The sequence below is a fragment of the Polypterus senegalus genome, chromosome 2 (assembly GCF_016835505.1).
Source record: "Polypterus senegalus isolate Bchr_013 chromosome 2, ASM1683550v1, whole genome shotgun sequence".
NCBI lineage: Eukaryota > Metazoa > Chordata > Cladistia > Polypteriformes > Polypteridae > Polypterus > Polypterus senegalus.
In genome coordinates this window covers 268,568,777-268,635,717 of record NC_053155.1, presented here as the reverse complement: position 1 = coordinate 268,635,717, position 66,941 = coordinate 268,568,777, and the positions used below count along the sequence as shown (strand labels likewise).

Here is a 66,941-nt window from a genome sequence, read left to right as displayed (position 1 = left end):
CAAATGACTCTCATCAGATGGTACAAACAACAAAGCCCTCTTAAAAACAAGCCAGTATATTTGGGTGGGCTTTCTGGTTTAGCAAGGCATTAGCTCTAGATCAGCATACATGGCTTCTTTAACCAAAGACCTCACTATAAAAATGTTGCTGCATGGGATTGACCTTTGGAAAACCTTCTAGGGTCATTTCCAAAATGAAATACTTCTAATTGGTATTTGAAATACATGTGAGTGTTTTATTTAACACTGAAATGGGATGTCTTTTTGCTTTGACCATGTTGTTTTCTTGCCATATCGTGCTTTGCTATTGAATTCCTGTCTTCAGCATTTGTCAGGTTGAAAAAATCAACTAAAGGAATCAGAAGCCCTCTTACATATTCACCTGTTTATTTGTTTTTATATTTGCACTTCTAGCAGTGATGCTGCTGGGGTAAATTATGAGAAACCAGTAATGGTGCGCTGCACATACACTTGACTTGAGCATTCCTGGTTTTCATACTCTTTCTTTCTCTGTATGTTTATCACTCGTTTGCTCAGAGGTTGATGTGCTTGCTGCTTTGTGAGCAGCTCTTCTTTTCTCCACCCTAGCGGCCCGCTTCTTCTCTTCTTTCGTCTGGATCTCTTCGCGTTAAAACTGATTAAGTCAATGTTTGTATTGCAATTACTTAGTATGCTCTCTTTAATTTTTCACTTAACCCTTCAATCTGGAAGATAATGTGGAAGATGATGCATATAAATAATAGTTACCACATAAAAATTATATATATATATTTATATATATATATATCCATAAATATGGGGTGCCAAACAGGCAAATACATTGATTTTCTGAATATATAAAGTCAGCGTCTGTATATATAAAGTCAAAACTTTTTTCTGAATCTATAAAGTCAAAACTTGAATATATAAAGTCAGCGCTGGAATATATAAAGTCATTCCCGAATATATAAAATCAAAACCTGAGTATATAAAGTCAGCGTCGGAATTCTTTATTATATAAAGTCAACATCGGAGTATATAAACTCATTCCTGAATATATAAAGTCAAAGTCAAAATATATTGATTGAAACAACTCAGGCACATTTTTAGTAAACTAAAAAAACTGAACTAAGTTAACAAAAACGTATTCAGAAAAATAAATTTAAAAAACACGGTTCGGTTAATGTTTTGAAAATGATGCATTTGCCCTGCCCAGGATTGGTTCCTGCCTTGCGCCCAGTGTTGGCTGGGATTGGCTCCAGCAGATCCCCGTGACCCTGTGGTCGGATTCAACGGGTTGGGAAACGGATGGATAGTCCAGCACTGACTTTGCATATTCCGACGCTGACTTTATATATTCAAGTTTTGACTTTATATATTCAGAAACAAGTTTTGACTTTATATATTCCGACGCTGACTTTATATATTCAAGTTTTGACTTTATATATTCGAAATGACTTTATATATTCAAGTTTTGACTTTATATATTCAGAAAATCAATGTATTTACCTGTTTGGCACCCCATATATATATATATATATATATATATATATATATATATATAAATTCAATCAAGCACCATTTAAACCTTATACCAATATTAACAATAATTTTTTTTTTTTAAAAACTCCATTCAGTAAAACAAAAATGCACTGATACACACAGTTAAGATACAAAATAGTAATAAGCATTAAGATGGACACAGATGGGCAAGCAGCTCACTGTCTCTGTTTTGGACGTGTGCTATTTATGAACAAAGGTATCGTCCAAAATACCAAAGTGCTTTAGCCACCGCCGATGACAGCATAGAGTGGATTGGGGCCCCTTGTCTCAGATAAGCAGGCCGGCATTTTTGCAAGGATTAAATACTAATTCTTTGAAATTAAATGCACATGTCCACCCACTTTGGAGACAAGAGAGCTATAAGGAAAGTTTTCAAATATTTGTTTTGCACATGCCAGAGTCTGTTTGAAAGCGTATTATTGTGCAAAGTGCTGAGAAGATCACTTTATTCCAAAAGTTGACCTTACTAATTACAACCTTTTTGTTTTTCATGTGATTGTTACTCAAATCAAATCATCTGTAATTTTGGGTCTGTGTGCATAGCCTGGGAAAGTATTACTCGAGAGAGTCTGCACGCAAGAGAGCATCTCCTCAAATCACTGCACAACACTGCCAGATACCTAGGGCGACAGACAGACAGACACTATATACTAGATAGATAGATAGATAGATAGATAGATAGATAGATAGATAGATAGATAGATAGATAGATAGATAGATACGCACTATATTATATAGTTTCAGGTTTTTACAGAAGCTTAATATGTTCTGCCTCCAAAGAGACAGATTGGTTTTTAGAGATAAGGGATCAAAAGAAGAAAACAATGTCAATGAGAATGCAAAGCCAGAAAGAATGTTCAGTAACCAAACAGAGTTTTGAAAACCAAGAAAATACACTAATGGCATTATTATCCAAAACTCAGATGTCTCATCTTTAAATGGTCACAATGATGATGCCACACATTGGGTGTGTGGGTAATTTGCCACAGTAATTTGGCAAAAGAGTAATGCTAATGAGGAAAATGAAATGGCATCAGTGGAAGATGTTACAAATGTTCAACTTTTTTTTATAAGCATGTTAGAAAGAAACTAATGTCAAAATAAGAATCCTTGGGTAAGAAAACCCCAGAATAGACTTACAGATTACTAAAATCCATTCTGATTTTTTTCTCACAAAAATTGAATGACACAGTCAGAACATACCACAATAAATGTAATAAACAACACAAACAATTTAAAGATACAGATGAACTGCAAAAAAAGAAGAAAACTGAATCGGGCAAATGACAATAGAGTTGTCACTTGATAGATAGATAGATAGATAGATAGATAGATAGATAGATAGATAGATAGATAGATAGATAGATAGATAGATAGATAGATAGATAGATCATTAATCCAAAAGGAAATTGTAGGATTAATTTAATTTTATTTTTAATTTTAATTTAATTTTAATAATCTTAAGTATGCTAACAAGGTACCAATACACATATAATGAATTATCTGCAACCTCTGTTTATCTCTCGTGGAAAGAAAAAAACTGTTTTGTGCAGTCACACACTGAAATTTTACATAAATCATACATTTTCATCTATGATGAAAAAGGTGAAATCAAATAATGTAAGAAACATAAGGAGTAAAGTAGAGAAATATAGGAAAGAATTAAAGCTTGAAAATAACGGCCTTTGAGGAGAGCGGCTGTCACACAAGGCCAGGTACTGCATGATTACTTTACTGACCTGAAACTGATTCTTGTGATGAAGCAATGACTCACAGAATTAGGCGACTTGTTTCTTCTTCCTCTTGTCACTCAACTGTGTCTGGCGTACACATTTGTGGACAACTAATATGATGTTACATGAGCTGTGACCCTTTAACATATTATTCCTTTTAATATTGTCTGAATCCATGTGATGATATCTTTACCCACTTCAGGCATTCTGAACACTGTTTTGCTTTCCTTTGTTACAAGGAGAATTATTTTTGACATTCTAAATGAATTTTATATTTTAAACAAAATTACCTGTGCTACCTGTTTAAAACAGGATGAAATCTAAGCAATCAGTGCAGATCTCAGTTTTAATGTTTACAGTGAACTAATAAAATGTATTTTGTAATGCATTACTATAAATGCTTGTGATGTGCCAACTGTTGGAATGACAAATGCAATGCATATGTCTCTGGTTATATGCCATTTGGTAAGAGACTTGTAAAAACAATGTTAATGTTTGTGATGGACCATCTGTTGGAATAACAGACCTAGCAACTGGACAGACACACAGATACACAGACATAAACTTATCCTTTTATTGAAGTGGGCTAATAAACTGGTGGTAGCAGCATTAGTAATAGCAGCAGCTGCAGACTGTTTGGGTATAAACCTTTAAAAAATGTCCATGCATTTCTGTATTGTTTTCACCTGTTTAAATGTTTCAGAATACGTGGAATTAATTTCTGTAATTGGTTTTGCAATTTGGATTCATTTTCAGACATTAAATATACTGTACCTGAAGTCTTGGTGTGTTGCCATTTTGGGTTGTGTTGTTTCTTTTTTTGTGAACAACTATTTATAGGAGTTGAAATAACAATGCTCAGTAGAAATAATAACACCAACAGGTTTCTCACAAAGTAAACAGTTATAACAGTAAAAACTCTACCCCACCCTTCACCCACCCACACAATCTACCATTGAAAAGGTTAAAAATAAAATGCCCTGAGTAAAACCTAGGAGAGAAAGGCACCTCAAACGTCAAACCTCAGTGAGACAGAATTTGAGAAGCAGGAAGAGGAGAATGACAGCAATCAAGGGTCATCCAGCTTTTCAGAATTACCACCAGAGTCGGCCATTTTGTAATACATTAAGTGGATGACCCATTGATCACCACCACTGAGAGTTCCAGGACAGTAAGACTGAAAAAGAATACAAAGTAATAAGAAACATCAGATTTCCAGTGAGAAGCTAAGGATGAGCCTCAACAAAACAGTTTCTGCTGGGTAGAAGAGAGAGAAAGAGAGATGAGAGGTCCAGTAAGAGAAAACTTTGATGAAAAATATGAAAGTCAGTCAACAGAAATTTCACTATGGTCAACCACAAAGCCAAGAGTAGGAGACACTCTCAAAACATATCCAAAAAACCTTTCCTGGCAATAAGGACAATAGGAATCAGGGACAGGCCGATGGCAAAATGCTTTGAGGAGTAAAGTAAGATCACTGAATAATCCAGAAATAAAAGCTTTTGAAGATTGAAGCTCTTAGATGAAAATAATATACTACTAAAAATAGATTTACACGAAAGTGGAGGTGTTGAGAGAAAGTCCTGGCTCCAAATAGTTAGAATTGGTCAAGGTCAATTTGAGGCCTGTCACAGGCGAACACATAGGTGTCACAGGTCTCAAGGTGGAGGATAGCAAGTTACAGAAATTCAAGTAAGTAAAGGATTTTGACTTGTATTTTTTTGTGGTTGTTATGTCCGTTGCTACAATGTGATAATGCGAGGCCGTGACATGTGCTGTTACTCATGTGACAGTACAAGGCCAGTGTCACACATCTTCCAGTCTCCAAGTTTTTGGATAGCAACAAAATGCTTGCCTGGCGTTTAGTAATGTTTTAGAATCTCTTGTCTTCATTACTTAGCATTTCTTTGGTCAGATTGCATTTTGGGTTTTGTTTAATGAGACTATGGGGCTTTGCCCACTGCTAACTTCGCCGCTCGCATAAGTGGATTTCACTTTCACCAAACAACAAATCTTTTAATTCTCACGGATATGCCTCTTCACTGGGAAGAAACACACTACTTTTCCCTGATGGGAACACGAATTAGACGATCTATAAGTCTCCGACTTAAAGTATAAATCCAAACAATATATTCAAACTCTTTTCGCTGTTCCGTTATTTCACCGAGTAATAATTTCCGTTTGTTTCCGCTAATGCAATCTTTACCATCATTTTTTTTGAGACCTTCAAATTTTAGTACTTTCATTATCTTTAACCGACTCTGCATGTGTACAGTATTGCACCAGCGTTTTTGAATTCTTTACGACGTTCTACTTTGTCATCTATTCTTTGTCTTTTATTTCTGGCCCCGGGTGTGGTTAAATCTCTTGGCACTAAGTCTCGTCTCGTGGGACGTGAAAGTATCTCTCTGAAAAAGTCACGTCTCGTCCCAGGATTTTTTTTATTTCTTCTTTTGGTTTTAAACATTGGCCTGATCATTAACAAACAATTTTAGTTAGCTCATCTCCTGACCCCTTTAACGTTTTTTCTAGTTTGCCTTTTTTAATCCAAGTATTACAATAGACTAGTGGTAGCAGTTACTAGTAATCTTGTCAAGTTTACAGGTTACAATGAAATTGCTATTTGCATGCATTGCCGTCATGCAACATTATTAAACTTCATCTGTACTTGCAAACTTTACATAATTTCAAATGGAATTTATAACAACTATGTCACTAAGCCCACGCTAAAATTATTTAGTTATATTACCGAATAAATAAATGTCTATTCAGGGTCAATAGTTGCATGACAGTCATCCAGTTGGTATCCTAGCACTTGACAGGCATAACAATCAAATATTGGATTTGTAAACTAACTCTGCAATGCATTACACGTTTTTTCTAGTAGTGCAGGAGATCCCTGCACTATCAATGGAGCATCAGACCAGGAACAGCACTACAGGTGATGAGAATCAGTGGTCTGCTGAGAAAAATAAAACTTCTCTTTAACCTTCAACGCATAATTTATTAGCACTGTATATATATAAAGCACAAGTTTTGAAATTTCAAAATCTCCAATTTAAAAGCATTGGTAAATCTGCAAACTTGTCTATCTTAATACAGAGAAACATTCTGTGCAACTGCAACTACGAATTAGTTTGCTGTTTCAATTTTACCTTCATAGCAGTTACACCAAATTGCACATTTTGTACATTTTCCTCTTTTACTCATCTGACAGCCACTCGGATGGCCGATGTAAATGAGTCAGATGCTGGGAAGAGCGCATGCGGGTAAGCAGATCAAACAGGACAGCAACATTCTCCAGCTGCTTTACCTAAGTTAGCTATGAAAGTTCAAAACAAATTAAAAAGTGACTTTTCTTGAAATGAATGGAGAAGGAAAGCAGTTATGTAAGCATATATAAAACTGAATTGACTGAACTATTACTTATGCATTTATCTATTTGTAGTATAGTATAGTATAGTTCTGTACTTGCCTTGCACTTTTCCTGTGTTTACATATGCATATTTTATGCCGCGGTCCTGGGGAGCATTATTTTGTGCAACTGTATACTGCAATGCTATATATTGAAGTTATGACAATGAAGCTGCCTGACTTGACTTGACTTAATGTCATCTGTGCATTATAATTGTAAAGGACTCACTAATTAATTGAATGGTAAAAGAGTAGCTCTTCTATGTAATATAAATATAAGATGGGTTTAAAAAGGGAGCTACAGTTGATCTGCGGACAAAAAATCGGATTCAACAAGGGTTATGGTGTGGTATACGAAGAGGCTAATTGTGCTACAAACAACAATGACAGGGCTTGAATACAATTATGTATGCTGAATGAGTTATTTAGCGGTATAATGTACAACTTACTGAGCTAAACTTATGGTTTATCTGAACCCAAAAAGCTGTATTTGCTTCTGTCTAGAATTCAGATCTTCAAGATAATTGACTGCTGTTAGCTTCATCAGGCTGTGAACTCCAGCATGCATTGGGATGGTTTGCAACTGAGTATGAAGCAGCTGGGATGAAGATCAGCACCTCTATATCTGAGGCCATGGTCCTCAATTGGAAAAAGGAGGACTGTCTTCTTCAAGTGGGACATGAGTTACTGCCTCAAGTGGAGGAGTTTAAGTACCTCTGGGAATTGCATGGTGAGAACGACAAATAGATAGGAGTGGCAAGCACAGTTATGTAGTCTCTATACCAATTTGTAGTGGTAAAGGAGCTGAGTGATAAAGCAATTGTCTAAATAAACTAATCGATCTACAGATAATCCTACGCAATGACCTTTGGTCATTAGCTTTGGGTAAAGACCGAAAGAATGAGATTACAGGTACAAGTGGCCAAAATTAGCTTTCTCCACTGGGTGGCTTGGCTCTCCCTTAGAGATAGGGTAAGAAATGCAGGCATCTGGGAGATGCTAGAGTTGAGAGTTGAGCCACTGATTCTGCAGTTAGAGGAGCCAATTGAAGAAGTATGGGCATCTGATACCGATGCTTCCTGCACGCTTGCCTGTGAAGGTTTTACAGGCTCGACCAGCTAAGAGGAAATACCGTGGAAGACCCAGTGCTCACTGGGAGGGTTATATCTAGCAGATGGCCTTGGGATCCTTGGGACATATGGGTCTCACTGCTAAGACTGTTGCCCCTGCGACCCGGTCTCCGATAAGCAGTGGAAATGAATGAAAGATAATTGACATCTTTGTATTTCCATTGGTTAATCTTCTTTTGCTTAAACTGTAAAGGCTCAGCTCTTTAAATCTTTCCTCATATTTCATCCCCTTCAGCCCTGGAATCAGCCTAGTCGCTCTTCTCTGGACCTTTTCTAGTGCTGCTATGTCCTTTTTGAAGTCTGGAGACCAAAACTGCACATAATACTCTAAATGGGGCCACGCCAGTGTGTTATAAAGCTTGAGCAGGACCTCCTTGGACTTGTACTCCACACATCAAGGCGCTATATAACCTAACATTCTTTTTGCCTTCATAATGGCTTCTAAACACTGTATGGAAGTTGATAGCTTAGGGTCCACTATGACTCCTAAATCCTTCTCATAAGGTGTACTCTCAATTTTCCGACTGCCCATTGTGTATTCAAACCTAATATTTTTACTTCCTATGTGTAATACTTTACATTTACTGACATTACATTTCATTTGCTACAAATCTGCCCAAGCCTGTATGCTATCCAAGTCCTTCTGTAATGATATAACGGATTTCAAATTATCTGGTAATCCACCTATCTTGGTATCATCTGCAAACTTAACAAGCTTGTTACTTATATTTGTATCTACTGTAAATCATTATATATATATATATATATATATATATATATATATATATATATATATATATATATATATATATATATATATATATACGTAAATAATATATATATACGTAAATAATAGCAGCGTCCATAGCACTGACTCCTGTGGAACACCACTCTTAACATCAGCCAGTTCTAATCAGGTTCCTCACACCATCACCCTCTGCTTCCTGTGTCTGAGCCAATTCTGCACCCATCTAAAAACATCACCCTGAACTCCCACTTCTTTTAATTTGATGCCCAACCTCTCATGTGGCACCTTATCAAATGCTTTCTGAAAGTCCAGATAAATAATATCATAAGCTCCACTTTGATCGTATCCTTTTGTTGCCTCCTCATAGAATTCCAACATGTTAGTAAAACACGACCTCCCCCTTCTGAACCCATGCTGACTGTTCAGAATAACTCCTGTCCTTGCTATGTGCTGCTCAATCGTATCCTTAATAACTCCTTCCATTCATTTTCCTGTGATGCATGTTAAGCTTACTGGCCTGTAGTTACTTGGATCTTCCCTGTCACCCTTTTTATATAATGGGATGATATTTGCCATTTTCCAGTAATTCGGAATCTCTCAGTGCAGTGACTTCCTAAAAATATGTGTCAAGGGTTTATATATGTACTCACTAGCCTCCTTAAGAACACGAGGATAAATATTATCTGGGCCTGGTGATTTGTTTGATTTCATCTTATTTAATCTGAGCAGCACTTCTCCCTCTACAATTTCCAAATCCCTCAGTACCTCCTTAGTAGTTGTGTTTACCTCTGGGAGGTTATCCACTTGCTCACTTGTAAACACCTCAGAATAATGTAAGTTTAGGGCATCTGCTATTTCATTGTCTGTATCTTTTAATTCCCCTTTACTATTCCTGATGAACTTGACCTCCTCCTTAACTGTTCTTTTACTACTAAAATACTGAAAGAATCTCTTAGGGTCTTCTTTCGCCTTATCTGCTATATTCCTCTCCAACTGTCTTTTAGCCTCTCTGATATCCTTCTTAATGGTTGCCCTCATATTCTCATACGCACTACGATTCAACTTTGCAGTCATTAGTCTTATATGCCTTATACAGCAGTTTTTTTCCTTTGCAGCTTCTTTTTAAAATTTTTATTAATCTACTTGTGAGTTTTTTTTTTAATATTCCTATTAATTCCAAATGTAGGTATGTATCTGTCCTGCATTACATGTAAAACATTTTTAAACCTTTTCCACTGCTCCTCAACTGTCTCCACACTTAAAAGCTTATCCCAGTCTATCCTACTTAGACTTTGTCACATTTGCTCAAAAGTAGCCCTACCAAAGTTCAACTTAACAATTTTAGTCTTTGCATCTGTACTCTTACAAAATACTGAGAATTGTATTACATTATGGTCACTTGACCCTAGTGGTTCAATCACCTCTACACCCTCAATTCTATCCTGATTATTACAAAATACTAAATCCAGACAGGCTTCACCCCGCATTGTTGCTTTAACATGCTGTGTTATAAAACAGTCACTGATTACTTCTAAAATCTCCTGCTCTTGTGCTCCTCCATCTACAAGGTTATCCCAGTTAATATTTGGATAATTAAAGTCCCCCATGACTATACTATCTCCCTGTAAATTTGTATTTTTGATATTAAGAAAAAGATGTGCATTGAAATTACTGTCTGAATTGGGTGGTCTATAACACACTCCTAAAATAAGACCTCGTTCCCTAATATTTTCCAGGCGAAGCCACATGTCCTCACTAAGATGGGGCTCATCATCCAACTGAAGAGGACTTACATTTAAATCCTGTTTGGCATAAACAGCAACCCCACCTCCCTTTCTGTTCTGTCTATCCTTCCTACAAAATGTGTATCCCTCTATGTTACACTCATCCCCATCTTTGTTATTTAGCCAGGTTTCCATTATTGCTATAATATCATAATTATGCTCTGCTAAATACAGCTCCAACTCATTTTTGCCTGTTGTTTTTTCTTTTCAGTTATGTGTCACACATAAGCATCTGAGGTTTACCTTCCGAAGGTAAGCACTACCACATCGAGACACTAGGGGGCGCTGCCATTGATGGTGTCATCTCTTTTTTTTCTCCCACAGCCCTGAGAAACCGACTACTGAGGGCAACTGACTCCACTCCTGCCAGGGCCTCCTTGACAGTCCCAGCAAAGGTCATCTCATTCTGGAGACAGCAGACCAAAGAATGGAGATCCCACTTGAGAACTGACCGCTCTAGAGAACATCGACTCCTCATTTTTATTTCTGTTTTTGCACTGCTTTACATTTTGGTTTTAATCAATATGCCATCAAGCGCCTCTTCATTTTTTGGACAATTTAAATAGTAAAACCGGCAACCCAGTTGGTGCTTCAACATTTCCTCTGTGACCAGTGTGTTCAATCGGTCGACAACATATGGTTTATTAATTTTATTCTTATGACAGAGACATCACCAGATCATCACTTTGGTGTTTTTATTGTCAGATGTGTCAATTTACATGCAATTTCCCAAATACAGCCATTTTGTGTGTAGCAGCCACATATGTGACTCCCATTGTCATAGATTGTGTTGTCACTAAACAAATCATATTTTTAACAGCAAGACAGCATGGTTAATGTCCAGGTTTATGGATAAAATTCTAACAAAACATTATTTGTAATTTTAATTAAATGACTGCTATTGGTAGCCAGAATTAATTTGCTTTTCTTATTAACTAAGATTATTGACACATACTTTCTGAACTATTGCCAGATTTTTTTTTGCTTCTGGTTTTGACCTTTTCAATGTTTAAGACCATTCATTTCTTTGCCATTTTGTCAGTTTTGTTTCCTGGTCAAGTACCTTTCTCCCTTGGGTTGTGAAGCTCAAAGCAATTAGCGCTGTTACATCCTAAAATAATCAATTTTGCATTGTTATAAATAGTAAACAAGCTACAAACCTGAACCCACCATGGAAATAAAAAATGGACATCTCTAGATAACTGCTAGCAAGTTTAAGATTACCAGCACTAGAGTGAACAGAATCTGAAAAAAATGAAAGGAGGCAGTAAATTAGACAATGCAGTGTCCTCCATTAGGGCTCTTTTAAATGAATTATAATGTAGAAATGGTCTTATTAGTTCACTTTAATAAAAACCAACACAAAAACCATGATTGATACGTCAATTCAAATTACAGGCAGTAACCTGCATATTTCCCATGAGCTGCTTTCATTCTTTGAACTCTCTGACTTGGGGCATGCAGCAAGTCTGAAGCTCATTAGAATGACTTAGTGAGGTATGTGAACAATGGTTTACACAGCGAGACATCGTGAAATGTTAAGTATTCTGGCCATGTAAAATTAGACTGGCAGCCAGAAAGATTCAAGCCACATTAACTGGAGTCTTTATTTATGAGCAGCCAGACAGTGCTAATTCGCTGGCTAATATGGAAGAATCTCATAGAAGTACAGGAAAGAATGCGCAAAGGGGATAGACGGGCATTCTGATTTTGAGACCAGGGCATGGCATGCAACGTAAAAATAAGGGGTGCAAATAAGCTCCACGGATAGTTAAACAAGTCATGAGAGGGACTCAAAATTAGTATCAAAACAGTAATGAAATTAAAGAAAAAGCTGGCTGTCACCTAGATTAGTTTAATTCCAAGGTAGATTCATGGAGGACTCTGCTTATTTGGACATGCAAGAGCTTTTGACGAAGAGATTAAGAGGACACACACAAAACAATAGAGAAATACTTGACCTTACTCTTTAAACAAATATTCACAAACAAAATTTACATTAAATAAGTCTAAAGACACTGCATAATCAACAAACATACAATTGTATAGAATGTGCCATGCATGTGCGTCAGTGGATCATCCACCGGGCAGGGCCGTCTTAACACCATTATAGGCCCATGGGTAAAGTAGTGCTCTGGGGCCCCTACCTACACAACCACTCAGCAAGTTACAACATACATAGATTAGCATGGGGCTCCTATGCTTGTGGGGCCACCGGGCAACTGCCCAGCATGCCCATGCGTTAAGATAGCGCTGGCACCGGGCTCTTCTGAGGTATGCAGTTCCACCCCAGGTTGAGTGATGGCACTGGTGCTAACCTTATCCTCTGTTTTTCTCCACAGAGCCGAGAAGACAGCAAGTGAGTGACACTGAGTCCATCCCTTTCGGTCCCCCGGCTACATATCTTGTGGTTCCGTGAAGGAGGCATCACTTGTTATGAGAATGCACTGCAGGACCGAGCTCATTCCCAACATGACTCTCACAGGCTTTACCAGACAAAAAAAAGGTTTCTCATGTTAGGACTCTGATTATTTGTTTAGCTCCACTGAGAAAACGTTTTGTTTGGATGATTGTTAAAACTGAAGGGGGACAACCGGGTCGATGGTCCAACATTTCAGCATTTGGACCTTCCAACGACCACAGGTGGTACTGTGGCACACTATCGATGCTGATGTCACTTACATAAAATTAGACATCTGTGAACTAAAGACCTGTGTGTATGTTTGTGTGTTGTACAGAGCAGTCTGCTCTGCCCATGCTCAACCATAGCCACTAGATGGCACATTCATGCACTTTTAATGACACAGATAAACAGACATGATGTTGAAATGAAGCAATTGCAGCAGCTCAACCACATGCAAGTGAAATACCTCAGCAATGAGTGGCAAGGCTTGTAGTTTTCACTAAAAACATTGTCTAGCTGGAGGTAGTTTCTTGAAACATGGATTAATATGACTCATATGCCAGTGATACGGCTAAGATATGGTATCGCCAGGGTCTTCTTACGAAAGCCAGTAGGGCAGCAAGCACAGGTGTGTCCCACATCTTCTGCTCTGGGAAATTCTCAATAGTTAGCGGACGTCTCTCCAAGTTCACGAGCAAAGTAAAACTTGTAGCGAGTGGCTGAGGTTACTGCCCAGCCGGGACGCTCAGGAGGACAGGAGGAGGGCTTAAGCCTTCCTCAGACCATGTGGGAGTGACCACCCTGGTACTTTTGGGGGCCACAGGTACAGAGCTTTGAAGCTCAACCCTGTAGGGGCCTGTGGTCACTGCCAGGGGGTGCCCCAATGGCTTGGGAGCCCTGGACTTCAAAACTTCTGCCACACCCGGAAGTGCTGGGGGAAGAAAAATTGGGGACACCTGGAGTGCTTCCAGTTTCACAGCCGGCACTTCCGCCACACTGGGGAGTGCCGGTGGAAGATTGTCAGGAGGCACCTGGAGCACATCCGGGTGACTATAACAGGGGCCGCCTCCCTCCGTTCATTGGCTGGAGTCGGGAGAGGTTAAGGACAGAGCTTGAGAGGAGAGGCAAGGAGGCGGCCTGAACAGAAAGAGGCAGTGTGGTGTTGGCCTGGACTTTAAGGAAAGTTTGGAGTTTGTGGTGCACATTTGTAATTAGTGACTGTAAAAAAAATGTATGGTGGTGCTTAAATGATGTCTGCCATTCTGTGTCCGGAGCTAGTTCCACAAACTGCTAGGGAGTCTATGGGTGTTTTTTTGTCCCAAAGACCACAAGCAGCTGGTTATATGCAGTTAGTAAAAAGGTAAAGTCCTCATATATAGAATAATTTTTAATTCTCTAAAGATGAGTCTGATGATAAAGTCAGATGGCCACAGAGGACAGAAAAAAAAAAAGCTTTAGAAAAGCTGGAGAAAAAAAAAAAAAGACCACCCAGCCCCCTCTGGACATTCTACGTAACATAAACACTCGCCATCGAGCCCTACCTCCAGGCCTGGCTCCAAAGGGGGACCCCGGTGACCCGTGTCCAGGCGAGAGAAAATGCCATCCAAAGTTTGTCTTCGTCATTAAGAGGTTTTTTGAACCGCTTTTTGTCTCGTCCCTCACCTAGGACCAGTTTGTCTTGGGTGGCCCTACCAGGGGCATAAAGCCCCCGACAACAGAGCTCCTAGGATCATTGGGACATGCAAACCCCTCCACCACAATAAGGTGGCAGCTTGAGGAGGAGGTAAAAATCCACTATTTGTGCTTATTCGAATACCGTATTCAGATTCGGCTCCACCCCTACATTACAGGGTAAGGTAAAAATGTTTAATCTGGACCTAAACCAGATCCAGAATGTCACATAAATCTGAACTAGCTCACGTTCAAGTTCTTCACTTGCAAATATGTTATGTTAAGTTCATTGTTCTTAGAAAAATGAGCTTGTTCAATGAACGGGCTCTTTTGAGCTAGTTTATGCACAACACTGGCTGCCTTACCATCTATTTTACGCCATTAGAGTCAAGTCATTAGTTATGGCTTGGAATTAGGGGGAGAGATGGTCCAAAATATAGGAAGGAGCAAGATTATTTAAATGTTTCTATACCATAAGTAGTATTTTTAATTAGTTAATTCTAAAGGACACTGGTAACCAATGTAACGATGCTAAGACTAGTGAGATGTGCTCAGGTATTCTTTTTTGTGGTTAATAATCATGTAACTGCATCTTGAAATAATTGCAAACAATCAGTGTCTTTCTTAGCTTAGTCCAGTGAAGAGTGCAATACAGTAATCTAGCCAATTAAAAGCAAAAGTATGCATTCATTTCTCATCATCTTGCAATGTTATATGACGTCTAACTTTTGCAAGGTTCATTGTCTTCTCCTCCCCCAGGCTGAGTGGAGTTGGTAAAATTTCAGTCTTTTGTGGATTTTCTACCGTTTGGTTTTCTAGTGCACAGCCATAAATATTAGTTTCATTCCATCCAAGATTAAGAGTGGTTAGGTTCAGGGTAAGAAGCAATCCTTGATGGGGAGACATCAGAGAAACACCTGCACCATTTCAATTCACTGGTTAACCAAACATGCATGTCGTGTTTAGTGTAATTTAGACTGAGATTGATCCAACTATTGGTCTGCCTTGTGAAGCAGTGGTGTCCCTTTCAGCATCTACCATTTACCTAACAGCAGATACGGTAAGTGCCTTTCGACTCGGAAAATGACTTAGCGGAAGTTGTGTGGGAAAATATGAACTTAACATTAAAAAGGAAACCCAAAGTGGCCAGCACGCAACTTTCTTCATATTCATGTACAGCATTATTGAATAGCTGCATTGAATATAACAGACAAATGTGTTTGGTTGAATGGCTTGCGCTTGTCACAATTTTTGTAATGTTCCAATGTTCTAGCGTATAATTGCAATTTGTATTACTATATGCACTGTTAATTTTTCACACTTTCATCTGTCTTAAAGGCAGATTTCTAATGCTAATAAATGTAAAAAATATTTTGGCAAATAGAGTTTAGCTGCTGTGACCACTGGGTTTGAATATTTTGAACTTTTTTTTGCTCAAAGATTTTTTTTTTCACAGAAAACAAGAAACTGATATTTTTCACAAAAGCAAAAAAACTTCAAATATATTTTTGCCAAAATTAATTTATCTGTTTTTTTTAGCCTTTTTCCATTTTCCTGAATATATTATGAGCCAGCTAGATAATTGTGAACATTGGAGCTGGTACTTCACAGGTAGTAAGTAGCGTTATGAAGACACGGTTCTGCTTTGACTGAGGCCATAGGTATATAAATTCCCTCCCTGAGAGCACGAATAGGTCGCCTGCTCACATCATATGCCTTTCATCCACAGCTTTGCTTAAGCTACTTGCATCACAGAGGCTGCAGACCCAGGCGCCACGTTAACCATTCCTTCCATCATCAATCCATCTGCCTCCATACTTGCTCTTTGCTGTTTAAAGTCACAGAGGTTTAGAGGCTAACCCCTTTAGAAATGGGCTCAAGGAATAGCAGGCCTAAAGAAGACACTGGGATGTCATCAGGCACACGGAGGCTGAATCACACGGCCTGTTTTGTAACTTTGTTTGGAAACACAGTTCCCATGAGGAAATCCATGTGAATGTGAGGAGTTTATTCAAAGTCCACTCTGAAGGCCGGATTGAAACAGGGGTGTGAGAACTTTAAGGTAGCAGGACTTCCATGCTCAGCTTCGTAGCTGCCAAAGTTCACTGTTGTGTATCTTTTTTTTAGATGATACAAGAACTGTTAGACTATGTTATGATGAACTCCTGTTTGCTTGTTTCACCCTCTTTTTGTTCATAGCTGCATCATGGTTTATACTTAGGTGTTATTATTATTACAAGTGAAACACATAGACCCATGGTCCTAAAATAAAAGGCAAACAAAAACCAAGTTAAAAATAAAGAGCTGTTGATACTTCTCATGTTTGGTAAATAGTTACCACAAGAGGCTAGATCTGACAATCTTCTCACTGTGCGGTTCTGCCTCTGGGACATTCTTGCATTCCACATCCCGGACTTTATCTTGCATGCCTATGAGCCACTGTGCTTGTCGGCTGCTCCGTTATTCTCTATTCAGGATACTTCTTGCTTCTGAGTGTGGTTCAGCGCCTGGTCTTATTCGTTCTCATTCTTTGTCACTTAATTTACTTGTGCTTGACGGTCAGCAGCTGTTGCTACTCTTCTGTTCCCTTCTTATCTTGAAGTTTTCATGATGTAAATGGCTTATGCAATTTACTTGACACTCAGCAGATGTCACTGTTGTTCTCTTCTTTTCCACCATGTCACTTGGTTGAGCTCTAACTTTGCTGTAATAAACACATTGCCATACATCACTTAATAGTGGTTGCTACTACCTAAAATGTTTTGAAGCATATCAGGTCATGAGTGTTCAATCAAGACCGAGATCACAGTTCTAGCTTTAGTACTTTGAGAGTAATCATGTGACAGATGGGCAGAGCTTATTACTTACTTACTAATAAAAATAATTCTGACATTTTTGCCACCATTTTTCTTTTTATGGGTGCTACCATTTTGAGGCGCTGTCGTTAAGATGTGGAGTCAGTTGCTACAGAGTATATCGCCTGAAGGGGCGTAACGAACATCATCAATAAAAGATATAAAAAGAAGTGCATCAGATACACCATTATTTGAGTTTCCAGATCTCTGCTCATGCTTTAGTTGTCCCGGATTCTAACCATTTGCTTTTTTTTTCCACAAAATGATTTTTTGATTAGCATTTTGGTAGTGGTGAATAATAGAACAGATCTCTGGTTTTGACTTTGGCACTTTAATTAACGTTTTCTCTCATCCCCATTTCTCAATTAGCCTTCCCTTGTGCAAGCCACAGTAGCTTACATCATACCATCCGATCTAAACTTCTTATATCCTGGTCTGTTCTCCAAGACATGTTGAATTATTCTTTAAAAGGACATTCCTGGTTCCCATTTCACTTTATTTGTAATGCTTGCACTTCAGTTGTTGTTCAAAAAAATGAAAATTGCGCACATTCAAAAATGATTCATGCCTTTTTCTAATGCTATGCATATTTGTTGACTATGTCGAGCTGACCCAGAAACTAAGGCTCAAAGCCTTTTTTTAAATATACATATATTTTTCTGCATACATTACATTATTAATTTCTCCATTGTATTCTTTTGTTGTATTTATATTTTGTGCTGTACTCTACCTCTGCAGTATTTATAATTATTTAAAATCAGTGCTGTCAAACAGAGATCCTAAAAAGGGCCATAGTGGTTACAACTTTTCATTTTGAATACTTTCTAAATTTCTAAAAAAAAAAAAGACTGCTGCTGGCTAAACTTATTTCTTTTGCTTGAATTTTAGTTAACTTCTTGTTTTTATGATTCAGGACCCTAGTCTTTATTTTCCTTAACCAGAACCCAAACATTAGCAAGCTAACTTGATGCCATTTGAGCCTATGTCTCTATCATACAATATTTGATTCAATAAAATAATTCTAAAAAAACGGAAGATCTGAGAAATCTTAATACACTCCGGCTCACAGAATAAGAGCATTAGCAAATGTTAACGTGTTCATTAACAGCTAGCATTGGGTTCTAATTAAGGATCTGATTGGAGTAAAAATGGTGGTCCTTGGGAACTGAGCTTGAGACCCCCAAGTTAGGTGTCATCAGTTGGCTCACTTTGCATATCTTTATTTTTTTGGCTGCTGGTTAAGGAAGAAAGAAACAAAAATTAAGCATACTGATTCTAAAAACCCAATTTAAGACAAATGAAGAATGTTCTATTAGTAGAAGCAGAATTGATTACTTTTTAAGAAAACAGCTGGAATGAAAATTCACAGACAATGTGGCCCTCCGAGATCTCAGTTTGAGACCCCTGAGGTATAAGCATACCAAGCTTTGTATTTTCATTTGAATTTGCCTCTCTTCTTTTTCCCTTTCTCTTGGGTGGGGTTTGAATTTTATTTTATTTTACTTTTTTTCATATTTTGTATCCTTTTCGAAGTAAATGACTCCATCTGTTAAGCTAATGTTACTTGCTTGACTGACTAGCATGCCATTGTAATGTTTTGGTTTTTGAAAATAAAATAATAATTAAATTAAAAGAAGCCTGTGATTTAATTGGCCTATTATCTAATGCATCACTGACTGCACCAATAATATATTTTCCTAACTTTTGTTGGTAAATCATCAATTTCCAAAGATTCTTTGTTTGCCATTTCATCTACAAGCTGGAGGTTTATGGTCATCATCCCTCCATTGAGGCTTTTGCTATATTTTGGGGGAAAAAAATTCTTTTTTTGAACTTTAAAAGTCTACTGTTAAGTTTGAGGCCTCCCAGTTTGTCTGGGGTCAGGCTTGGCTTGGGGTGGGACCTGTTTTGGGAAGGCCAGTCAGGATTCTGGCCTGTTTTTTAAATTTTATTTTTGTAGGTCTTTGGTGTTTTGGTGCCACACATCATTACACTTAAGTACAACCAACCTCAAAATAGACTTATTACCTCGTTCCCCACACTACCACCTCTGGCCTTTTAATGACTTTTTCAACAACGCTATCAACCTTTTCGCTACCTAAACCCATGCAGGATCAAAACTAAACTGACCACTATAATTGTAGAAGCCATTGTCAGAGGTGGCTGGGGTGGCGACCCGGCCGGGACACCCAGGAGGAGGGCTTGCGCCTTCCCCAGACCATCTGGGGGCGACCACCCTGGTTCCTTTGGAGGCAACGGGTACAGAGCTTTGAAGCTCCACCCTGTAGGGGCCCGTGGTCACCACCAGGGGGTGCCCCCATGCCTTTGGAGCCCTGGGGAAGAAGAGCAGGGACACCCGGAGTGCTTCCGGGGATGCATCCGGCACTTCCGCCACACAGGGGCGTGTCGGCGGGGGATTGCCGGAACCCACCTGGAGCACATCCGGGTGATGATAAAAGGGGCTGCCTCCCTTCATTCAGGGCAAGAGTCGGGAGTGCAGTGGACTGAGCTGAAGAAGAGAGAAGGAGGCAGTCTGAAGAGAAAGGCATTGTGTGGCCAGGTCTTTGGGGGTTTGTGGTGCACTTGACTGTTGAAAATAGTGTAAATAAACGTGTTTGTGGGTAACATGAACATGTCTGCCTGTCTGTATCTGGGCCAGTCTCCACACCATTTATGTTAAGATCTGTCTTCCATTAGCCTGACCTGCAACAGATGTTAATACTGTACAGAGGGGTGAACATAGTTATTATTGTGCAGCTTTTGTAAGTCACTATAATTACTGAAAGCATTGGCCTCTACTGGATCAAGTCAAATGAAGTTGGGGAGCATGCACTGGTACAGCGAAACAACTCGGGATTCTGGTTGGCAACCCACTAGGCAGACAAGCGGTCTAATACAACCCTCCGTGCTACATGAATGACGCTTTGGCCTGGTCCAGACACTCGGGTCCCCAACAAAGAGGATCTTACGAACTGGATCACTTTCTGGTAAATGTGCCACATGGCCGCAGTGCCATAACTGACGCTCCCAAACAATGCAGGTAATGTGCCTCATTTGGGACTCCATGAGCAACTGCTCATTCGACACAAAGACAAACCAAGGATTCTTCGAAGGGAGACAGTACTGAAGAAATACAGTCTTCGTCTGAGGTAGCATTCCTGCCTCACAACCATATAGCAAGACAGGAAACACTAGGACCTTTGCCCTTTTGCATAGATATCGGGAGCGTCACACACCCCTTTCCAGCAACCTCATGACCTCCTATGCTCTGCCAATCCGTCTAGTGACTTCATAGGAACAATCACCAGAGACATGAATGTCAGTGCCGAGGTAAGAAAACCTCTCTACAAGGTCGACACTCTCTCTTCAGACAGACACACTGCTGATGGCTGTGCCTAGGAGGTCATTAAAGGCCTGGATCTTGGTTTTTATCCAGGACACTCACAAGCCCAGACACTCAGATTCCTCAGTCAGTCTTTCGAGAGGCCCCATCAGAGCCTTCATTGACTCCACGAAGATCTCAGCATTGTCGGCTAAGTCAAGATCAGTGAATCTTTGTTCGCCAACATATGTCCCACAACCAATGGTCCCCACATAAAAGCATTGAACAGAGTAGGAGCAAGAACACATCCCTGACTAATCCCAGAATCAACTTGGAAAAAGAGTGTCTGCCTCCACTCTGCACCGCATTCACAGTACCAGTGTACAGGCCAGCCATGATATTCAGCAACCTTGAGAGGATTCTGTAAAGTCTCAGGATGTCCTAGAGAGTAGCTCAATCAACTGAGTTGTACGCTTTTCAAAAATCAACAAAGGCTGCAAAGAAACTCTTAGTGCCAAGATGCAGTCGATGGTAGACTTCTTAGGTGTAAAAGCAGACTGCTCTAGGCGCTGGTAGGTGAGGAAGTGATCATGGATCCTATTGAGGACAACCCTAGCAAGGACCTTACCCGGCACCAAGAGCAGGTTTATCCCTTTGTAGTTCCTGCAATACAGGTGATCACCCTTCCCTTTCCCAATAGGGATGACAAGACCCGTTTTCCAGTTAGTTGGGATGACATTAATCTCTCAAATGGAAGCAAAGATTACTTGCAATGCCGGAAGAACAGCCTAGAGAAGTTCACCCCAGATCACTGTAGCATTCCCTACCCTACCCTACACTGGTTCACCACCTGTGCAATCTCACAACTGAACAGCTTTAAAGCTAACATAATAAAGAAAATAGTCAATTCACAATATGCCAGATATCCACAGAGCAAAATATATTCACAAACAATTAGACAGATATTCATTGAACAGTAAGGTTTTCAGTTACTTCTTAAACTCATTGACAGAGTCAGCATGAGATGGGCAACTCTTTAGTGTATTTTGCTTATCATTTTTCAACCTCTGCTAGAGGTACTTAGAGGGATGGAATCCTAGTAAAGGATCAAAACTAGCCTAATACTGCATTTGCAATCACTGACCTTGGAAAAGTCTAAAGAGATACTTCACATGCTTGTGTTAGAAATTTGTCATTTTTAACCTTCAAAACAGAGGTTTTTAAAATAAAATTTAAAAACTCACAAAAGGCTTCTCCAAGATTGTACCAGCTCAATTACAAACAATATTCTTCTTCCTTCTCTTCTCTCTTTGTCCACCTCCCTCCATTGAGCCTTGTCTTCCTCCCTCCCGACTCCGACTCAACTGGAGGAGGCTGGGCAGCTTCCTTTTATCTTGGACCTGGGAGTACTTCCGATGCAAGGGCATAACCCTTTGAAAACACATCTGGGTCAAACAGAAGGTCCAACAAAACAGGGATAATGAATCTCTGCAGCACCCATAGGACCCATCAGGGCTGACTCGTAACATTACAACTCCCATCATGCAGGTGATGTCCTGGGATGCTACCATCTAACAGATGGGGGGATAAACATTTTCCCTACTGCTCTTTTGTTGTGTCCTCCTGTCCGGGTAAGGGTTTCATACCTATCCCATGTTCTTCCATACTGGCGTCCCTTTTCAGTAAGAGTCCTCCTCCTCTCCCGAACAACATGCCGGATAATCCTGTCTGGCACCTGCGGAGGTAAGACGTACAATATTTAATCTATGTGAAGTATTAATAAAGGAATACTACCAATGTTGTCAAGCTTCACCAGAGAAAATGTGCCCCGTTATAGTGCTGTTGGTTAATCGGATGCATCTGAAGTATCCTCAAAGGAGTATCTCCTTAGAATTCCAAGAACAAAACTTAAAATTGGTGAGGAGGCCAAGTGTCTTGTGCCCTCTGTTGGCTGGGATTGGTTCCAGCGAACCCCCGTGGACCTGTTAGTTAGGATTGGATAATGGATGGACTTATGCACCCAAAGCATGTGAATTTATTTTAATTTTGTTTCAGGTTCAGTTAATTCCATCTGATCAACTTACAAAATGTTCTCATTTTATGTTTATTACCTTTTTATAACTTTATTAAATATTTTTGTTGAGCATGAAATAACAGTGTTTCATGCCATAAAATTTTCCCCACTTCTCTTCTAGGTAAATGATGCCAATGAACAGTTTTTTTCCTAATAAACTTCTAATCTTATTATAAACTCTAGCTCATGTAAAATAAAGAGTACTATGAATAAGCTACATGTACTGTGCTAGAAGTGCCATGGTACAAAGAGAGAATGCATAATTTGATTTTAAAACTATCAATAATCAATAAAGGAACATTCTATAAACACGCAGAACAATTTATGATGGAGTTTTTAGGACAGTTTATTAGGACTAACATTACAAACACTTAAGACACACAAATATAAAATGGAAGACTGTTAATGAAAACTCCCAAACACAAATAACATAAAAAAATTACAATACAGTTTTAAAACAACATTGTGCTGTATATTTGCCATTTTGCTTTTTATAAAATATAAAGAGAAATGAAAACATATACATTTAAATATATTTGCTTCTAAAATTTATATTGAGGACACTAAACTTTGCAGATGAAACCCGAGATAATAAACACAAAACATGTTTTATTTGCAAAAAAAAAAAAAAAATATACACCAAGGAAAACATTTATTTGTATATGTAAATATGCTGCTTATTTTCTGCATATGATCGATAAGATACTTGGCCCATTACACAAAAGGTAATATGTAAATAGATTATATTTTACTATATCATAAAAAATCCTTTACAAGCTCTACACTGTAGAATGGTAATTTTACAGACTAAGGTTTACTGAATCAGTCTTCATTTTTCCACTGCTCAGACTGTGGATCATGGCAATCATATGAGAATGTTTATTTAGCTCTTCCTGTTGAGACTTAACCATGGCTTCTTTTTCTGCCAGTCGTGCTTCTAGCTGAGACTTTTGAATTTCCAAAGATGAAGCCTTTGAAATAAAATGAGAGTAAGCAAGAATTAGTTGAAATTTAAACACCACTGCTGCACTAAATAAATGACATACAATATTTCAGTTTGCAAATAAATATCTAAAAAATATTAAAAATGAAGTTTACATATTCTGGAATGAGATTTTTTTTCTCACAGTGAAAAGCATAAATTATGTATTCCTAAAAAAAAAATTAGTTTTATGAATAAACTAAAATTACTATAAAATTACTACCAATCAGCAATATGAGCAATCAGGGTTAAACTAATCAAGCTGTTACAGCAAATGATGTCAAAAAAGTAAAGCTGTGTAATTTTCATATTTAAATAAACTAAAAGGTAGGAAAATAAAAAAACAGAAATAGAATTGCAAGGAAAATAAAAACAGAAATAATGCTGTTTGAATATTCTTCAGAAACAAATTACTGCTAAAAACAGAATATAAGCAACTAACAACGAATAGTTATTGCCCTTTTAAAGTTGAGAAGACATCAGCCATAACATTCTGACAAATTAGGGGGAAGCGCAGTCTTGCAGATTTCAGATTGGCTGACAAAAGATGTCATTTCAGTATTTGCTTGAAAGGGAGTTTCACATCAGAACAGAAACTGGATTATGTGTTGGGGGGAAATGGAGAAAGAAAGAATGGCTTGAACCAAGCGTGCAAGACATACATATACAAGTTCAGTGTTTTTTGAGGTACTCTGGCGAAAACAAATGGAAGGTCCGGAGTGATGTTTTTCTTTTGTATTATTAATTCTTCCTTTACGTTATCATTTTCCATCATTTTTAAAATAAACACATGTTTCTGGATGTTTATGCATCACCCTATGAGCACTCACACTCATCAGAATGCACTCCATTAATCTATACTAATAAAAGGCAAAGCCCTCACTCACTCATTCACTCACTCACTCATTCACTCATCACTAATTCTCCAACTTCCGTGTAGGTAGAAAGCTGAAATTTGGCAGGCTCATTCCTTACAGCTTACTTACAACAGTTGGGCAGGTTTTATATCGAAATTCTCGCCTAATGGTCATAACTGGAAGGTATTTTTCTCCATTAACTGTAATGGAGTTGAGCTGGAATGACGTGGGGGCGGAGTTTGTGTGACATCATCACGCCTCCCACGTAATCACGTGAACGGACTGTCAACGCAGTGCGTAGAAAACCAGGAAGACCTCCAAAAGCGCTTAAGAAAAATGCATTTTATAATTGAGAAGGCAGTGAAACAATAAGAAGTGAGCGAGTGACATACACTACCATATTCATGAGAGTTGCCAGCTCGGAAAGAAAGCAAGGTGTAAACCTAAACTTTAAATTAAGTTCATAGACAGGCTACGCTGGCGTTTCACATACCCACAGGTAATGCGGGATTCAAGTTTAATGAGAGGAAGCAGGATATAAGCGAGAGTTTTGATCACTTTGTAACTAAGTTAAAATTGTAGGTGAAGGGCTGTGCTTATGCAAATTCAGAGACTGTGTTTGTGGGGATTGACAGTTAAGGCGGGTGGGGAGTCACGTCATCATCTCCCTCCCACCTCATTTTGCTCTGAGCTGAGCTCAGCGGCTAACGCTGTCTTCAAGCAACCGTCAGACTGCCACCAAATACTCACAGAAAAATCCACAAGTTCATACACACGCTGTCTCTAGAGTTTCTACACACTGAATCCTCCAGGCACTACTTACAAAAGGTCACATTGACAATCGTGTTACGTTATTTTTAAAATCTTTCCTTTTCTTAGCACAAGCACAGCCGAAGCTTCGATGCATGTGCTCCATAACGCGTTAAAAAATAATGCATTTAATCACACTTTGCATTACAAGCAAAGGGGAGCTTTTGTCAAAGCATGATTTCCTGGTACACGGATTACATTAATCAGCGCATCACGATTCATTTTACCCTCGCACCACCTTAGTTTGAGAAGAAGTATGAAAAAATATGAGGTTAACACAGAAAAACAGATCACCAATTCAAGCTTTATGAATAATCGATTCGCCATCAATAATTGTTTTGGTAAAGCCATCCTCCATCCATTTTATAATTTTTCCGCCACTAGCCATGATTAAATGAGCGGTAAAAAGTAAGAGCAAAGCGAGGGTGACTTATTTAGGCAGGCATATATATAACAGCCACACTTATGACAATGTCAATCATGTTACGTTATTATTAAAATGTTTCCTTTTCTTTTCATTACTCCTTTAACACACTACTTCTCCACTGCGTAGCGGTATTTTGCTATATATATATATATATATATATATATATATATATATATATATGAATGACCTCCAAAGAGCGCTGAGACTTTTGATATCATGAACGTGTCTGCAAAAACTGGGGTCTCCTGCCCAGCAAAAGTCGAGCAGCCAGCACGCGTGCATAGCTGTGCCGGCCTTTGAGACGCTGACTGCGCTTCTGCCTTAAGTCAAAGTGAGCACTTTTAATTTTTTCATCCTCCCCTGCGCTATAGCCCAGACAAGTGCATGTATATGTATATATATGTATGTATGTATGTGTGTGTATATATATATGACAGCAGCAATCCAAGCTGTGAGAAAACAGTAAAAGGAGGCGTGTCAGACATCGTGGTACATTTTCTGATGCAGCTGCGAAAACAACCGTGCGCTGCCGCCAAATACACAAAACAATTACTTTGACAATCATGTTACATTATTTTTAAAATGTTTCCTTTTCTTTTCATAACTTCTTTAACACATGACATCCCTGTGAAGCGGGTATTTTGCTATATATATATATTACAGCGACACTCATAACAGTGACAAAACAATTACATTGACAATCATGTTACGTTATTTTCAAAATGTTTCCTTTTCTTTCTCACACTACTTCTCCGCTGCCAAGTGGGTATATATATATATATATATATATATATATATATATATATATATATATATATATATATATATATATATATATATATATATAGATATAGATAGATATAGAGATAGATCGATATAGAGATAGATCGATATAGAGATAGATCGATATAGAGATAGATCGATTGATAGATAGATAGATAGATAGATATGAGAACAACACTCATATCAATGACAAAACAATTACATTAACAACCATGTTACGTTATTTTTAAAATTTTTCCTTTTCTTTTTCGTACCTTCTTTAACACACTACTTCTCCGCTGCGAGCTTGGTATTCTGCTAATACAAAATATTCAACAATTTAATCTTTGTAACTGTTCATTAATGCATCATATGCATAATTTCTATTTTAAATATTTATGCAAGATATCACATTGCCAAAACTGAATTTGGATATTAACTTACCTGCACTGCATTAATGGTTTTCTATCATATATTTTAAATATATGCACTCAATTTCTAAGATCTAAATTGCCCCAGCATGACTACATGCTTGGCAATGTCTGTGTGACCTAAGGTGGACGATGGTTTCATCTGAGGAGTTTTATCATTATACTCCAATTTGTGACAAAAATCAGCTTCATTTGTTTGTGATCACGAAATGTATGAAGTGTTTAAAATTTTTAACAGATGAAAAGTTACTGGTTATGCTATTGAGTAGCTGCAAGATTTTAATTAACTTTCATTATATGCAAAAGTGGGAATATCATGAAACTATAGTTGTAAGTGCAAAAAGGACCAGCTCTGAACAAACCTTAATACTTAGCTCTTTTCTTGCCAATTCAGTTTTACTTAATTCTTTTCTTAGAATGTCAATCGTTTCTTCCATGTCTTCCTTTTCTTTTTCTTTAATTTCTACATTTCTCTCTAGTTGTACTATTCTCTGTTGCAAACCTTAAACAAAAATAAATTACAAAATAAAAATTCCAATTACTACCAATGTTTTCTATCAATATGACTGTGGTTTTCAATTAGAAGTTAGATGAGCAACTGGTACAGTCACTTACTTGATATTAGATTATCTTTATCCTGTAATTCTTTTATTACCTCCTTACGCTTCTCTTCCACTTCTGATAACTGTGCTAAGGTTCTGAAAGGACACAAACATACTGCGTTTACAAATGCCTCTGCAAGGTTATACATCCCGTTATAAAAGACGGCCGTCTAAACATTCTGTAATGTTCTGCATTAATTAGCAGTCATTAAATGGAAGTAATAATTCTAATATTACTACTACTTGACTGAAATTCATAGCCATAATGAAGCTTTACTAGAAATACAAAAATAAACCTGTAAACCTTCTGCCAAATTTTGTATGTTTTGGCATATAATCAATATTATCAATTATAAAAAAAACAAAATAAAAAGATACATTAAAACAGAATTTTTGGTAGTAATGTGACAGATGCCATTGAAAGTAGAATACACGCAACGCTCTTGGCTTTTACTAGTGGATAGCAATGCTGGGAGGGGGTAACGCGTTAAAAGTAACATGCATTAGGCAGTAAGATTACTTTTAAAAAAGATGTAATGTAACACTTACTTTCATGAAGTAAAAATATCTGTGTTACTTAAACGCATATGTGATACAACGGAAAATTATTGTACTTATTTAAAAAAAAAAAAAAAAAGAAAATTTTGCAAAAGTAATGCCATTTTTCACAAAAGATGTTGCCTGCTGGGCTCAGTGCCATTATGTATGCGTCTACTCTGGGACACAGGGAGCCAGCGATCACTGCAGCAGCACTGGGTGTAAAGCAAGAAGCTGCTAGGCATTAGCTGCCAGAAGACATGATTCAAAGTGCTTTGTAAGTGCTGTCTCTGCACTCCCCTCCGCTGCTCAGGAGACTGATTTTATAGTCCGTTTTATGAAGGTTAATGGATTTAGGACTTGATAACAAATGTTGGCCAATGAATTGTGCAGTTTTTCATACAAAAGAAGAAAAACCGTAAAGCACAGTTTATAAAGCATTACATATTTTTATATATATATATATATATATATATATATATATATATATATACTCTTTCAAAATTAACCTGAATGCCTCAGATTCTTCTTACAATGAAAGAAAGCAATTATAAAGAAAAATGTATTTATAATAAAATACCAGTTTTACATGGGTTTATGTATATTATCAAAATTGCTTACTTATCATGTTGAAATTTTAAGTTTTCATTTTGCTTTTTTATCATCTCTGCTTGTTTATTTAAATTATTGTGTGCAGCTTGGAGATCCTTTAGTTGTTTTTCAGTTCCATCATACCTATTTCAACAAAACATTAAATAAATTTAGAGCAGTTTGGCAATTTAAAATAACATTAGGCACAAAACTAAATTATTTAAAACTTAACAACTGCTATATTATTTTGATAGGATACCTAAAGGATAATGAGGAAACAATGGATGGGTAACTGGATAATGCACAAGGAAATAACTTCACAGAAACTACTAGGAAATACATGTATACATACATACCAACACCATCCTAACCCGAGTTAAAACTAAAAAAAGTATAATTAACCCTGATATTAGGATCGGAAGGATCAGCAACTTGGGTAGACAAGAGGTGGATGGTTTGGACGTGAGATATTTTTCTTTTTCTATTTTCTTTCTTTTAGTGTTAATGGGAGAGGTGTAAGTGTAAGTGTAAGTGGTATGGATGGGAGTGAGGATGTTTTTTAGACATAGGCATCATTAAAGAAATAGGTGGAATAGGGGACGTATAGGGATGGATAGGGCAATTTACAGTGTAGGTTAAAATATCATAAAAGAAAAAATAGGAGTGTGATTAATAACTGGCTGATAGTAATTCTTTGGATATCTTTATGATAATTTCGATTTAAACCTTGGGAGGGAGTATTATAACAAATTTAGAAAAGCGATGATTGTTTTTTGTAAACCCACTTATGGGAATAACAATCTGTAAAAACAATGATATTGTGTCACTTAAACCTCTATGGAAGTTTTGATTGAAAATTGTTAATAGGATAGATTAGAATCAATTAAGGGCAGTTTAATTGATAAAACACTCTTTAAAAATATATAGATGGAGTGAGGGTCCGTAACAAATATGTACTGATATGTCTGTAGTAGTGTACCCATGCAAACCTACTCACCGCAAGGTGGGAATCCCCTACCCTAAACCTAACCCAACCTCATCCCACCTCATTACCCCCCACTCACACTCACCTACCCATCCCCCCATATTATTTTATTACAGTAATAGATCAGTAATTACTATTGTTGAGTCAATGTATATACAGTATATGTATATAAGAAATGAAAACATACGCACAGGTTGACAGAATATTAAAGGCACAATGTTTCAACAACGTCACTTTCATCTCACATATAATGAAGGTTACACTGGTAAAATGCTTCTGCTTTCTTCATAAGATAAATAATGGATTACTGCATTTTTAAAAGTATTTTTTAAATAAATGATAAGCCAATGAAGATGCCATGCAGTTTATAATCTTGTCAAAATAACGACAAGGTTTCTGAAGAATTACAAAGAGGATATATTAATTAACATTATCTTAATCCTGAATGGGAGACAGCATTTGTATAGAATAATGCATAGCATAAAACATGTTGCAACACAATATCAGAGTTTAACTATGGTTTCTGCCAAATCTTTAAAAAAAAAAAAAGACTCATTCCCAATACCCTTCCCCACCAAAATGGAATATTATATAAAAATACATACATAAACACAAACAAATGTAAAATAAAATTTAAAAATATTAAAAGACATAGATGATTGATGCAAGTTAAGTGAAAAACATTGTAATGAAACAAAGTTATTACTAGAATAAAATTGCTTACGTATTAGCCAAATCAGAGAATGACATTTTTAAAGATTCATGTTCCTCAGCAACAATTTGCAGTTTCCGATTATGTTGATAAAGCCGTTCAATATCATCTTTTGCACGTTCAGACTCCAGCTGCTGATTATTAAATAGCACAGAAAGCTCTTCATTCTTTCTTTCTGCATCCTTCAGAAGAGTGGCCAGCTTTCGCACCTGCAGTGACAATGGGAGAATTTTTAATCCATTTTCACAACTTGATTAACAATACCTGTATTTTAAGTGAAAACTTTATCCATAGAACAACAGACTTGATTGTAATAACTGTGAGGAATGTATTACTATAATTTCATACCTCCTCTTCTGCTTGTACCCTTTGGCAGCGGTACTGAACTATTAATCGGTCTGACTGAGCAAGTGCTAAAGCTTTTGCTTCCAAAAGATCTTGCAATCGTCCTTCTTCCAACTATAAAACCAACAAAAATCATAAGTCTCATTAGAACCATTTGTCAGATTTTAAGAAAAAAAAAATTAAATTGAGGTCAGTTTAAAAAAAAAAAAAAAAAACCATATGAACTTTGGCATCTATTATTTACTAATACAAACTGTGACATATTAGCATAAAAACATACAAATACAGTGGAACCTCGGTTCATGACCATAATTCGTTGCAAAACTCTGGTCGTAAATCGATTTGGTTGTGAACCGAAGCAATTTCCGCCATAGGATTGTATGTAAATACAATTAATTAGTTCCAGACCGTACAAACTGTATGTAAATATAGTTTTTAAAAATATTTTCAAGCACAAATAGTTAATTACACCATAGAATGCACATCGTAATAGTACACTAAATGTAAAAACATCGAATAACACTGAGAAAACCTTAAACAACAGAGAAAACTAACATTGAGAGTTTGCGCTAATGCCTTATGACCCGATCGCTGTAAACACTTTTTTTTTTTTTTTAAATGAGTTTTTAGCATAGGGAAAAAAAGGAACATTTGAAAAATCTGTAATTTAATAAACCACCAAAAAAAGTAACATTGCAACGAATCACGCTACGAACCACTCCCAATAAACACTTTTTTTAATGAGTTTTAAGCACAGGGAAAAAAAAATGAACATTTGAAAAAAGAGAAAAGTAACATTGCAACAATTCATGCTATGAAACGAAAAATTAACATTTGAAAAATCCGTAATACAAAAACTAACCATAAACCACCAAGAAAACTAACCTTGCATGAGTCAAATTCTGGTATGAAGTGAGGAGGAACTGGGGGGAGAGGAGGTCACAGTTTTGAGGGAGAGTCTGGCTCCGCGATGGAGGGATGTTTTCCTTCAGGTTTTTTTTTCTGTTGTGATTTCTTGGGTTTCTGGTTTTTTTTAGCTGTTTAGCTGGTGGATCAGACTTGGTGGGTGTGCCGGTGCATTGTCCATTAGTAGAAGGCATTTTTTAGGCAGGTTATTCTTTTCGAGATATCGCTTCACGGCGGGAGAGAAAGCCGTGTTTGCCCTCCACATCACGGGCAGTATGGCTTTGTTTACATTGTGCTGCTTGAAAGCACGAGGGTTCTCAAATTGTTAAACGAGTAGCGGCTTGATTTTTACATCGCCACTAGCGTTAGCACACAGCAAAACAGTTAACCTGTCCTTTATTGGTTTATGGCCGGGCATAGCCTTCTCTTCCTGAGTAATGTAGGTGCTCTTCGGCATCCTCTTCCAGAACAATCCAGTCTCGCCGCAGTTGCAGACTTGTTGCAGGATGTAGTAGCCTTCGTCCTCCCCAAATTTTGTGAAATTTTTCACAAATTCTTTTACAGCTTCAGCGTCGGAACTAGCAGCCTCTCCATGCCTTACCACACTATGAATGCCACTTCTCTTGCGAAACTTTTCAAATCATCCTCTACTGGCTTTAAATTTCTTACTTTCGCCACTCGTAGAAGGATAGTTTTGCAGCAAATCACCATGAATCTTCCTGGCTTTCTTGCAGAACATCGCCTTGCTTACGCCATCCCCTGCAAGTTGCTTCTCGTTCAGCCACACTAGCAACAGTTTTTTCCACCTCCTCCAGCACTTGAGGCCTCTGCCTGGTTAATGCTGTAACTCCTTTTGCAATATCAGCTGCTTTAATAGATTCTTTCTGTTTTAGAATTCTTGTACTCGGCGGCAAGATCAGTAACACGAACGTCACGCTTTTCAATAATTTCTTTCTTTACTTTGATTTCAATTTTCTTCAAAACTTTCTTCTCACCACTCTTCACTTGCTTAGAAGCCATGGTTAACTGCAAAAGCACACAGAATACTGTAGAGCACAAAGAGTTCACAGGTAAAGTACGCAAGTCTGACTGAGAACAATGAACAGGGAGAGGCTGAACACGTGCTTAAATACAGTAATCGGCGCGTACAAACCGGAAGGGAAATGGAATAGAGCACAAAGAGTTCACAGCGAAAGCACACAAGCCTGACCGAGAACAATGCAACACGTGCGGAAATTGAAAGGGAAACTGGCTTGTTCGTATACCGAGTGTGTGGTCGTGAACCGAGGCAAAAGTTTGGCAAACTTTTGGTCGTAAACCGATTTGTACGTGTACCGAGACATTCGTGAACCGAGGTTCCACTGTAATACGTTTTTCAAAATTCACACAAGCTATAGAATAATTACACTTGCAAATAAACTACAATAGGGATGCACGAAATTTCGCTGAAATAGCATTATCGGTTCGGCCGAAACGTAAGAAAGCGCCGAAAATAAAAGCCGAAATTGTCGCCACGCCTCTCCCATCCTCCCGTCTCGTTCGCGCTGTCATTACGCATCAAACACGGAGTATGTCGGCGGTTTGGAAGCACTTCAAAGTTTCAGATGAGGACAGCAAAGTTGCAATATGCAACATTTGCTCTGCAAAAGTTTCAAGGGGGGTTCAACAGCAAAGACATTTTCGACTACAGGTTTAATACACCACCTTAAGTCAAGACACGCAATTGAATTTGAGGAATACCGTCAAACAACGTTGGTTAAAACTAAGCCAACTAGCACATCAACACCCTCGGTTGCCACATTTTTCGAAAAAATTAAGAAATTTGCAAATGACAGTGCTAAAGCACGTGACATAACAGAGAAAGTAATGGAATTCATTGCTTTAGATGACGAGCCGTTTTCAGTTGTGGAGGACATCGGATTTGTAGGCTAATACACCACATTGAGCAGCGTACACACTGCCAAGCAGACGGTATTTTGCAGAGACCTCTCTACCTGAAATGTATGACCGTGTTGCAAAACATGTTCATGAGCTCATGACCACAGATATCTCTGCTCTAAGTTTTACCACAGACATATGGAGCTCTGACGTTAGTCCAACTAGCATGCTCAGTTTGACAGCGCAGTGGATAAACGCGGAGTTTAAATTGCAAAACATTCTGCTTCATGCACAGGAGTTTGTCGGCTCACACACTGCAGCAGCAATATCCGATGCTTTGGCTAACATGTTTGAAACTTGGAACATAGACAAGTCTAAAGTGCATGTGATTGTGAGAGATAATGCACGGAACATGATAAAGGCTATGGATGACAGTGGATTAAAGAGCATACCTTGCATGGCACACACGCTGCAGTTGGCTGTGAATGAGGGAGTGCTTAGTCAGCGGAGCATATCAGAAATCACAGCAACTGGGAGAAAAATTGTGGGACATTTTAAGCATTCTCCGCTTGCTTATTCCAGACTACAAGATTTGCAAAAACAGTTTGGGATGCCAACAAACGACTACAGCAAGATGTGGCCACTCGATGGAACAGTACATACTATATGTTGCAAGGATTACTTGAACAGAAGCAGGTTTTAGCTGCATACATGACAGATCACGACCTGCCAGCAACTTTGAGTGCACATCAGTGGATGTTGGTGGAAAACATTGTCTCTCTTCCGCCCCATTCGAACAGTTAACCAAGGAAATAAGCTCAGCTCAAGCGCCTGTTGCTGAAGTTATTCCACTGATCGCAGCACTGAAGCGCCTGCTTGGAAAAGAGGCGGAAACAGATCATGGCGTAAAACAGCTAAAAACTCTACTGGAGGCTGTTAACAAACGCTTCCAAGACATTGAGTCCAACCCTCTTTACGGCATTGCAACAATATTAGATCCACGCTTTAAAGACCATTACTTTGACGATGAGAAAAGGCAGGATGTACGCGAAATGGTGCAAACAGAGCTTACGGCTCTTGAAACCTCTGGTGAAGCACAAGCGCGACGGGAGAACAGAGCAAACTGTGCCTGAGAAACGGTCACGCATAAGTGATGAGGCGCATTCCTTCGCTTTCTGATATGTTTGACGAAATTTTACAGGAAAGTGTCCCAACCCACAGCGTGTAAGAGCAAGCGCAGCCTCACAAGAAGTAGCAACCTATCTAGCTGAACTACCCATTGGCAGAAGTGACAATCCACTTGACTACTGGCGCGAACAAAGATCGCTTTCCTTTGCTTGCATGGACTGCGCGCAAGTACTTATCTGCCCCAAGCACCAGCACAGACAGTGAGAGATTATTCAGTGCAGCATCTCATGTTCTTGATGAGAACAGAAATCGTCTCTCCAGCCAGAAAGCTGAACAACTTTTGTTCATAAAGAGAAATCTGCCACTTTTGCTAAAATAAAAGCAGCCTAATTTGATGTTGTTTACAGTTAAAGGTTTGATTTATTTATTCTGTTATTGCAATGTTGTTTTGCACAGTAATTTAAAATTGAAGTAAAACGATTAATGCAGGTAATATTTTGCACAATTCGTAAAGGCAATAAAAGCTAGCACAGACTGAGTGATTTTATTCAGTGCAGTATGTTCTTCATGAGAAGAGGAACTGTGTCTTCACCCAGAAAACTGAAAACTTTTGTTCATAAAGATAAATCTGCTTCTTTTGCTTAAATTAAAAGCAGACCAATTTAGTGTGTAGAGTTATGTTGTTTACAGTAAGAGGTTGGATTTATTTATTTTCTTCTGTTTGTGCACTGTTGTTTGGTACAGTAATTTAAAATTGAAGTAATTTTACATCCCTAGTTACTATGCATTTGTTATATGGTTTAATAAGAAAGTAACACATTTTTAACAATTTCCCTCTCCGTCCAATTCTGACACAAAAATTTAATATTTTCAGGAATAAAATGTAAATCAAAAAAGTGTTCTTAAGAATAATTAATCACTTTCAATACAATGTATTTAGCTGGACATTTCAAAACAAGACTTGATCCAATTACCTCCAGCTACACACATATATACATCTAGTCACCAATTGTCAGATTTCACCTTTTTACATTACAAAAGTACAGAAGCAGCAAGGAATAGACCATAAAAGCCATCTCTGGTCAGGACACCAATCCACTAATACACACTCAACACAGAAATTTACATTTACAAATTTACTTAAAATATTCAGGAAGACAGAGGAAATAATACTACTATGGAAAATGTGTATTCTTTCAATCCCCATCTTATATAATATTGCTTATTTTAAAAAAAAATCTTTTACAAAAAAACATTGCTAAATATTTAAAAAAGACAAAAAACTGTAGTACATGCAAATTCCCTCAAAAAGGGATGAAATCAAGTATTGCCATAAAAATGAAAATAAAAATAAATAAATCAACTTACAGCTAATGCAGAGATTTTCTGCTCATAGACATCTATTATGTCAGAGACCCTTTTATCCTTTATTTGCTCCTTTAACTTAAAATGAAAGTGAAAAAATTAAATTATTCAAAAATAAAATATTTAAAATACTTTTATTCTTAAACATCACACAATAAGATTTAATATTGTTAAAGGTCAAATTTAAATGTGTAATACAACACAATACTGCCAAATAAAGTTACACAAGTAAAACAAATCGTCAAAAACTATGCACGTTATATTAACAGACAAAATGTACTATATTAACACATTTATTACACATGAATTTTTGTCTGTTAGTCAGTTATAATGTGATTGGGCATAATCTGTGTTAACATTTGTTATATGGCATCTGTTGGAATGTACCTCGCAAGGCATGCAAGACATAAAATGTACTGCATTTTTTATTCCAAAAAGAGCATTGCAAATGTCAATACTGAGGATTAGATTCCTATACCAAACACCATATAATTTTGGCAACACACAAAATGACACTATTATTTATTAAAATGAAATTTTAAATAGACAAAAAATACAAGAAAAATAAAGATTAATCTCATTTAAGTTCAATACATATTTTAATGTCCTCAATAATCTTGCAAAATGACAGCAGGAATAAACTGTGTAACTAATAACAAATTTCATTAAATGCTACCAAGAGGGCATTAGATTTTGTAACCCACCCAACCTTGAATCATTCATACCCTTCTGCTACTTCTCTGTATCCATGAACTCCAAAGGTTCATCTATGAATCTTTATTATCTCCCGTCTTTTATTTATATTTAAAATGTTTCTTATGTTACAGTGTCAGTTGTATACACCGTCTGCTGAAATGATACAGGTGACAAATGCCTTGAACCTGGTATGTTGTATATAACACTCTTGATTGTAGGTAGGTACTGCAGTTACATGATGTTATTTCAATTAGATAATACTTCTGCACTTGGCTGAAAATGCTAGACCAACAGTTCATAATGTATGAACTGGGATGGCTAGTGTATACTATTTTTTTTAAAAAACCAAAACACCTGTAGAAAACAGACAGGTTATGCAACATGTCACAGAGCGAGTCAGAAGCAAAAACTTAACTTCAACAGCACACTGTCTTACTTAGACACAAGATCTAGCTGGGACAATTAGTTAAACTGATTACTAATTTCTGAAGTAATATAGCAGCTGTATATTACATAATAGGAAAATATATTTATAGTTTATGCAAAATTAAACACGAAATATTTTAAATTTAAAGAGGAGGTTGTTAACTGCATGAAAAAAAAAAACCTACCTCGATTCCTGTCTGAAGCTTTTCTATAAGGTTTTGAATATTTGATTTTGGTGGACCGTCACCACTGTAGGTCTGACAACACTGCTTAGGCATAATGCTCGATGAATCATGTACAGGTTTTCCTCTTACTAAAATATCTGTTGTATGCTTTCTGTAAGAATTGTTTGCAGCTATACTTTCACCAAGCCTAAGGACAAAAAATGACAACAATAATAAAAATGTAATAACAAATGATACTCCTTTAACTAAGATATATGACATTCATAATCTAATTTTAAAATAACAGATTTCCCTGTAGATGCCCAACATCTCCATAAAAAAAACACTTGACTGATACTTTATTTGAAAACTTAATTTTACATACACCATTGCAGGGAAGTCAGGAAGTGGTGCAGCTTCAAACAGTAACCTCAAGGCAGTTTGAACTCTCTGTCTGTCATCTGATGTTAAAGCAGCCGACAATGGTGATATGAGGCGCTGATCCTATTAAACAAAAAACACCTTTAAGTTGACACAGATTAATAACACGATCATTTTGACATGCGTTTGACCAAAACACTAACAATTAACATCTAATAAGATAAATAAGCAATAATAAAAAGCAAGCACAATTATGTTTATATTCTGTACAATGACCATTTAATAAATGCTCTATGTGCTATATTTAGATACAAAGGCCTAAATTGTAATAAATTATAAATACAGTCACTGTATAAAGAAAAAAAATACATTTAAATACTGTAATAATACAAGCAATTATCAATTAGAATGTCTCATTACTAAAATGCATGTTTAAATATTCATAAATAGGAATATGAAGTAAAAAGAAAAAAGGTCTATATTACCGAAAAAGTAGAAGACCAAACTGGGGTATAATTACCTGAAGTATTTTATAAAAACTTGTTTCCAAGTTAGGCACCAAATGTTTTATCTTGCTCATTAGATTTAAAGTCTTTAGCACAATATCAGCATCAATTATGCTAATAAAAACAGACGAAAAAAATTAAATTATATAAGCATGCAATAGCATTTACATTCCACAATTAAAATAAATGAAATACAACAAATCAACACACACTGCTAATTTATCGTTAGACCACCGTTAACAAAATAATGACATTTTAGTTTATAAATAGACACAATGATATAATCAAAACTTGAAAATATGTTTCTAATTTTTTCTTACTAATAGAGGTTGTATAGGTATTATATAATACATTCAGGAATGTTCAAAGATGATATTCAGTGAAAGATGTCACACCAGATAATCTAATACACCTGTGTAAGATAATCACACATTTTCAGAACAAAAATAAATAAAAAGTGAGAACAATATGTTACTGTTGGTTAGCCTTACCTTTAGTATTGTTGCAACAAGAAGGTTCAAAACAATCTGATGTACAAACACCGCATATTCAGTACTTAACTTGTGAAAATACTAGAAAATGACTGAATTTAAGACTGACCAATAATTTATCTAAAAATTGTGGCAGGGAAAATGTTATATTTTCTGTAACTTTCAATCAGTCTCATATCTTTTTATATCTCTTTTTTTATAACTATTCTGTCTAACAAAGTACAAAATGTATAGTTTCCTATGTCTCATATATAAAACTCTATGTGGGTTAAAGTCTGAAAATACGAATTCCCCAAAAAACAGGAAAATGCGTACATCAAAATAAGAGAATGTGAGAATGTGTTTGGAGTGCGTGCTTGAGTGCTCTTTATAGTGGCTCAGTGTCCAGTCTACAGCAGGTTCCTGACTAGCTTCCGATGCTGCCAGGATAGGCTCTGGCCTACCATGATACTTAACTTTGTCATAATGATTTGAGAATGCTGTGTATAAGACTTCCTATTTGCATATATTACACTTTTTACCAAATATCTGCCTATATCTCAATATAACCCTGCTCTTCAGAAGTGGCCATTTTTAAAAATATTCCTAAATTCAAACTTAGTATCATCTACACTGTTAAGAAACTTGCTCATTACAAAATATAAGAAAATAAATTTGTATGAATTCAAAAAGGCAGTAGCACCAGAGCTACTTTGAACAGAACCTTCCTTTTGACCTCAGTTAACTGTGAATAAGTTACTAGGAACATAACAGAGTGAGAACAAAGAATTAGTTACTGCGGGTTGTGAATGTGAAACCTTAAGACTACAAAGACATTGCCTTATCTTGGTGTGCCATAAAGTAAGGACTTTATGGGACAGTTTCTTAGCTGCAGTGTTTTATTTTTGTGTGGATGATGCCAGGCCAGTTTGTGTGCCCAAAACATGAATGCTTGGATTGTTACACCGTGTTAAAGACTATTCTGCACAATCACAAGCAACATCTTATGTAGTTTAATAACAAAAAAAAAAAACAACCTTTCCTTCCATTGCAAAATACTTTATTATATAAAAAAAACAAACTTACCCAAAGACAGAAAAATAACTCCCAAAGTCAATTTCCATGGAATTACTAGAAAACTGGTATTCTAATATTGACACACACATGTTTGCAGTAATTCGTTTAGCAATATTCATTTTAAATGATTCATCATCAGTAAGAAGTGGATAAAGAAAATTAAGGAAATAATCATAACAATCTGTAGTATATGCCACCACATTCTACATTACCAAATGAATATTTCATATGGTAATCAAATCTCCATTTTAAATTACTAAATTTAAAGAGGACAAGTGTTTTTAATCCAACCATGTTTACTCCTGTGAAAATACTGCAGTCTGATAATATTATCACAGTAACAATTAGCTATAAAATGGCAGCATTAAAGCTTTAACTAAATGACTGATTAAAAACTATACTTGTATTAAAAAAATATATACAGACAAAAATGTATATTTGGTTTGAAAGTATATGCTAAAGTTTACAGTTTTTTTTGACACTGGATAAGGAACTGTTTGTTTCTAGAATATCTTTAGCTCTGAAAAAAAATATGAGTAAGCTTTGATAAAAGGATATCAAGTAAAATATCAATAGCTCTGACAGTTCTTGCACATTTCTTTTTTGCAGAAGAATCATGCGGTGGCTGAACTGGTACCTGCAGGAGCTCCAGAAGAATAGGCAGCAAAAAATCAACAAAAGGCTGCAGTGAACTTGAAAGTGTTGAATCAATTGCTTCCTAGACAAAGATTAAGGATATTTATATTATATATACACACACATGCAGAGAACTGGTCAGTTTCACATACTGTACAGCTTGAGGAAGAAATTTAGAAGGTGAGAGTTAATTGAGCAGACTAAGGGACTGACAACTTTTAAGAACCAAGAAAAAAAAAATACACTTATGCTAAAATATTGTTACACAATTAAACCAGTACTGTTAAAGTTATTTTACTGTTAAGTGTCTGTAAAACAATTTAAGTCTCCAATAAGTTTTATGTTTGAGCATATAGAATGGCAAAAAAAAGTTTGTGATCCCTGCATTTACTTAATTTTAAATGTGATGTAATAATCATTACACATTTTTCATGCATTTATTCACCATACTAATGCAATATCAGTTCTACCAAGAGTAAATATGTGAACTTTAAGGGTAATAGGCTAAATTAGGGAGGAATCTGTCATCTTAAGGATTAGAGTATATTATAAAATAAGGTCAGAGTTTGAGAATCACCCTCTATTTCTTTTTGGTGGATATCATATCTTTATTATTATGATCAATATTAGACAGCACTTAATAGCTGGAAACAAAACCCCTGAATGAACCCACCCCACCTCCATGCTGAGTACAGTCAGAGAACAGAGATGGCAGGTAGTTCTCAAGTACATGAGAAAATGCATGTACTGTACTTATTTAATGTGAAATAATGAAGGTTCCCCAATGAAATTCTAATGCCTTTGAAAATGGAGTCTCAGCATTGACTGGACTAATATAAAAAGATATCTAGACCACAGATTATGCAGCAAACAGTAATAAATAGAAACATTTTTCAGAAGAACAGACCTGGAGAAGACTCCAAGTGTACTTAAAAAGGAGTGCCTAAAAAAGAATTGCTTATAAATGTCTTGAAGAAGTATATCTACCTTCAGAAATATGAATTGAACTTAAAAAAAAAAATTAAACTTAGAAGATACCAGAATTGTACATGTATAGTATGTTACAGACCTAGAAATGGCAAGATCGCGAACAAAACATGTCTTGTATGAAAATCTACTATACCAGCAATAATTCCTTGATAAGTTCCAGAGCAAGCAAGCAGGAATTCTGATGGTCCTCTTGGCTACACCAGTGCAGAAGGGAAATGACAGGTTCAATAATTTTTCCATTGCTACCTTTTTTGCAATCATTTGCAGCAAAAATGTGAGTTGCGAATATAGTCTTACAAAGAATCTTACACAGGTTTCCATCCAAACAAAAAGCAATAAGGAGCTGGAGAACCTAAAAAATAAAATAAGAAAATACATTTAAATGTTTAAAACAGAAATTCACCTTTTATACAGATTGGTTCATTATAGTTCTTAGCACGTCTAGTGTTTTCAAACACTCAATCAGTTTCATAGTCATTGCTTCTACAAAATGCTTTAAAAAGATTAAGCTACCTGCTCAGCACAAAACACAAACAATATTAAAGGCCATCCTATGTATATCAAAAACTCTTCTCCATTTTATGACAGTAACATCTTTGTAAATTGAATGTTAACATGATCTTTTGCTATAAAAAATTAAATACTTCAATATGTTGTATTATGTTCTGCTTTTACACTAAAAATTATAGGAATATCACCAATGTATGACTTCTAGTGTAAGATTTTATAAGAACACAATGGGGTAAATAGTGAGATGTTAACTTAGCAAATATATTTTTGGACCACTAAACGTTGTATTGCCTGTTTTGAACACAAACAATAAGTCTCATTTTTGTTCTGAAATATGCCAGCAAGAATCCCTTTAAGTTAACAAAAATATTTACAAGAACAGAATAAAACAGCAACCTTTTATAAATGTAATGTTGACTATCCATGCACTATTAATAGCATGGTAAACTATTGAGACTTTTATCAAATATTTAAAAAAAAAAAAAAAAATATGTATTTCAAAGCAGATATTAAAGCAATTAACATGTTCAACGGCCATATTATAACATCCCACTTGTCATGGGGAGAACAACTCTACAATTATATCAAAAAGTCAACTAATACTGATGCCATTTACACATTTCTAAATAATATTATGACTGTACCTTTACATTACTTTTTTGCAATACCTTTTGAATTGAACCCATGTTCACCAATAGATTATAAAACTTTGAGGATTTAACCACTCATTTCAGAGATTCCTAACAAATATCAATGGAGATGGGGGGGGGGCACAATTAAGCACTGATAATGTGTACTAAATGAGTAAAATGGTGGAGAACAAAGCAAAGAAAAAAAAACTAAAATTATATATCAGAGTACAACATAAATTTAACATTTGAAAAAGAAAAAAAACCTTATTTTAAGTTGACCTTTTCTGCAGAATCAGGATCTTTTCCATGTAACAGGCCCAACACTTGGGACAAGCATAAACTAAAATGTTCATATCTACAAAAAAGAAAAGAGGTTAAGGTTACATAATTTTTCCCCAAAAACGCAGGTAACAACATCTTAATAAAAAAAATAAAATAAAAATTAGTAATTAATTTTATTTTCTTGTGTCAGTTTAACTTTTCCTTTGCAAAATAATTCAGTGCATGAAATATATTATCACAACTAATGAAAACAAAATCAGTCATAAATGGGTTTTGCTCCTTTGATATTTAACACAGATAAAGCATTGTTATTCATCTGTCCAGTTTCTGAAACTACATTTTTGTTTCAGGGTTGTGTGAACCCATACAGAGGGAAAAGTACAAACTGAATTTCATCAGTCTTTAAAAACTGTAGGTTAAATATTAATTACACTGAACATATTTACCTGGAAAGATAATCTGCAATTTTGGGGTTTTTGAGAAGATCCACCAAAAGATCAACTGCGTATTTTCGTGTTAACGTACCATCCCCATTTACAATAATGTTAAAAATCAATTGAAATGTTTGATGGATGTTTTTTCCATGAAAGATCTGAAACCAAAATAATACATACATTAGAGCCAAAAAAAGGTTTTGCAAAATGTAAAGCTGTCAATTCTAAATAAAGGAAACAAGGAAAATTTCTATTTTAAAATTAAACAACGTATCATTATTCAAGAATATACTGTACAATGCTTACCTTTTCACCAACCTCTTCATTAAAAGTAAGGCTTGTTAATATAGAAAGGGCAAACACAACAACTGTCAAGCTATTATGTGCCAGAAAAGTGATAAGTGTTCGATAGAAGCTTTTTACATTGCTCTGTAAAAATATAAAAAAACAAATCAAAATAAAGGAAACCTCAACACAGATTTGCATTTGAAAACAGCACTGTATAATTTTGCATTGCTGTAATGATTTTTCTCAAGATAGCTCTTTAGTAACTAAAGCTGGCAACAGAAAACAATAAATAAAAGCAACTGAAAGTGGTTGGAGGGCAACGGTGGCGAGTGGTAGTGGCAGTTAGGGAGACCGGGTTCGCTAAGTTTGCATGTTCTCCCGTGTCTCGCGTGGGTTTCCTCCGGTGCTCGGTTTCCTCCCACAATCCAAAGAGCAGGTTAGGTGGAGCGATTCTGAATTGGCCCTAGTGTGTGCATGGTGTGTGGGTGTGTTTGTGTGTGTCCTGCGGTGGGTTGGCACCCTGCCCAGGATTGGTTCCTGCCTTGTGCCCTGTGTTGGCTGGGATTGGCTCCAGCAGACCCCTGACCCTGTATTCGATTCAGCGGGTTAGAAAATGGATGGATGGATGGAAGTGGTTTAAAGAACAGCATTAGAGCATTAATTATTGCCAACTTCACTCTTTAACAGTTAATTATAATTAGTGAATTGTAAAATAAAGTAAATTCTAGCTTGATGCTAGCATTTCAGTATGGAGGAAAAAGAGTTACCCTGGAAGCATATATTTCTCATTAAGTTAATTTATACAATTCAGCATTATTACAGGTTTTGACAGTACTAAATTAAAATTGCCCTCTTACATTAAATTCAACATAAAACTCACTAAATTTACCAAATGCCATTAACAATGGCTTCCTGTGCAGTTAAATCAATAAGTATTTAATATCCCAAGAAAATGAGAGGTGGTGAAAAACCATTTAGTTGGAGAACACAGATAGCATTTGATTTCACAATTAACCCTATAAAAATATTACCTGACACATAAACCAAAATAAAACCAGTTTACCAATTGTTCTACTGCAATTTTTTAAAAATGCATACTTTTTTTCAAACATATAAAGACTGTTGAAAATATATAAAACCGCTTACAGCCAAGTATTAAAACAAACAAAAATAGGAAGGCTTTACATGATTTACTTTAAAACATAAAGGAACACAGATGATTATGATGTTTTGTTCTCAGAGACAATGGTATTCTTACCAAAGACTTGATGTATGCTTGAACTGAAAGATTATGCCTACAGAGGTTTGCCATCAGTCCAAGACAAGGTATCATTAGGTCTTCATCAGGTGTCTGTCTACAGTGAAAAGAAATGGAACAACTGTGTTCATATGTGCTTTTCTCCCTGAAGTTTGCAGGTACTTAAGACAGTTGCAGAGTGCTTATAAACATACTCTACATAAACCAAGTCACGTTAAACCCATTACCATAATGAAGAAAAATCATAACAAAATACACATAAACCAAAAGACCTCAACTAATACAACTATTAAATAATACTTAATTCCAATACATTACCACCAAATATGTAAAGCCAACAATCATCACTTACCAGGACAATCTTTAACAATCAAAACTGAGTTTGCAAGCAGACTCTAGAAACAGCAAATTAGTTGTTCCTTTTCTGTTACACTAATCCATTGACTGAATTAAGTATGCTCCCTTCAAAAAAATCTAACACGTGCCTGTGTGTCTGTTCAGTTGTTATGGTTCTATCATTCCAAAAGAAGGCACATCAAAAAACCTTAACACCACTTTTACAATCCCATACCATACATATGCATTACAAACGTTAACAATGAGGTCTATGTTAATTACTTAGACTTCAACCAGTCATAGATGGGTAAGCACAACTAGTAAAATTATATTTGATGAGGTAGTACCATGTTAATCAAAGTAGTTACAAGGCATGATTATTAACATCCATCCAAAAGTAATGCATTCAATTTTATAATATGTAACATATTTACTTTTTTTTGTAAGTAATGAGTAATGCAGTTCTTTTTTAAAATACTGTAACTTAAACCAAGCAACTATTTCGGTAGTTTTGTCTTTATGTAAAGTATCCTTGCAGACTTACACATTTGAGTCAAAGTCTTTTTTTTTTTGTATATAAACATCATTTAAGAACATAGGAGTTTCTCTTGTACGGTTTATAAACTTTTCTGATTTCTGTTAATTATTTTTTAATCTACTATATATGAAGAATGTGCTGCTCTGGTCTTAGTACATATTTACTGTAACAAGACTAACTGGACATGGCTGCAGCTGACCAAAACCAAGACTACAGTGTGCTTTTTGGAGTTAACATATTAACTTACACCACCTCATGAGCAGGTTAAAAGGATTTAGTAGAGGGGATAATGTTACAAAATTAACTCTACATGCATTAGATAGGCTGTTAGACATGAAAATGCATCTATGCCATTTGAAAAAAATGTCTTAGTCATTGCCGAGTGTCCTTGGAACATTATTAATTAGGTACAAAAATATTCACTCATTATAACTAAAACAATATAGGGAAGGCACAGGCATTAAACAAGTTGCAAATAAGATTGCTGAACTTTGCAGTGTTTAATAATATGAATATTAATTTCTATACAAAGGGATTTTCTCTTAATAGATTAAATATTTTCTATATGCAGTGTACAGGTATAAACAGCTTGATAAATGTTTTGCCAGCTTATGTGCTATTTAACAAGACTGCTTTTAAAGTAGTCACCATACCAGCTATACTTTTAGTCTGTAAAATGTAAAAATGTATGGAACAAATTGAGCTTTGCAGTTATACGTGAATAATAATTTATAAATTAGTCATTTAAGCAGTAACAGCCATTTGCAATATCAGCAATGTCTTAGTTATATCAAAAAACATATATAATGGTACCTTGATTAAATAATAAAAAAGAATATATTTCTATCAAAGGCATAATAATTTCTGGGCGATTCCAAAAATTTGAATGTTAGTGTATATACTGTATGTGTTATGTGCTGGACTGATTTGGAGGAGCAAATTTTAACAATACAAATATGAAGGGTATAATATACAATATCACAATCTGCTACTTACATGTGTTGCATCATAAATGTCAGAAGATCATCAACATTAGCATTTGAATGGGACACACGTGCATTGTAAGTAATTTTCTGTAAAAGGTGAAGACTCTGTTGAAGAAATAAAGCATGTATGTGAAAAGAAAATTTTGTGATACAAAGTTGCTGTATCACCCTATTATCTATCCATGCTGAGAATGTTAACTATTGAAACTATGTCACTTACTCCTCAAATTTTAAATAAGAGTATTATTTTAAAATCTCATAGCATTGTACATTAATGTATTGAAAGTTCAAAGTTTTTGCATTTTTTTTCCTCTGACTCTCCTGGGGCCTCATGTATAACGCCGTGCGTAGGACTCGCACTATAACATGGCATAAGCACAAAAACCGAAATGTGCTTACGCACAGAAAAATCCAGATGCAGGAATCTGTGCGTACTCCAACTTCCATGTTCTTCCGTTACATAAATCTCGATCAGCATGAAAAGTAACGCTTGTGCACACGCTTTATGCAACGCCCCAACTCCTCCCAGAATTACGCCTCTTTGAATATGCAAATCACTATAAATCACCCTTAAGCTCAGCCTTCTGTGAAAAGACAATGGGAAAAGCACGGGGGAAAATATAAGAATTTCAGCGAATATTAAGTGGAGGCAAAGGAAAAACATACTATTTGTTCAAATAAACCGTGGTATAATCAACAAAAGGAAGTTGATCAACTGACATAGCGTGTTGGAGAAACTTGAAAGCTCACATTCACAAAATCGCACAGTGCCAGAAATAAAAAAAGAAGTCACATATCAAAGTCGCCGTGAAAAGGCGAGTTGTAGCCCACTGTCTGAGTGTCATATGACAGCTTATTAGGGTACAGAGAAAAAAAGGCACAAAGTGGGGAAAAAGCACGAAATGTCAACTTCAATCTCGAGATTTCCACTTTAATCACGTAGTTTATTTTGTCATTAAAGTAGAACATCAACTTCATCTTAAAATCGTTTAACCAGTTTCTCAAATCACATTGTTATTAAAGTAGCACATTAAATGCTTTGTTTTGTATTTGATCTTCTATGTGCTGTGTGTGTGTGAATCACTACTTGCTTCTTAAACAGGCTCTCTTCCTCCAACAGGACACAGAATCCATTACATTCGTGATATTACAGCTCTCTGAATAACTAAAATACTGAGATGTATACGTGATATCATTTTTATGATGATAGGAGTTAAAGCACGTTATTAACCATGGGTTTCACAGCGCAGTGATTGTGTGCGAACTTCGATGAAATAATTTATTGCAACAGTACTCAGAGGTGGCTCTAGGCTTGTGGTGGCACTGGGCAGAGGAATAATCGGTGGCTCCTTTGCCCGCCAATGTCAGTAAGGTAGATTATGCATGGTGGATGGCCACGTCCGTTGCAGACACTGCATAGCCGCCTCATGCTCATGACACAAGCATTTAACTTTTGCCAAAATTTGTCGCTGCGTTTTTAGCTGTGTTGTTATTTTCTCTTTCGGTTTTATATAATAATAATATATATTGGCGTAGCCACCACTGCAGTCCTTGCTTTTCTTTCCCCAAATACCCAATCACCACACAATCAGCTCTGTAATAGAAGTTAAGCCATCTGTAAGCTTAGAGCGCAGATTCTACAAAACATTTAAGGAACATTGAAATATCTTCGTAGTACATGTTTAATTATTCTATCCTTCACGACACTCCCAGTGAAGAATATAGATTATTTAAATGAAGTTAAAGTTTTATCTGTATAATATAATAAACATATTTTTCTTGCTGCATTTCACCTTAAAAATGATATCGTCATCATATGTAAATACGCGCTTTATAAAGTGGCTCAGGTTGTGCGATATTATAACTGTAGTGCAAGTTTACAGTGGGGTGATTGTACTTATAAGTTCAAACAGTTCTACAAGGAGCAATTGAGTGTGTTTATAGTTCTTGGGATGAAACTGTTTCTGAACCGCGAGGTCCGTACAGGAAAGGCTTTGAAACGTTTTGCCGTGGCTGAGGCAGCATGTGCTTGAAGTTGTATACCGATAATTCTCTTTCGATCAGCTGCTGCTGTGATTCACACTCAGATATAAATACTCCGAGTGGTGCAGTGAGAGTAATATGGAAAAAGATGATCCGCTGTGGCAAACGGGAGCAGCTGAAAGAAGAAGAAGAAGGTGCAGTGAGAGTAATAACGCTAAAGCATTTATGGTATATGGAATACTATGGCTATTCCCTGGACCATTATATTGTTACAAATTAATTACAATCAGATGCGTTACACTAATAAAACAATATGCGGTTAGTTTCAGTGTATTTATAAAGCCGTGTCAGGAAAATAAGGTGTAACCACACAGGAACAGTAGCACTGCTTTGACGCTAGGTGCCGCCAGTCTGCAAAACTGAGCCGGAAACTTGCGTACGACAAGGTATGAGGTACCGGGGAAAAGTGTGTGGCTTTACGCCAAGTGTAGGTTTTTTACATCGCGATTTGAACGTGGAAAAGTTCTTTCGCAACATTTCTGACCGTTTATACATGAGGCCCATGGTTATTTTTTAAAATGTTTGGCTGTATGTATTCAACTCAATAAAATTACAATTAAACTTATATTCTATTGTCCTTTAATTTTTTGATAAAGACTGTCTTCTTTAAAATTGAATACGTACAAACTAAAAAAAAAAAAAAATACAGTTTAAAAAGTTATGTAGTCAGTACTGCTGCATCTGGAGAAATTTCAAGAGTTAGCTTTCTGATAACATGATCATGGAACTGTGAGGAAATATTTTTTCTTATCTTAATTTTAATTAAACTGAAGTAGAAAAAACAAAAAATAATGTAATATTTCAAAACAACCACTTTAACTTTAAATAGAAAACAAGCAATACCTGCAACACAACTTGTGCTTTAGGAGTAGAACTGTTGGAGTGAACTGCAGAGGCAAGCGCACTAATAAGATTGCAGCTATTTAGTAGAGTATCTCTAGTTTCATCATCTGAAACTAAAATTTGGAAAATAAAAAATGCACATTTTAAAACTATTTAATGGACAATAGTATGAAATCCTTTACATATCACAAATATTATAAACATTTAAATTAAAGTAGATATGGTTATTACTGGAGAAAACTAAGATTAAAAAACAAAATAGGTTAGGAAAAAAAGCATTTGTTTAGCACACATTTATTATGCCTGTGAATACATATTATAAAAATTTACATTTGATTTTTAATAACATTATGAAATAGGTTTACATTGAAAGGTTTTTATACAGTAAGTACCTAATTGTGAGAGCAGGCCAGTAATCTGAAGAGTCAGGGAAGTATTGCTGTTTGGGTCAGCTACAAGCTCAACAAGACTGCTCAAACATTCATTTGGCAAGACTTGGTTGGATGCAAAGAGTTTTGAGGACTTGAACCCAGAAATAACCTAAACAGAAATTAAATTAAAACTATATTAAAAATAAGTTACTACATTGAAGATAATTTACTGTACATGCATCAAGAGTAATTAGCCTTTGTTTTTAAATACAAAATTTTAAAAAGTTAGATGACAGAGTACAGGAGCAGTAACAGGGTTGTGCTGACACCTGGCAATGCCAAGATAATTCATGTGGTACCATGCAACATTTTTGTCATATTCACTTTAATAGTAAAGAAAATTGTAAAATGCTTTTGTAGGAAAAAAGTCAGTGAGTCATTGAGAAAATAGCATAATCAGAAACAATATACTTTTGCAGTTCATCCAAATGAGTTTTTAGCAGCCCTCAAAAGGTTCTGCACTACAATCTTGGTTTTGAAACCCACAGTGGTTGCAGCATGTGTAGAATCGGCTTGCTATCTTGGCTTCTGCAAAGGTTTTACTCTGGGTACTCAAAAATCTGTGTGTTAGGACTACTGGTAACTCCAAGTAGGCCCACTGTGAGTGAGTGCGACGAATGCACAAGTGTACTCTATGACAAACAAGTGCACTATGTAGGATTTGTTCTTTCCTTGTGCCCAGTTTTGTTGAAACTGGCTCAGGCACCTGTGAACCTGAACATAACAGAGTTGGAAAAATAACTAAATGAATGTATAGCAATTTAAATAAGGTTAGCATTTTTCATACCATTTAATTTTACATTTAGTATGTAAAAAGGGAAAAATAAATTGATATGTATTGCATGACAACTGGAGCAGCCTACTGAGAAGAAAACATATAACCTGTTAACGGCGTAGAATTTTTCAGCTCTTTTAATGTAAATTAAAATAAATATGTGCATGATTTTGATGTTATTGATCATGCTTAAAAAATGATCAGTTGTTTGCAAAACATTGACTATACTATAAGACACTGATGGAGGAATTTGACAATAGTAGCTACCACATTTTCTCCTCTTTAGTTGGATAGTGCCAAAAACATATCTGTGAAATAAACCTAATGACTTTGTGTGTAATCTTTGATAAGTAAACACCTCATTAAATTAAAATGGTAAAAGAAAACATTTACTTACATCAAGATGCTTCTGCAGTTGTGATGCATTTTGTACAGTCTTGCTGTTTTTATACTGATTGATAGCAAGCAGCAAAGATTTCAGACTTGAAGCTGTATCCATGCTGGAATAATTAAAACAGCATTTTATCCACTACAATGTGTGCATTCTTAATGCTCTACTTAAGTAAACTAACATAGCTTTTACAATGCATTGTGTACATTCTGAAAACTTAAAAGCACATAACAATGCTTCAAGCTCTATTAAAATGCTAGAAAATATAGGCCAGCTACTTTGAACCAGGGGTGCATGAAATCAAGTTGCAGAAGAAGCCAAATCAATGAAATATCTTCTAAAACTGAATTATTTGAAAGAACTAACATAGAAAGAAAAAATAAAGTCATAATAAACACAAAGCAATGAGTAATCGTGTCAAAAGGGCACGATGATTAAAAACAATACTGTTAAAACTACTGACAATGGGCCAACTGATACAGACTACAGGATAAACACTTGAGCAACTGCTGTTTCTGTACGAAATATCCGCTGTATACCTGAATAATCTCCTGGTCAACAATAAAAACCTTATGGTTAGGAGTTCACATTAATCTTTTTCTATTATTGTTAAAATATGGAATACTGTATACTGCAACAATCAACCTAAATATAGCCGCCTCATTAAAAACAAAGGACTAAACATACAAGTATCTTGCTTAAAGAAGTCTGTATACATATTTCTATTCACTCACCACAGGATCGGATATCAAATAATGATCTGCTCATTCAAAAAAAAAAAAAATGATCACTTTCCTGAACGGATAGAGGAATAATTATTACCACAACAAATGGTCTTCTTCCACGCATTCAATAGAACAGCTACTAACAAATCTCTAATAATTACATGAATAAGTACAGCAAAAATATAAAATACCACTTATTCCTTTTCCGAAGTATAAATAAACCGTTACACTTTTTTTACTTTTTCTCCCAATCTACGACAATGAAGATTTAAGGTAAAGTTACAGTTGGCCTTTCTGAAACAGAACTGCTTCCATAAATAGAATTCAGGGTTTTTATTCGATGTCCTCACGCTCGCAATAATTCTACAAATACTAACTAAGAAACTAAAATCCCTTTTGATGTTGTACACATATACCTGTAAGTAAATGAGAAGACAACTGCCGCAACCGTTCAGACCATTACAAGCTTTCGCTACAGGGCTGTTTTCAAATTTCCCCTCGCGTATACCGCCGTACGTGTGACGTCAAGACGTTTAGCGCGTCCCTGTCCAAGAAGGACGGACCTCCTCTCCCAGTGTACGCATGCCTTAGAAGAGAGCAGGGCTTGTGTAAAAGTTGTCATTTTGAATCTACTCTCTTAAAATTGGAGGTGACGGTGTGTTTCTAGTTAGGAGAATAAAGAAGCATTGTTTCACTCAAAGAAGCTTTCCTGTGTGTCATTTTGCGAAGGCGAGTTCGATTCGGAGTCGCAGAGCTACCGCCATCTGAAGTTGTGTTATCTGCTTGCAGTTTACGTTGCTTGGGTTGACTACCGTTCTAGCACCTAACTTAAGCAGAGGAAATATCGTTGTCATTTGAGCAGGGAGAGGTTATAATTCAAACAGAACAATTAGGTATTATTAGTTTGTTTACTGTCTAACAAGGGCAGAACAGATTATGGCAAGTATTACGTGCATGATAGATTAGTCAAAGGTGTTTTTTGCGCAAGATGTGTTTAGATTCATGAAAATGACTGAAGTCGAATAACTGAAGTACACTTACGGTTTTGGATAGATGATGGGGTTTGTCAGAGCTTGACAATCCGATTCATATGACAACAGTTGACAGCCTACGAATTTAGTTTTACCAAAACAGTGGACGGGTAACTCGTGATTGCCAGTTTTAAAATACAGTACAGTACTACAAAGAACATAGTTAAGTAGCACGACATTTTATTCAGTGTGTTAGGACTGAAATACTGCCGTTTAAATAATACAAGCCGCATGGTTACCACAATTTTACGTTCTGATAGAGTGCTCCAGTCCTTCTTTCGGCTGCTCCCGTTATTGGTCGCCACAGCGGATCATCTTCTTCCATTTTTGTAAGTCCTCTGCATCTTGTTCTGTTACACCTATCACCTGCATGTCCTCTCTCACCACATCCATAAATCTTCTCTTAAGCCTTCCTCTTGCCTGGCAGCTCTGTCCTTAGCATCCTTCTCCCAATATACCCAGCATCTTTCCTCTGCGCATGTTCAAACCAATCCAATCTCACCCCGCTAACTTTGTCTCCCGACCGTCCAACTTGAGCTGACCCTCTAATGTCCTCATTTCTAATCCTGTCCATCCTCGTCACACCCAGTGCAAATCTTAGAATCTTTTACTGTGCCACCTCCAGCTCTGTCTCCTACTTTCTGGTCAGTGCCACCGTCTCCAACCCATATAACATAGCGGATACAAATTAACAGATGTATTCATTTGCTTTTGTTCAGAAGTTGCATACAAGACATTTTTTTAAGTTTTTATCAATAAACCAGTAGATGTCAGCAGAACCACTTAAAATCTAAATGCCTTTCACAGCGTGAAGAAAACATGCTGGGCTTTGTTCCCATGTTCAAATGATTCATCTGGACTAAGTTACATAGTGTCGAGAGAACTGAGTAATAATTCACCTGAATCACCAGTTAATACTTAACATTGTTTCTTTTGTATTCGCTAATGATTGCCATAGCTCAAAGAATGTACACCCCTCTAAGCATTCAGCATTCCTTGTTTCTTGTTGAAGGTGACAGCATCAGCTCACAACTTAAATAATATGATTCTTTTCTTCAGGTACTTTTAGTTCCTAGTGTAATTTATGGATTCTGTAAGGTTATTTGAGTCAGATTTTTGGATGCTTGCAACAGGAAAGGAGAGCGGGCACACAAGTTTATATATGTACTACTCACAAGAAGCCCTTTTTGACACAGGTCTGCCTGTGATTGTCACTTTCATTGTCCGAAATGAGGTTACTCTTTTGGTTTGACCAGTAATGGGTTACAATGGTGCTGTGGTTAGCACTGCTTCTTCACAGATCCAGAACTCAGAGGATGAATCCCAGTTCTGTCAGTTTATAGAGTTTACATGTTATTCTTTTGTCTGTGTTTTTATTTTTAATTATTTTTTTATTATTTATTTTTTAGATTGAATCTCAGTCCTGTTAGAGTTTGTAGAGTTTCTGTGTTTTTATTTTTAATTATTTGTATTTATTTATTATTTATTTTTTGGTGGATATGCAAGTTTTAATCTCACATTCACATCACAAAAGATGTGTTTACAAAGTTATTTTCCAACTATGTATTTAACTGTATACTTTCCAACTATGTATTTTGAAGTGTGGCTGGGTGCATTGAGTTTACAAGATATTGTACTGGCACCCAGGGCCGGCACCACCATTAAGGCAAACTAGGCATTCAGCTAGGGCACAGATCATGGGGGAAACCTAGCCACACAGGTTAGCTACTGAAGTTTCAATGTAGCCAATAATTCCTGACATCACTTAAGGTGCTATCAAATATAAATTATTATGGTTGAAATATGTTAATTTTAATGCCTGTTGATTATTTATGAAGCATTTGATGAATACATTGTAATTGGATGTGTCCTTTAGGTCATGTGTATGTGCTTTCTATTACTTAATCAAGAAAATCAAAACGTTTTATTTAAATGTATCCTGATATGAAACAACCACCCAGGCTCGGCCCAGAGGTGAAGAAGGTGAGTCATAACAGAACTCATGGTTGGGATGTATCTTTGATAAGATAAAAAGGTTAATTAAAAATTATAAAGTTTACCTGTATTAGCAACTCAGTGCAATCCACAGTCCAGGACAAACACTAAAAAATAAATGCCTTCCTTTTCAACAATCTGATGTATACTGTTGAAGAGTATAACTCTAAAATAAAGAAAACTAATTATAAATCCTAAAGCTTTACAATAATCATCCATTTTAATATTTATTTTTTTACTAGACTATGCCAAAAAAGGTTAATATTTAGGTGTAGGTTTGCTGCTTTCTAGTGAAGCATTGGTCATGGCTTATTGGGAGGAGATCCCAAAGGCACATACATGATAATCTGGTGGGCTTCTCTCTGTACTCACTTGGAAGCACCAATGAATTCATCTGCAGGAGCTGAAAGGATACTGTTGTTAGTGATAGAGAACTCTGGTGCAGCCTGATCAGCCTGTTACCTCCATGACCCTCATTAGGACTAGGTAGTTAAGCAAAAAGACAACGCAAAATGTTCCAGCCCATTTAATTTATTTTGGCACTATGTAATCCAGAGCTTATCCTGATAGCACTGATAGTAAGTCAAAATCCAACCTTGGATGGTAAATTGCAGGTCCCTCTTAGGCACAAAATCAGACATGCACATGGCCAGTTTTGAACGGCAACTTGACCAAATGTGTACACCATATAGAGAACATGCAAGCTCCACACAGACAGCGACCACTCATTAAATTCTAACCAAGTATGTTGGATCCATTGAGTCACTACCTGTGCCGACATTCCACCTATGAAAAAAAAAATGCAAAAAGTATGTTTAATTTTTCAGTTTCTTTCTCGTTTCTGAAATAAATTCTCCAAGAGACCAAGGTCATGCAAATATCCGTATCAGTGTTTGCTCCCAACCTCCTTTTCCTTAATTAATGTTTCGCTTAGCTTTTTGTATTTAATTAATGGATGTGACTATTCAAAAAGTTACAAATTATTTGAAACCTTCCAAGCACACAACCTGCTCTATACATCAAATAATAAAGCATGATTTATTTACTTTTATGATGTGTACATTTTGGTTACTCTGAAATAACTAACACATTTTTCAAACTGTTTAAGTAATCTTTCTTCTACTGCTGAGAGATACATTTTAAAATCGGGATGTATACCTTAGGTATACATAGGTAGTTAGGTAGTATACCTTATTTAGACACATAATTCTGTCTGGCTATGTGGTTTCCACAAACAGTTGTTTAGCATATGCAGTGCAAGTGATGTCTCGTCGTAAATGCGTTGGTTAGAATAAGCCGATGGAACAAACAAAATGTGTCATTCTGTAAATGTAGGTATATTTCACTGCAGTCTGTGCATGTGACAGTAATGACTTCATGAACCTTGTGGTAAAAGTGAGTAATATAACTGTCTTTGCTCTTTTCATTTTGGTTACTAAATAGTATCCCACGTGTGTTCTTTCTATTGCTGTTCACCAACTGGCCACTTTATTATATAAATAAAATAACATGAACCATGCCTACTTGTATCAAGATACTTAGTGTTTGTTAACCTGATATCACTGCAGTACCCCCATGGATGCATAAGGGTTAGGGTTAAACCTTAAAATACAGTATTTTTGACTGTTTTATGGTCATGCACATTCTTATTACACCTGAAATTAATTCCCCTTAATAGTTGTGTTTTTCTTTTTGCCATTGATGACCCTTTGCTCAATAGAAAATAATTTTTTTAAATGTCTTATTTGTTCACGCAGTGGTCCTTTCTCTAGTAATACATTTTGGTTGAAAGCTACCATTGTCTAAATTCACAGTATTAGCAAGGGACAAGGAAGAAAAAGGTCCAAATCCAGGCAGTCAATGATCATGCAACATGATCTTGAAACCAAAGTTATTGTCAAAGGTGCATCTGAAAAGTGCTGGTTCAGGGGCTGAAGGCAAATTTTTAAATAAATAATGTATTTAATAGTTTTTTTGTTCAATTTAACTGTAGAATGTGATGTAAAAATAATATTCAAAAGGATAATCAGTTCATTAAGGCATAGTTTTTACTAATGGTGTCAAAGTTCCCTTATGAACCAAAATGCACTGGTATTGGTTAACAATTTCTACACCATATAATATGATAAATTAAAGAAAAAAGATTTAAAACATAATTTAGAATAAAAATCAAATATTTAATGTGGGAATCACACATAAATAGCATCAAAGGCATCCCACCTAACAGGCTTTCTTAAACACTAAACAGCAATCATTTGGACACAATCTTTGGAAACAATTCCACTTTGTCAGCATATACTGTAGAATGATTGGCGAAATTTGTTGTTTGCACCTCAGCGTCTGGTATAAACAAGTTTTAGTTTGTTATTCATTTGTTCTTTTTAAAAATAGGAATTTCAGCTTCTCAGCTTGTAATGAAGTATCCCTTACAAAACATGGTGCAATAGAATAGCAATGTGTTGTCTGAGGATTAGACATATACAATAAGTTACATGTTTTGCCCTTTGGAACTGTCATGATGTTTAAGCACCGACAGGTTGTAGTTTTCACTGCATTTCAGTAAATGATGTGGTTTAGATGCCTGCAATATTGAATTAATATCAGAATGTTATCTAAAATGTGTGTTGTTACGTTAATTCTCTTAATAATTCTATAATAATTATGCCCCATATAGACAGCATATTCCCTGGCACAGTGTAGCACAAAAAGAAAAGACATGCTCACTGACTAATAAAGCCATTCCTGATGATTCAAGCATTCTATTGAAGGAAGCTGAGAACTGGTAGTATGTGGAACAGGAACATCATGGTATTAGCTGTAGTAGTGGGAGCGGCAGGAACACTCAAAAAATGTTTCAGTAATAATTTTGCACTGCTGTCATGTCGCAGAACCACAAGTGACATTCAGACAATTGCACTCATGAGCTCAGTATTATATCCTTATTGTAAATGTCATTGTGTTGCATCTGCAATGCAGCAGTTCAGGAGTTGAAGAAATAATATCTTTTTTGCTTTGTGCCTTCCCCCAGCATAACCTATTGCCTATGGGGAGGAGTGAAGCTTTAGGTTCTTCAAAAGTGTCGAGCTGTGGTTTTCGATGGATCTCAACGTTTTAGGGTCCCCGATACTGGAAACATCGATATCTTGATAATGAGTGTGTGTGTCTGTGTGTCACAAGTTTTTTGAGGTTAGTCTTAAAATAAAAATACAAAGTAAAAATAGAAAAATATCAAACTCAAGACTTAAGCCTGTTATGAGATGACGATGTGCTGATTAGTTTTTGAGCCAAAGAGGCACTCTGCTCACATCATATCCTCTTTAATAAAACCCCTGTGTGCGTCCAGGTGTCCATGTGTGTGTCTTCTGGTGAAGTGCGCATGCGCAGGACCACACAGCACGTGTTCGGTCTCTTCCTGTGCATTCCTTGTGCAGGGAGAGAGACAGATACACACAGGCGTGTGAGAGACAGACAGACACACACAGGCGTGTGTGAGACAGACACACACACACACCCAGGGCATGCGTGAGACACACACACACACACAGGTGCACGCAAGACAGACAGACAGACACACACACACACAGGCGCGCACGAGACAGACAGACAGACAGACAGACACACACACAGGCATGTGCGAGACAGACAGACAGACACACACACAGGTGCGCGCGAGACAGACAGACACACACACAGGCGTGAGAGATACACACACACACACAGGGGCACATGTGCATTGTTGCAATGTTACTTTTCTTGGTTGTTTATTAAATTACGGATTTTTCAAATTTCATTTTTTTTCCCTGTGCTTAAAACTCATTAAAAAAAGTGTTTTTAGCGAGCGGGTCGTAAGGCTATAGCGTGAACTCTTGCATTGTTAGTTTTCTCTGTTGTTCAAGGTTTTCTCAGTGTTATTCAAAGTTTTTACATTTAGTTTACTATTACGCTGTGCATTCAATGGTATAGTTAACTATCTTTGTGCTTAAAAATCTTTAAAAAAAAATATTTACACACAGTTTGTATTGTCTGTAACGGATTAATTGTATTTACATACAGTCCTATGGGGGAAATTACTTCGGTTCACGACCAAATCGGGCTACAACCAGAGTTTTAGAATGAATTATGGTCATGAACCGAGGTTCCACTGTATTACTGTCAGACAAAATTACAGGCATTTTACGGAAATACAAGCCAGTATTGCTGAGAGAGAAAATTAAAGGCACACAATACACTGACACATATTACAGCCACATACAAGGTCCCTTGCCATTTAATATAGACTGTTCCTACTAATGTTTATGCATTACTGTTCTAGTGCCTGTTATTGTAACAGGCTTAATGTCTAGTATATATATATATTCCTAAATGGTGCTTACTTTTCACCCATTATATTTCCTACAATACATTGTCTATAGAGCAAGATTCAAACAGAGTGGCAGCATAGTGAAAACAGAACATACAAGTTTCATTGTACTTTGTAGAACTATTAATGAAACTGTAAATACATGGGGAGAGCATGCCAAACTCATGCAGACCCAGGCGCTGTGAGACTGGAATGACAGCTCTGCACTACCTGCAGGGGCCAGAATAAAAGTAGCTCCACGAGCAGCGGTGGCAACATCAACAGTGCCAGTGTCGAAGACTAGAGGTTAAGGGCATGGGCCACTGACACAGCACTTGCTGAACCTACAAATTCTTCTGCCTTCTTTTGAGGTTCTATTAGCTGTACCATGCCTGAGAGATTATTAGTAAGGTTTGCATGTTTGGTAGACAAATTCCGATTGAGATTGAGCTCCTAATATGTAACCACCAATGAGGAGCCATGGAAAAAAATGACATATGGGTTGCCTCTGACCCTAGATGGACAGAGTGAGGAGGGAACATATGTAGCCGCAATATATGTGCAATCTCAAGACATGGACCAATACTTGATAACATTTTTGAAAAATGGATGTATTCAGTTAGTTTTAAAACTTTTTCATTTATCTATGTGTTGCTTTGTGCCATTGTAAGCTACAAGAACAGACAAGGAATTTTTTAAATTTATAAATAGCACTTCACTTTACAACACAACTTGACATGCAAACTAATATACAGTATACCATGATTGTGAAGAAATAATTGCCATGACAAAATGTGGAACTTTTTGATCAGGAAGTGATCAGGAAATCAAGAGAAGGGTTACAATGGCAAAAATGGCCTTTATGCAGCTAAAATGCATACTTGTAAATCAACACATAATAGTAAAAACAAAGGTGAAAATTCTAAGGTGTTACGTTAGGTAAAAAAAAATCAAATTTTAAATCACAAAATAGCATCAAAGGATCCCACCTAACATTTTTTAAACACTAAACAGCAATCATTTGGACAAAATTTTTTGAAAAATTTCCATTTGTCAGCATATACTGTAGAATGATTAAAATTTGTTGTTTGCCCCTCAGCGCCTGGAAAAAACAAGTTTTAGTTTGTTTTTCTTTGTTCTTTTAAAAATGGAATTTGCCTCAGTTGAATGAAACCCTTTAAAAACATGGTCAAAAATGAAAGTTTGTTTGAGGATTGAATATACAATGTTAATTTTTTGCCTTTTTTGGAACTGTCATGATGTTTAAGACCCAAGTTGATTTTTCACTGCATTTCAGAAATGATGGTTTAGATGCCCAAAATTAAATTTAAATTGGAATGTTATCAAAATGTGTTGTTTAATTCTTTTAATTCTATAATAATTATGCCCCATATAGACAGAATTCCCGGGCACAGTGTAGCAAAAAAAGAAAACATGCTCACTGCCCAAAAAGCCATTCCAAATTTTCGCATTCTAGAAAAGCTGAGAACTGGAGTAAAAGGAACATCATGGTATTAGTTGTAGTGGGAGGAAAGGAAACTCAAAAATTTTTTTAGAAATATTTTGCACTGCTGTCATGTCGAGAAACCACAAGTGACACAGACAATTGCCCCCTTTGAGCTCATATTATATCCCTTTTTTAAAATGCATTGTTTCATCTCAAGGGCCAGTTTGGAGTTGGTTTCTTTTTGTTTTCCCTTCCCCCACATAACCTATTGCCTATGGGGAGGGGAAAGCTTTAGGTTTCTTAAAAAAGTAGAGCGGGTTTTTTGGGATCTAAACGTTTTGGGGCCCCCATACGGGAAACATATATCTTGATTGAGTGTGTTTTCTGGTTAAATTTTTTTGAGGTTAGTCTTAAAATAAAATACAAAGAAAAAATGAAAATATCAAACTAAAGCTTCCCCTTTTAAGATGCGAGGGCTGATTAGTTTTGAGCCAAAGAGGCACTTGCTCATAACCTTTAAAAAAACCCGGGGCCCAGGGTCCGGGTGTGTCTTCTGGTAAGGGCATAAGGGACACAGCAGGGGCCTTTTCCCTTTGGATTCCTTGTGCAGGGAGAAAACAGATACACACAGGGGGGGAAGACAGAACAACGGGGTGGGGACAACACACACACACCCAGGGGGGGGAGACACACACACACAAAAGGGGAAAGACAGACAGACAGACACACACAAAACCAGGCCCGCGAGACAGACAGACAAAAGAAAACACACCAGGCAGGCGAGAAGACAGACAGACACACACAGGATGGGGGACAGAAAACAACACCGGAGACATGGGACAGACAACCAACACGGGCCCCTGGGAAACAAAACACACGGGTGCGGAAGACAGAAACACACACAGGGGGAAAATACACACACAAAAAGGGCACAGGGAAATTTTGCAATGTTTTTTTTTCTTTTGTTTTTTAAAATTTACGGTTTTTTCAAATTTATTTTTTTCCTGTGTTTAAAAACTAAAAAAAGTGTTTTAGGGGTCGTAAGGATGGGCCTTTATTGGTTTTCCTTTTTTTGGGGGTTTTTAATTTTTTAAATTTTTCATTTGTTTATAATGGTTTTTCATTCAAGGGATAAAATTTTTCAAAAATTTAAAAAAATTTTAAAAATTTTATTTTTAACTTAAAGGGTTTTCTCATCCATAAAAAACTTTTTTAAAAAGGTAAACCCGGTTTTAAAAAAATTATGGCAAAAAGGCCTTATTATGCGTAAGGTTTTTAAAAAAGAAGAAAAAAACACACAATAACGCACATATTCGCCAATTTTGGTCCCTTATTTTTTTTTTAATTTCATTGTTTATGTTTGTTCTTTTTTTTTAAGGTTTCAAAAAAATTTTTTTTCCAAATTGCAAAAAAAAATCTAAAATTTCAACCCGATTTAAAAGGGGGAAAAAAAAAAGTAAAAAACGGAAAAATAAAGAAAAATGGGGCGAAATATAAGGCTATAGCGTGAACTCTTGCATTGTTAGTTTTCTCTGTTGTTCAAGGTTTTCTCAGTGTTATTCAAAGTTTTTACATTTAGTTTACTATTACGCTGTGCATTCAATGGTATAGTTAACTATCTTTGTGCTTAAAAATCTTTAAAAAAAAATATTTACACACAGTTTGTATTGTCTGTAACGGATTAATTGTATTTACATACAGTCCTATGGGGGAAATTACTTCGGTTCACGACCAAATCGGGCTACAACCAGAGTTTTAGAATGAATTATGGTCATGAACCGAGGTTCCACTGTATTACTGTCAGACAAAATTACAGGCATTTTACGGAAATACAAGCCAGTATTGCTGAGAGAGAAAATTAAAGGCACACAATACACTGACACATATTACAGCCACATACAAGGTCCCTTGCCATTTAATATAGACTGTTCCTACTAATGTTTATGCATTACTGTTCTAGTGCCTGTTATTGTAACAGGCTTAATGTCTAGTATATATATATATTCCTAAATGGTGCTTACTTTTCACCCATTATATTTCCTACAATACATTGTCTATAGAGCAAGATTCAAACAGAGTGGCAGCATAGTGAAAACAGAACATACAAGTTTCATTGTACTTTGTAGAACTATTAATGAAACTGTAAATACATGGGGAGAGCATGCCAAACTCATGCAGACCCAGGCGCTGTGAGACTGGAATGACAGCTCTGCACTACCTGCAGGGGCCAGAATAAAAGTAGCTCCACGAGCAGCGGTGGCAACATCAACAGTGCCAGTGTCGAAGACTAGAGGTTAAGGGCATGGGCCACTGACACAGCACTTGCTGAACCTACAAATTCTTCTGCCTTCTTTTGAGGTTCTATTAGCTGTACCATGCCTGAGAGATTATTAGTAAGGTTTGCATGTTTGGTAGACAAATTCCGATTGAGATTGAGCTCCTAATATGTAACCACCAATGAGGAGCCATGGAAAAAAATGACATATGGGTTGCCTCTGACCCTAGATGGACAGAGTGAGGAGGGAACATATGTAGCCGCAATATATGTGCAATCTCAAGACATGGACCAATACTTGATAACATTTTTGAAAAATGGATGTATTCAGTTAGTTTTAAAACTTTTTCATTTATCTATGTGTTGCTTTGTGCCATTGTAAGCTACAAGAACAGACAAGGAATTTTTTAAATTTATAAATAGCACTTCACTTTACAACACAACTTGACATGCAAACTAATATACAGTATACCATGATTGTGAAGAAATAATTGCCATGACAAAATGTGGAACTTTTTGATCAGGAAGTGATCAGGAAATCAAGAGAAGGGTTACAATGGCAAAAATGGCCTTTATGCAGCTAAAATGCATACTTGTAAATCAACACATAATAGTAAAAACAAAGGTGAAAATTCTAAGGTGTTACGTTAGGTCTATCTTAGTATACTTTCCAAAAATATGAACTGAAAGCAAAACAACAGAAGGGTTTGAGGACTCAGTTTTTTGAAAATGTTTTTCTCTTTGTTGGGGAAGCACTCGTTTAATGAGAGTGACCATCATGGCTAACATAATGCCCTTTGTCACATGGCCAGTGCATCTTGTGTCGAGCAACCACACAGAAACTAGATACACAAAATAACAGCAACGATGAAGAAACAAATGAACAAAATAATGATGTAATGATGTCAAAAATTACTTTAATAAATTTCAATCAAGTGGTATATTGGCTTGCCTGCATAGCCACCTCCAGCACAGCTGTCTCTCTAGCTAACTCCCTCCTATGGTACAGTCAGGTTGGGAGAAAGTTTATGGTCAAAATGTGTGTGACATTAAAAACATATCTCCCTTTCTTAGTATTACTAGCATTCATATTGCCCCATGTACAGAATACTGTGACATTCTTACATAAATATTCCACTCATAGGTGGGGGTTTATTACCTTTCCAGATTTCCACTTCTGCCCTAGAGAGCCTGCTTTTGTAGTGCCACTTTCAGTCATGAAAGCCATAAGAGAGAGAATCAGAAGTACTATAGTACCTTCACCTTGGGCAACTGAAGAGGACAGATGTCTGCCATGCCTGGGTTGCAACTTGTGCATCAGGGGACTTGTGCGCAACTCTTTCAAGAGGATTTAGGAAAAGGGATCAGGGTCTCTGTGTGGATGTTCAGTTAATACAGGGGATTGGTACACAGCGGCTCAACCAGTAGCTATACCACATGCACTCAAGCAAAGCACCATCTAAGCCAGCAACCATACCACCTGCACTTCAGAACAGGTCATCCACCTGAAGTTAAGCATGCTCGGGCCCATCCAGTACTTGGATGGGAGAGCATCTAGGAAAAACCTTGGGTTGCTGCTGGAAGAGGTCTTGCTGTGGCCAGCAGGGGGTGCTTATTCTGTAGTCTATGTGTTGATCCAAATGCCCCAGTACAGTGACGGGAAGACTGCCTCTTTGTGGTTATAAAAGATACCTGGGAAATTTTTGTAAAGAGTAGGGTGTTTCCCAATGTCCTGTCTAAATTACCCATCACAACTTAGTTATTTTGGCCCTGTAATCATCCCCTGTTCCTTAGGGACTAACTATCTCTTTCACCCATTCACCACCCAGTAGCTAATGCAGTGTTTGTCAACCTTTTTTCTATGGTGGCACACTTTTTTTAACCAAAAACATCCAGAGGCACACCACTATTCTGCTAACCATTTACACATTATATCTCATACATGTTCTCAACTGTCTGAAGGGATGGTTCTACCTGAGAAGCCGATAAAAAGCACTCCCGAGATAAGTGTTCACAGACACGGCACTTAGAATTTGCTGGCATCTCCCAGTCATGTAAGACTCACCCTTGACCATACACACCCAGGCAGATGGACTCTAACAGCCAGGAGATGTGTCTAAAGTGTTCTATGTGCTGTGTCTGCAATATAGCGATCGCAGAGCTGCTTTTATGACAGCTTCTTCAGGTAGTCCTGTCCTCCTCAGAAAGGTCTCGACCACCTGAGGAGAATGGCTTTTTGGTGTTTAGCAAGCTGTATATATTCCTCCATGATGATAATCCTTCGGCTCAGACATCTGGCTGCTTAGCTGTACTTTAATAAAAACAAGCTTTGCCACAAAATGAATCAGAGGGATTAACAGGCGGAGGATAAAAAAAATCCTTTTAATATTAGATGAAATTAGGCAAGTCATTTGCTAATATGGCATAAAATGCAGTCATCTACACAAATGCACTTTGTTTTGTCAGCCAAGTGTGACTGAATTGTGATCAGGCATCGGTTCTACAAGTGAAAGATATTTTCCTGCATTTTAAGAGTAATTTTCTAAAAGCCACGATACCACTGATAACACATGCAACTGGTGAAGATTTACAGTAAATTTATAAAAAAAATCATAAAATTCGCAAGACACAATAAGGAAAATCTTCAAAATAAGGAGGCAACAAAGGAAAAATAATATTTGCAAATTAATATTTTAAAATAAATAAGAACTGTTAAATTTCAGCCATGTATATTTTCTGTTTTTTGTTGTTATTATATTATGGTTGTTTGTATCTTTTTATAATTTCTGTTTGGTTTGCTTGTTATTTGTTCCTAGCTGTGTTACCCAGCTTGATCTAGGAAAATGTGCCTCGGTTATAGTGTAGATGCTTAAATGGATGGGTCAGAAGTGCTATTTATGTAAACTGAGTACATGTACTTCTGTTTTGTCAGACTTGGGCATCCGGTGGTCTCCTGACAAGCTCGACTGAGGTAAGCACTACCACTCTGGGGCCAGAGGGGGCACTATCGCTAATTATATCTTCTTCTTTCTCCATAGCCCAGAGAAGACCCCGATAGGCACTCCTGTCCAGCCATGACATCTGAAGCAAGCCCCACCCCTTCTGGCTGGTTTGGACTGGGAAGCTTATTCTGGCTGGGAATCCCAAGTCTAATAACTCAGCCCACCCAATATACATCAGTTTTCTTGTACAGGCACAGACACAAAAATCCAACAAACACCATTTTGTCTTGGAATTTTTTAAAGTAGGCTATGAAAATAATGGATGAACTAATGCATTTCATGATCACCCTTTGTATCGTAGGAGCCCAGAAAAACTTGATGTGTAATATACTTTTCTATTAACATACAAATGGAACACATTTGTATGTGTTCCATTAAATGTAATCAAAATAAATGCTGAACCAATCTGAAAAGCCACAGTCACCAATACTGTAATTATATTTATTCATTAGTTCATATTTTATGAAAAAGGCATCATCAAAAACATGTTTTACTCTGTGCATTCATTCATACTTTAAACATCAACATTATATATAATAACGACAGTTTTATTTTTTTTTTAAATTTTATTGATTTTCTTGATCTATTTGTATGGAATGTTGTGTGATCATACATACATACATACAAAATTGTTTTGTAGAAATACAGAGCACTGAAGTGCATACAACCAAGTCCAAAACAAGACTGAGGGAAAAAGGGGAAAGGGTAGGCTTTTAAAGGGGAAGACAGGAAGTGAGGTCATAAGGATCAGGCATGTGCTCATCGCTCATTGGATCAGGCCCAGACTTGACATCATGGGGGCCGGAGCTGGTAAGGTCTGTTTCCATTGGTTTGGTCCAGGAAGTGATGTCAAGAGAGCCAGGTGGAGTCTCCCAGGAATGGTCTACAGGGAAGTGAGAAAAAGAGTCAGTGCACTCTGCCACATCCCGGCATGCCTCCGAACTGCCTTCATTTAAGCCCTTTAGCTGCCTCCCATGCGCACGTGTGTGACAAGGCCCCCCCTTAGCCCAGACCCGTCGGGTCCGGCGACCTAACCGAG

General features: G+C 36.6%; 1 protein-coding gene across 3 annotated transcripts; it reads right to left on the bottom strand.

Moving 5' to 3' along the window:
* Positions 1 to 23,282: 23,282 nt before the first annotated feature.
* Positions 23,283 to 53,155, bottom strand: cip2a (cellular inhibitor of PP2A). 3 transcript variants are annotated; one of them, XM_039745520.1, is made up of 22 exons: positions 53,084 to 53,155; positions 51,095 to 51,197; positions 49,884 to 50,031; positions 49,492 to 49,604; positions 46,616 to 46,710; positions 44,746 to 44,842; positions 43,506 to 43,628; positions 43,212 to 43,357; positions 42,763 to 42,838; positions 41,475 to 41,693; positions 40,274 to 40,433; positions 39,725 to 39,860; positions 38,183 to 38,282; positions 37,667 to 37,785; positions 37,303 to 37,489; positions 35,999 to 36,073; positions 30,722 to 30,832; positions 30,386 to 30,582; positions 28,707 to 28,820; positions 27,562 to 27,644; positions 27,309 to 27,448; positions 23,283 to 23,648 (listed from the first exon to the last, which is right to left on the bottom strand). In XM_039745520.1, the coding sequence occupies exons 2-22, from the start codon at positions 51,194 to 51,196 to the stop codon at positions 23,478 to 23,480; spliced, it is 2,712 nt and encodes a 903-aa protein (XP_039601454.1). In that variant the 5' UTR covers position 51,197; positions 53,084 to 53,155; the 3' UTR covers positions 23,283 to 23,477. The 3 variants fall into 3 exon arrangements, with proteins under 3 accessions (XP_039601454.1, XP_039601457.1, XP_039601455.1); XM_039745523.1 differs by lacking the exon at positions 53,084 to 53,155 and adding an exon at positions 52,855 to 53,071; XM_039745521.1 differs by lacking the exon at positions 53,084 to 53,155 and adding an exon at positions 52,230 to 52,810.
* Positions 53,156 to 66,941: the final 13,786 nt, after the last annotated feature.

Bases quoted from the DNA above. Each gene is read 5' to 3' on its own strand.
- cip2a (XM_039745520.1), bottom strand. From the start codon at position 51,196: ATGGATACAGCTTCAAGTCTGAAATCTTTGCTGCTTGCTATCAATCAG. The intron at 43,629-44,745 runs GTAAGAATACCA...ATATTTTTACAG, and splicing joins AAGCATACATCAAGTCTTTG to AGCAATGTAAAAAGCTTCTA. The intron at 27,645-28,706 runs GTAAGCAATTTT...GTGTCCTTTCAG, and splicing joins TTAAAATTTCAACATGATAA to AACCTTAGCACAGTTATCAG.